Here is a 72089-nt window from a genome sequence, read left to right on the forward strand (position 1 = left end):
GTCGACGACGACGACGCTCGACCGTCGATCGTCCGCCTAATCCAACGGCCCTCCTTCGCAGGTACCGCTTCGGCAGTTATTAGCCACTGACGGGTGGCCCCTCACATGTCAGCTGGCCCGCGGCGGTGAACCGTTACTGGGCTGGGCCAGTTTCACAATTTTAAACCTCGCGGCCCATTTGCTTTCCCGCCTAAGCCCATTTCCCCTATTTGAATTAATTTGTTTCAGCCATTTATCAATACTGGTCTGTCCTATATTTTGAATAGTTCAAATTCTACTGAACCAAATTTAGTAAATTTTATATATTTAGAAAGCTTATGTTTTGCCCTAACCAACCCCACTGGATTCAACCTCATATGTGGTGTAGATTTTGAATAGCAAAAATGACAAAACAGAGACTTTTCAGTTTTCAAATAAATCTTAAAAATCAACCAATTTGAATTTTGAAGTGAATCCAATTGCAATAATTCACTTTTAACAAACCCTAATTTACTATGTAAAAATATGATAGGTGTCCTGTACATGATCATGGGCTAGAATCAAAATATTGGCTATGTAGTCAATACTAGCCCATTTAAACTATACCCAAATTTTAGGAATTTAAATCTATGAGGTGTAGCACCTCATTTAAATCAATTTCTCAAGTAAGATGAAGTAATGTGATGACCTCTACTGCATAGGTTCATACTTGCTCACTTGTAGAAGTTAAATCAAAATAGTATTTAATATTGCCATGGTTATTTAAATCACATGAGATGATGAATCTCATTTAAACCCATTTTCTCAAATACTAAGTGTGAAGTGTTGACCTTGGTCAACATGGGATCATCCCTGGTTCTTGAGAATATTAAATCACCTCAATAGTAGTTTTTAAATTAGTTACAACTACGTGTTAAATCATATGAGAGGTATTCCTCTCATTTAAATCTTGTTCTCAATTAATTCAACATGAGGTAGTGACCATGGTCTATACACTCTCATATTGAGTTAATTGGTGGCATTTAATCACTACCTTGTTAGTATTAAATTGCATGAGGTATGAAACCTCATTTAAATCATTTTCTCAAATGATAAGTATGAAGAGGTTGACTTTGGTCAACCTAGGTCATATATTATTCATGAGAGAAATTAAATCCTAAGAAGAATTCAATGAGAGGAAATTATTTCTCCAAACCAAAGATAAACCCCACTTCCAATTTTCAATGAGAGGAAATTATTTTCCTAATGTTAAATAAGGAAACCCTAGTATAATTTGTGAATAAATGTAAGTAGTGATACTAGATCAATTGTGTGAGCCATTAAGGCAAATTAAGACTACTTAAGTGTTGTTTGGTGATTGTATCCTCGTATCCGTTTATAGACGCTAGTACCGGAGACTATCAAGAGGAAGAGGTCTTCTACCAAGAGGAAGAGCAAGAAAACTTTGATCACATCACCAATCAAGGCAAGCTATTACCAATGCCAGCTAACACTCTTGCAAGGTTCCCTTGTGCAAAGCTCTACAAGAGCAAGGCACCATTACATTTTACATTATGAACCTATCCCAAGTTTTTACTTTACAAGCTTTACTTGATTTTATTTATCAAAGTTACTTTTTGATTATGATTCACTTGGTTGAATTATAGAGTAGTACAAGAGAATCACACTTAGCCTAGCAAGCTCCAAGATACTTAGCACCCCTCATAACTAGTGGCTAGTGCTCAATATTAAAAGTGACTACTCTAGTTGGGAACTTGTGAATTGAAATGACTTTGAAAACCTTGGAATGATGAGTCATTCTATTGAAAGATTTTGAAGGTGAATATGACTGGTGAATGACTTGGTGAATTTTACTAAAACACTGATGGTTGGGTTCGGATGCGATACCATTCCAATTTTACAAGTACCCCCACAATACCTGAATATGGGTAAGGCTTAATGGAAACTTATGTATTTTAGTATGGGTTCCCTCTAAACAAGCGTCATAGGGGTTATGCCGAGGCTGCCTCCGTACTGGTGAAGTGATGTGAAATGACGTGAAATGAGGTGAATGTCCGGCCCAAGCCCTGTGCAGTTCCCAGGCTGACCGCGTGTCTTCACTGGGAGGCCAAGCTCATGGGGAGAGGTGCCTATACTAGAGTATGTAAATGAAAGGTTAGGATTGGTAGTTCGCGTACTGCGTACGATAAATCAGGGCCGATTACCCCGACGAACTATTGCAATTGTTGTGGCACAAGTGTACAACCTCTGCAGAGTTAAACCTATTCGAATAGCCGCGTCCTCGGTCATGGACAGTTGGAAAGGCCATACTGTTCCGTCATCAGAACTTTTCTAAAAATATGAAGGGTGACTTGTGATTTTGAATTGAAAGGTGACTTTGACTTTGAATCACAACTGAGTTGTGGGAATGACACTAATGTTCCCACTTGTGTTAGTTGAGCAAGTAAAGGTTTTTGATTAATAAGGGGTTTACGAAATAAAACTGGCTTTATGCAAATGAAACTAGAGCTTAGAACCCCCTTACTATAGTTGATAGTATTTTACCATAGTATTAGTTTGCGAGTACTTTAAAGTACTCATGGCTGTGTCCCTGGCTATTCAAATGGCCAGACTATGAAGACGAGTACCAGAACCCGGAAGAAGGACAGCAGGACGTCTACGACAACTAGGATCACTCCTGACGTCAACAGTTGCCTGTGAAATAGATGGACTACTACTACGCTACTTTCGCTTCCGCTATGTGTTATGTAATGAATAAATAGAACTTCTATTATTGTAATGAGACTGGATCATGTGATCCTTTATTTGTAAGACGATTATGGTATGTAATGAATGATGTGTTGTGATATCAATCTATTATGTCTCGCAAAAACAATATTCCTGGGATTGCGAGGAATGGCATAATAGGCATCTGGACTTAAAAATCCGGGTGTTGACAAGTTGGTATCAGAGCCATTGTTGACCTTAGGAGACCCTAGTTAGAATGGACGTCTGTAAAACTTAGTTTCAAAACCAAAGAAGTGAATATTTGTGAAAAACTTATTCTCACTCTTAACCTTGAAATCTTTTTCAAAATAAGAAATTTATGCTCTACTTCTTTTTGTAGCACTATCTAAAATTTTGCACACTTGACTACTTCTTTAACTTACTTATCCTACTTGCTCACAGATGAAGTACCAATGGGAGTCCTATAAGCTGGGTTCCGGAGGCGACCCAAGGTTCGAAAAGGAGTTGAAGCAACTAGTGGACTATCTAGGACACCCGTATCCCGAGTTCTTCGGAATACCCCTCAAGGCTCGGTTAGGAGAACCACCTCGGTGGGACGTTTCTACTGATCTACGAAGGAAGCTTGATGCCCCGGTATGGGAAACCATATGGTTTTCTGTAACGGGAAACACTTGGAAGGAAGGACTAGACAAAGCTATGCAAGAAGCAATTTCCCGTCTGTGTGGACAAAATGAGGACAAGATCAAGAACACTCGCTTCATCTACTACCCAAGACATGACCCCATGGGAAGACCGATGACCATGCCCCCACCACAACCCAGGATGAACCCCTATGAAGCACCACAGGACTTCAGGCAGTACAAAACCCGCAGAGATTTGGACAACGCCCTCGCCTCTCGCCAAGCACCTCACCCGTGAAGAAGAAGAATCCACCCGGAAGAGTAGTATCACCCCAGCACTTAAGTAGGTGTGAGTTGTATCAGGATCCCCCTTGTATCGTAGAGCGAATGAATGGTTCTTCAAACCAACGGTGTGTTAGATTTGTAATGTGTGATGTTTGGTATGAATGAAAAAGTGTTGTTGGTTTTTACCCCCGCAACACTACTCAAGTTTTCAATATTATGAACTTTTTAAACTTAACAAAACAAACCATAGAAATTTCCCTCTTATCTTATCATCTACATCAATATTCAGATGGCCCCACCAACCCGCAACGCCACCCAGGATGCCATGATGCCACTGCTGCAGACGATGATGGCAGACCGAGAAGTCGAGAGAGCTGAACGCCAAGCCAACATTGCTGCACTGCAACAACTAGCTCAGAACAATCAAGGCCATGGAAACCACGATCACCCTGGATCGAAGCTGAAGAACTTTCAACACACCGACCCTCCGATGTTCAACAAGACTGAAGAGCCCCTTGATGCTGATGACTGGCTCCAGACCATGGAGAACAACCTTGAAGTTGCGGGAGTTGAAGCCGCAGAAAAAGTACTGTTTGCCACCCACTACCTGTCAGGACCTGCCAGAGCCTGGTGGACAAGTGCCCGTGCAATGAATGCGGGACAGATGATGACTTGGGAAGACTTCAAGCTGAAGTTTAGCAAGTACCATGTGCCCCAAGGACTGATCAAGAAGATGAGAGACGAGCTCCGTGAACTCAAGCAAGGAAGGATGTCCGTGGTGGAATACCGCGACAGGTTTCTCACTCTGTCAAGGTACGCCCCGGATGAGACCGACACCAATGAGAAGAGAAAGGAAAGATTCCTGAACGGACTGCACGACGAGATGCAGACTGTGTTAGTGAACATTCCGTTCGCTGACTTAGAAGCCCTCGTAGATTCAGCCATACAGATGGAAGGAAAGCTGCATCAGGCCAATGAGAACCGCAAGCGCCGGATGATGAACCAGAATGGGCCCCACAATACCCAAAAGTACCGCAACAACTCTTCTGGAGGATTCACCCCAAGATACAACAAGCCCCCTGCCCAGAATTATCGCCCCAACAACCACAACAACAACGGAGGACCCCCGAAGCCCGGAGGCAACAACAACAACCACCACAACAACAACAACCACCCCAACAACAGCAACAACAATGGAAACAACAACAACACCAATACTGCCCCAAGGACTGGAAGCAATGCTACCCCCATCATTCCCAAAGACAAGTCCACCGTCAACTGCTATGAGTGTGGAGTTGTGGGTCACTTCTCCAATGAGTGCCCCAAAAAGCTTGCCAGGATTGCCGCCAATACCGCAGCACCTGCTCAGCAACAGCGCCGCTTTGCCGGAAGAAGGAACCAGAACAACAACAACGGCCGTCTCTACCACATGATCGCCACCGAAGCTCGTGAAGCACCGGACCATGCCAAGTATGTCTTCCTGTTAATAAAATGCTCAATCTCTCTTAGGAACCTAACCTTTCTTAAAATCTCGGGACGAGATTTGTTTAAGGGGGAAGGGTTTGTAACATCCCAAGAATTTCAAAACAAAACAAATGAAGTTCCCTAGTTCCAAATTTTGGAACCAACAAAAACTTTTATTAAAATAAGATTGATACATATAGATCTTGTTTAAATCTTGTGTTTTGCCATGATGAGTGTTATTAGGCTTATGTGCTAAACCCTAAAACCCTAAAGTGATCAAGTGAAGATCACCAACCAAATAAAATAAAAGAGAAAGAAATCAAATAAGAAAAACCTTAAACCCTAATCTTCTCCAAAAATCATTTGGATCTATTTTTGAGAAACCAAAATAAAATAGAAGACATATGGGGGCATATAGCTCTAATTGGTAAATCTTGAACCCTACCTTTTTATTTATGCTAAATGGTGGTGAACCATTGTGAACCACACTAAACCCTAAACCTCATCCCTCTTTTCACCACCCTAGTTAAAATAGAATAAAAGGAACATAAATAAGAAAAAGGCATATGTGCCTATGGCTATATTTATAAAACTTTACCCTAAGCTTTCTACTTCGCTTAGAGAATTGGAAAACCTTCACACACCTTATCCAAGGCTATTCAAACCAATTCCAAGTGGTTTCCAAAGAATTTAAAAAGAAACTAAAAATGCCATAGAGGCATATGAGAGTAAAATGCAAATTTGTGAATTTGAGATCTTTGACCCTAGGACTAGTTGTGAATGGTTGGATCACTTCCATATACCATTTCAACACTCAACAACACCAAAGGGGTCAAGTCAAGTCAAATTTAAAATGAAATGCAACATATGCATAGAGGCATATGTGGCACATAGCCATAATACCCAATTTTTGCCCTATGACTTAAAACCTTGACCAAATGGTGTGCAACCTTTTCTAAACTTCATATAACCCTAAATTGACCCTAACCCATGTCCAAGTGAAGCAAGATCAACACTTTACAAAAATAATAAAAAGTGACACCTCACCTCTTATGTGTTATGGCCATTTTTGCAAATCTTTGACCAAGACCTCTTGAAAAGGATTCAATGGTTTGAAAATGTTTCTAAACCAATAAGAATCACATTAGGGTCAACCAAAGTCAAATTAAATGGAGAGAAATCACATAGTGAGAAATTCCCCAATTTCACTCACATACACTTAGGCCAAAATTGCAAATCCTCATTTGAGGCCACCATTGCTTGACCTATGGTTTCTAAAACTCTTATATAACAAAAACAAACACTTTTGCATCAAAGAAACAAGAATCAAATCAAAGGAAAACTCAAAACCATCTCACATGTGATGATGGTCATTTGGGTAAATTTTAACATGATCCCCTCTTTAGCCCTCTGGTTTAATTCTTTCCTAAACCAAACTTGGTCAACTATGACCATGTCATCCAAAACCAAGTCAAGGTCAACAACTTTCATGTTGACCATCTCTGCAAATGTTGACCAGGTTGACCAGCAAGAAGGTGCCAAGTGGAGACTTTGAATTAATGTGAAGATCAACCCCATTTTGAAATCTCACAAAACTTCACCAAAATGACCACCACCACCACAAAACCCTTTCTCTATTTATATAAATGAAGTGCACCAAAAAGAATTTCAAATTTTGAAAAGAAGTTTCTTGCGGCCATTTAGTCGAACACCTTGCAGGCATCTTTTGTCAAATAAGAGACATGCTATTATCCTCTGGATTTTGAGCTAAACCCCTTTTGAATTGTGATCATCACACCCCTCTGCAACCCCTGCATCATTGCCATGTCCTTGCACCACCATTTTAAGTGGAGAAATTGAAAGAAAGTTTCACACCGAGTACCATGCCGGCCACCATGGCACTCGAGCAACCTGAGCCCCTACTCTCCCCTACACCATGTCCACTGCCTTCCCTGCATCACCCTAAACACGCTCGTACTACCCCTAAGCAAAGAGACGCACGCTAGAAGCCAACACGCACGCGCCCAGCACCTCGCCACGGCGTGCCAGACACGCGGTGACCGCGCCCCGACCCAACCCTGGACGCGCCAGTACACGCCCTCGCCTGGACTCGCTCGACCTCCTCTCCCTCTCTCACTTGGCACGCATGATCACCACCACCCCAGCTACACCCTAGACATGCTAGAACGCCTGCGCGTGCACCCTAGCCCTCGCCATGATCAACTCCCTGCCGCCACGGTACTGCACGGACGCCATCATCGCCAGCTCGCCTCAGACCCCCTTTAACCGTGCCGTCAAGCTCACTAGCACCCCTCGGATGACTGCAACGCTACGCGCCCCCTAGATTGCCTCTTCGCGCCTTGGACAGCCATCGCCATGAGCGCACCTCCACAGCACACCACGGCCACCACCGCCCGCTATAAATAGCGCCTCTCAGCTCTTCCTCTCTTCACACAAGTTGCTCTCCTCTCTTCACTGAACCTTCTCCCCCATCCAATTCCACTCCACCTCGCCGGAGTAGCTCGAATTGCGAGCTCGGAGTCGCCGGAGCCCGCAGATCGCCATCACCAATTCACGCTGCCCCGAGCCTCGAAACTGCTACCAGTCGACGTCTCGTCGTCGACAACCTCGCCTCGACCCCCGCCCTCGACCGCCGGCGACCTCCAGCGCTCTCCGACCCCCTACCTCGCCGGCGCAGCACGCCCTTCTCCCCCGTCGACGACGACGACGCTCGACCGTCGATCGTCCGCCTAATCCAACGGCCCTCCTTCGCAGGTACCGCTTCGGCAGTTATTAGCCACTGACGGGTGGCCCCTCACATGTCAGCTGGCCCGCGGCGGTGAACCGTTACTGGGCTGGGCCAGTTTCACAATTTTAAACCTCGCGGCCCATTTGCTTTCCCGCCTAAGCCCATTTCCCCTATTTGAATTAATTTGTTTCAGCCATTTATCAATACTGGTCTGTCCTATATTTTGAATAGTTCAAATTCTACTGAACCAAATTTAGTAAATTTTATATATTCAGAAAGCTTATGTTTTGCCCTAACCAACCCCACTGGATTCAACCTCATATGTGGTGTAGATTTTGAATAGCAAAAATGACAAAACAGAGACTTTTCAGTTTTCAAATAAATCTTAAAAATCAACCAATTTGAATTTTGAAGTGAATCCAATTGCAATAATTCACTTTTAACAAACCCTAATTTACTATGTAAAAATATGATAGGTGTCCTGTACATGATCATGGGCTAGAATCAAAATATTGGCTATGTAGTCAATACTAGCCCATTTAAACTATACCCAAATTTTAGGAATTTAAATCTATGAGGTGTAGCACCTCATTTAAATCAATTTCTCAAGTAAGATGAAGTAATGTGATGACCTCTACTGCATAGGTTCATACTTGCTCACTTGTAGAAGTTAAATCAAAATAGTATTTAATATTGCCATGGTTATTTAAATCACATGAGATGATGAATCTCATTTAAACCCATTTTCTCAAATACTAAGTGTGAAGTGTTGACCTTGGTCAACATGGGATCATCCCTGGTTCTTGAGAATATTAAATCACCTCAATAGTAGTTTTTAAATTAGTTACAACTACGTGTTAAATCATATGAGAGGTATTCCTCTCATTTAAATCTTGTTCTCAATTAATTCAACATGAGGTAGTGACCATGGTCTATACACTCTCATATTGAGTTAATTGGTGGCATTTAATCACTACCTTGTTAGTATTAAATTGCATGAGGTATGAAACCTCATTTAAATCATTTTCTCAAATGATAAGTATGAAGAGGTTGACTTTGGTCAACCTAGGTCATATATTATTCATGAGAGAAATTAAATCCTAAGAAGAATTCAATGAGAGGAAATTATTTCTCCAAACCAAAGATAAACCCCACTTCCAATTTTCAATGAGAGGAAATTATTTTCCTAATGTTAAATAAGGAAACCCTAGTATAATTTGTGAATAAATGTAAGTAGTGATACTAGATCAATTGTGTGAGCCATTAAGGCAAATTAAGACTACTTAAGTGTTGTTTGGTGATTGTATCCTCGTATCCGTTTATAGACGCTAGTACCGGAGACTATCAAGAGGAAGAGGTCTTCTACCAAGAGGAAGAGCAAGAAAACTTTGATCACATCACCAATCAAGGCAAGCTATTACCAATGCCAGCTAACACTCTTGCAAGGTTCCCTTGTGCAAAGCTCTACAAGAGCAAGGCACCATTACATTTTACATTATGAACCTATCCCAAGTTTTTACTTTACAAGCTTTACTTGATTTTATTTATCAAAGTTACTTTTTGATTATGATTCACTTGGTTGAATTATAGAGTAGTACAAGAGAATCACACTTAGCCTAGCAAGCTCCAAGATACTTAGCACCCCTCATAACTAGTGGCTAGTGCTCAATATTAAAAGTGACTACTCTAGTTGGGAACTTGTGAATTGAAATGACTTTGAAAACCTTGGAATGATGAGTCATTCTATTGAAAGATTTTGAAGGTGAATATGACTGGTGAATGACTTGATGAATTTTACTAAAACACTGATGGTTGGGTTCGGATGCGATACCATTCCAATTTTACAAGTACCCCCACAATACCTGAATCTGGGTAAGGCTTAGCTGGAAACTTATGTATTTTAGTATGGGTTCCCTCTAAACAAGCGTCATAGGGGTTATGCCGAGGCTGCCTCCGTACTGGTGAAGTGATGTGAAATGACGTGAAATGAGGTGAATGTCCGGCCCAAGCCTGTGCAGTTCCCAGTGCTGACCGCGTGTCTTCACCGGGAGGCCAAGCTCATGGGGAGAGGTGCCTATACTAGAGTATGTAAATGAAAGGTTAGGATTGGTAGTTCGCGTCTGCGTACGATAAATCAGGGCCGATTACCTCGACGAACTATTGCAATTGTTGTGGCACAAGTGTACAACCTCTGCAGAGTTAAACCTATTCGAATAGCCGCGTCCTCGGTCATGGACAGTTGGAAAGGCCATACTGTTCCGTCATCAGAACTTTTCTAAAAATATGAAGGGTGACTTGTGATTTTGAATTGAAAGGTGACTTTGACTTTGAATCACAACTGAGTTGTGGGAATGACACTAATGTTCCCACTTGTGTTAGTTGAGCAAGTAAAGGTTTTTGATTAATAAGGGGTTTACGAAATAAAACTGGCTTTATGCAAATGAAACTAGAGCTTAGAACCCCCTTACTATAGTTGATAGTATTTTACCATAGTATTAGTTTGCGAGTACTTTAAAGTACTCATGGCTGTGTCCCTGGCTATTCAAATGGCCAGACTATGAAGACGAGTACCAGAACCCGGAAGAAGGACAGCAGGACGTCTACGACAACTAGGATCACTCCTGACGTCAACAGTTGCCTGTGAAATAGATGGACTACTACTACGCTACTTTCGCTTCCGCTATGTGTTATGTAATGAATAAATAGAACTTCTATTATTGTAATGAGACTGGATCATGTGATCCTTTATTTGTAAGACGATTATGGTATGTAATGAATGATGTGTTGTGATATCAATCTATTATGTCTCGCAAAAACAATATTCCTGGGATTGCGAGGAATGGCATAATAGGCATCTGGACTTAAAAATCCGGGTGTTGACAGGTTCCTCCTGTGAGCTTTACTGTCTCGAGATAATCAACTAGCCAATCCTCTGGATCTTGAAGGCCGTCGAATTTCTTGAAATTGTCGGGTAACTTGAATCCTGAAGGGACTCGAGTTTTTCGGACTCTCCTCGTGAAGCATGGCAAGCCGCACATATCTTCGTCGTTAAGCTCCGGGGATTGCCGATGTTCCCTTCTGCTTTGCCGCACTCTATCGACCCTTGCTTGTGCTGCCGTGTCTCTTGCTCCGCTTGGTCCTTCAGGGGCTGCCGCTGTTTCTGCTGCAGGTCGTGGACTATTTTGCCTTGCCGCTCCTTCGGGAGGCGTTGATACAAACGCTGTCCCCATAGCTCCAACTCCTGCTATCGCCATATTGTATAGTGTTTCCCTTGGATCTCCTGGAGGTGGTTTAGATGCGAGGATAAAAGCTTGTGTCGCCATATACCCAGCCTCTGGTGTCTTAGGGATGATGTTCCCTCTTGTATCTATCGACATAAAGGACATGTCGAGGTTTTGGATCAAGTGCTCTCTTTCTGCTTCGGGTATGTGTTGTAACCTTGATCTTCCTCTATTCCGCGCCTCCCTGTGGCTATCACCCGAAGTTCTAGATTGTCGACTCAAATCTGCCCTTCTCCTGCTGGATGCAGAAGCCGCCTCCTTTCTTCTGTTCAACTCAGCTGTCTGTTTTTCCAGTTCTCTTGCAGCTCGTGCGAGCCTATATTGATATGCTTGCAATTCCTCTGGCGTAGCTGTGGTGGCCATTGGTTCTGAGCCGTCCATAGCTCTCGCGGCCCTATCCCACGCTGCTTGCGAGAGTTGAACTCTGTCTCGCGGCTGTGGCCCGACGTATTTATTGCCCAGGCCTCGTCGCAGATCGGAGGGATCGACGTATGGATTTCCCAGATCGTCGAAAGCCTCAGATGTTTCCTCTTGATCTTCAATGGCATAAATCTGATGATATTTTGTATTCAGATCTATGTTGGGTTTGGTGACACCATCGTTGAGATTGATGAAGACCTTGCCCACTGTAATAGATTTGTCGATGAAGTCATAACTGTCGACATCGCTTGAGCCATCGCTTATATATGAGTCCGCAGATGACTCAAATGACATGTCGCTGAAGATCTTGGCAAGTTTCTCTCTTGCCCTGGTGCTGACGTAGCGTGTCGACGAAGTTTCTTCTTCTCCTGATTCGGTTGACGATGTATAGCTTGAAAAATCAGAATCGACCGCCGACGATCCCGACGAAATCGGAATTTCGACACGATACGATCCTTCCTTCTCGACGCGAAAGCGAAACCTTCCGAACGTCATCTCCATAGGCTCCTCCAGATACGCATATGCATCCAAACGGGAGGGTGGGTGAGGAACAAAATCGACAGGACCAGCAGCGATCTGTTTACCTCGATCCATTGCGTTGCTTGCGGTTGATGATGTCGAAGATCTTGAACGTGCCATCGAGATCAGATCCTTACGCCTCTAGTTCCCACAGACGGCGCCAATTGACAAGGTATCAACTTGTCAATGCCTATGGATTGTAGGCTAGGGTTTAGTTGGAAGTAGAGGGCAAGTAGATCTCGAAGGTTTCAGCCGAAAAGTACTCGACGATTATGAAAACTAGGGTTTGTAAACAATGATTCGATGATCTCTGTGTCCCTCGACTCCCCCTTATATAGGAGGCGGAGCCGAGGGATTCGTGTAGTACAAGTTACATAGTCCGGGAAGGTTTCTAACTTATCCCGCAAGATTACAAATAACACTTCCTATTACAACTCTATCTTTCCTTAAGTATATCTTGGGCTCCCGAATCTTCTTATTCTTCGGGTAGTGGGCCTTCAGTAAACCACGGGTGCTATCTTCGGCAAGCCCATTTGGGATGCCTATGTCACCAGGCAAAGTCTTGAGTAAGACTCAAGGACCGGCTACGGCAGAAGAAAGAGAAAGGATGAGTAAAATCCCCTATGCCTCGGCAGTAGGATCTATCATGTATGCCATGCTATGTACTAGACCAGATATAGCACATGCTGTTAGTTTGACTAGCAGATATCAAAGTGATCCAGGAATGGAACACTGGACAGCGGTCAAGAATATCCTGAAGTACTTGAAAAGAACTAAGGATATGTTTCTTTGTTATGGAGGTGACCAAGAGCTCGTTGTAAGTGGTTACACCGATGCAAGTTGGAACACTGATCCTGATGACTCTAAGTCACAATCTGGGTACGTGTTTATATTGAATGGTGCTGCAGTAAGCTGGGCAAGCTCGAAGCAGTGCACGGTGGCGAAGCCTTCAACAGAATCAGAGTACATAGCGGCTTCAGAGGCTTCATCAGAAGCGGTATGGATGAAGAGGTTCATTGTAGAGCTCGGTGTGGTTCCTAGTGCACTGGACCCATTAATCATTTACTGTGATAACATGGGTGCCATCGCCAATGCACAAGAGCCAAGGTCACACAAGAGGCTGAAGCATATCAAGCTGCGTTACCACTCGATTCGCGAGTACATCGAAGATGGAGAAGTAAAGATTTGCAAAGTACACACTGATCTGAATGTAGCAGATCCGTTGACTAAAGCTCTCCCTAGGGCAAAGCATGACCAACACCAGAATGCCATGGGTGTTAGGTATATTACAATGTAATCTAGATTATTGACTCTAGTGCAAGTGGGAGACTGAAGGAGATATGCCCTAGAGGCAATAATAAAGTGGTTATTATTTATATCTTTATGTTTATGATAAATGTTTATATATCATGCTATAATTGTATTAACCGAAACATTAGTACATGTGTGATATGTAGACAACAAGAAGTCCCTAGTATGCCTCTTAAACTAGCTTGTTGATTAATGGATGATTAGTTTCATAATCATGAACATTGGATGTTATTAATAACAAGGTTATATCATTATATGAATGATGTAATGGACACACCCAATTAAGCGTAGCATAAGATCTCGTCATTAAGTTATTTGCTATAAGCTTTCGATACATAGTTACCTAGTCCTTATGACCATGAGATCATGTAAATCACTTATACCGGAAAGGTACTTTGATTATACCAAACACCACTGCGTAAATGGTTGGCTATAAAGGTGGGATTAAGTATCCGGAAAGTATGAGTTGAGGCATATGGATCAACAGTGGGATTTGTCCATCCCGATGACGGATAGATATACTCTGGGCCCTCTCGGTGGAATGTCGTCTAATGTCTTGCAAGCATATGAATGAGTTCATAAGAGACCACATACCACGGTACGAGTAAAGAGTACTTGTCAGGAGACGAGGTTGAACAAGGTATAGAGTGATACCGAAGATCAAACCTCGGACAAGTAAAATATCACGTGACAAAGGGAATTGGTATTGTATGTGAATGGTTCATTCGATCACTAAAGTCATAGTTGAATATGTGGGAGCCATTATGGATCTCCATATCCCGCTATTGGTTATTGGTCGGAGTGAGTACTCAACCATGTCCGCATAGTTCACGAACCGTAGGGTGACACACTTAAAGTTGGATGTTGAAATGGTAGTACTTGAATATGGAATGGAGTTCGAATATTTGTTCGGAGTCCCGGATGAGATCCCGGACATCACGAGGAGTTCCGGAATGGTCCGGAGAATAAGATTCATATATAGGATGTCATTTTATGTGAATTAAATTGACGCGGAAGGTTCTATGGAAGGTTCTAGAAGGTTCTAGAAAAGTCCGGAAGAAACCACCAAGGAAGGTGGAGTCCACATGGGACTCCACCTCCATGGCCGGCCAACCCTAGTGGGGGAGGAGTCCCAAGTGGACTCCCCCTTAGGGGGGCGGCCACCCCCCCATATGGGAGGTGGAACTCCCACCTCTAGTGGGAGTCCTAGCTTGGCTAGGTTTCCCCTCCATATGGAAGGTTTTTGGTTCGGGTCTTATTCGAAGACTTGGAGACCAACTCTTGGGGTTCCACCTATATAATGAGGGCCAAGGGGGAGGGGCCGGCCACCTCAAACACCACCAAGGTGGCCGCAACCCATAGTGGCCGGCGCCCCCCTCTCCCCAAACCCTAGCCGCCCCGCTCCTCCACTTCCCGCACGCTTAGCGAAGCTCCGCCGGACTTCTCCACCACCACCGACACCACGCCGTCGTGCTGTCGGATTCAAGAGGAGCTACTACTTCCGCTGCCCGCTGGAACGGGGAGGTGGACGTCGTCTTCATCAACAACCGAACGTGTGACCGAGTACGGAGGTGCTGCCCGTTCGTGGTGCCGGAACCGATCGTGATCAAGATCTTCTACGCGCTTTTGCAAGCGGCAAGTGAACGTCTACCGCAACAACAAGAGCCTCCTCTTGTAGGCTTTGGAATCTCTTCAAGGGTGAGACTCGATAAACCCCTCGTTGGTACCGTCTTCTAGATTGTATCTTGGCTTGGATTGCATGTTCGCGGTAGGAAAATTTTTGTTTTCTATGCAACGTTATCCTACATATTCGTATCCTTGTAGCTATGCGCGACCCTTCAGCTCTGGGGAAAGATAAATGCTGCTTGGAGGTGGTTGCTCTTTTACAGCTTAATGGCTACATGTTTCGTTTTCGGCGAGAGGCGGTGGGGTATAAGTCAGACCCTCGGTTCCGTCTTTTTTCTGGAAGGATGGAGGCGATGATGATGGTTCCCACGGTTTTGAGGAGGAGAGGTTTGATGATGCCGCAGCAGATGCTGCGCCGGAGGCAGCTAGTATGGACGTTGATGGACTTCCTCCTACGCACTCTTCTAGTGCTACAGTGGTGCTGGTTGCTGAGGTGGCTTTGACCCCGTTCAACCTTTCACCGCGGACGAATAGAGGGCGGGAGATTTTGGCTCGTGCTAGGTTGGAGTCACCTCCCTTGGTCATTTCGCCTTCGGCGCTTTCTCGGGCTTCTTCTCCGTCTCGAGTTCGGACCTTCATGCAAGGACGCACTCGACCAGCTTCCTCGCCATCTTCATGCGCCGATTCACCGACCTCGCAGCAGGGTGCTCCGATCCCGTCTTCTACTTCCACTCAGACGGGGTTGGAGCATGGACGGGCTGCGCTGCAGCCGATGGCGCCGTTGTTCCCCACGTCTCTGTCACCGCAGGAGGACGACTCGGCGGGGCAGCAACGGCCAGCTTCGGGGCTGCAGCAGTCGGCCATAGCATCTTCGCAGGAGGCGGATGAGGCGGTGGGGCAGCAGCGGCCGGCCACGGCACCCTCGGGGCTGCAGTAGCCGGCCACACTGCCCATACAGCTGGACACGGATGGTGCACAGGTGCAGCAGCCGGACACGCCTAGCTCGCAGCCGCGGCAGCAGCCCACGCCGTGCTCTCAGACGCAGCAGCCGACCACGGCAAGCGTGCAGCCGCAGCAGCTAGCCACGCCGCACTCGCAGCCGCAGTGGTCGGCCACGTCGCACCCGCGGATGCAGCAGCAGGGCACGGTGCCCACGGCGACGGCATCGACGGGTCTGGGACCGTTGCACCCTAGCTGCGGCGAGTAATGGGAGACATAGCAGTCGGCCTCGTCACTATCGCCTCCACATGCGGACGGTCACGCAGGGCTGGGGAGGAGCTCCGCCCTTCCTGAGGGGGAGGGAGGCTCCATCAGCCCTTCGTCGACGCCCTCTTCGCATAGAGGGGCATCTTCGCCATGGGCAGGTCCGTTGCAGGGGGCTACACCGCCTTTTACCCCTGCATCGGCAGTCTCTACGCCTGCCTCGTCGTCGTTGGCACCGCACTCGAGTTCTCCTCCACCGGTCTCCATCTTGCAACAGCCTCGTCCCACTAGCCCCCCACCTGTTGTTCAGCCAACGGTGAGGAGGAGTGGGAGGTACGCGCTGGCGGAGGATGGCGCGGGGGCTACGGATGAGGACCTCATGCAGAGAGCCATGCGACGCAAGGCGGAGAAGAACCTCGACAAGGCAGGTACTAAGCAATCAGTCAAGTCGTTTACTTCTTTTTCAGATTCTCGTATTTCTTCCAATTTGTCTAGTTTAGGGGTTTCGATGGGTAGCCGGTCTGATGAGATTTCGGTTTTGGCTAATGTGTTGAGACAGACGAAGCTTGACCGTTTAACGGTTGGTCTGAATGTCTCCACTGAGTCTGAAACTACCATAATAGACGATGATGAAGATGATGACATCCTAGATGGTTATCTTCTCTTGGCTATTGTTGGGAATATTACAGAAGTCGATTTAGAACACTCAGAGCTTAGTTCAGTTTATGATCTAAAAGCGTCTGCACGTGGTTCTAGATCTTCGGCTGGAAAGAAATCTCGTAGGTATGGCAAGGGTTCTAAATCTAAAATAGTTTCACGATGAATGGCATGTTTCAGAATAGCAGAGGTCTTGGAGACTTGGCTAAGCATTCTCAAATTGCCGCTTGTTGTAGAGATTATGATTTAGATTTCATTGCTATATCGGAAACGGGTAGGCGGAATTTCTCATAGAGTTTCCTCGACCGATTATATGGCGGGATTAACTTTCAGTGGTATTCGCACCAGCCTCATGGTAGGTCAGGGGGAATTTTACTTGGCGTCCGCATAGATACCATGACTGTCTTGGCTAGTTCCAATGGAGAGTATCACATTAAACTCGACATTCAGAACAAAGCTTACGACTTTATTTGGAGTCTGGTTGCTGTGTATGGTGCCGCCCAAGATGCTTTTAAGGCTGACTTTTTACGTGAGTTGGTAAATCTTGCAAAAGATAACCCCCACCCGATTTTGATCGGAGGGGATTTTAATTTGCTGAGATTTCCTCATGAAAAAAGTAAAGGCCTTTTTGATGGTGATACGTCTCCAACGTATCCATAATTTCTGATGTTCCATGCTTGTTTTATGACAATACTTACATGTTTTGCTCGCACTTTATAATGTTTTTATGCGTTTTCCGGAGCTAACCTATTAACAAGATGCTGATACGCGTACAGCACGCGTCCGTTGGGAACCCCAAGAGGAAGGTGTGATGCGTACAGCGGCAAGTTTTCCCTCAGTATAAAACCAAGGTTTATCGAACCAGTAGGAGCCAAGAAGCACGTTGAAGGTTGATGGCGGCGGGATATAGTGCGGCGCAACACCAGAGATTCCGGCGCCAACGTGGAACCTGCACAACACAACCAAAGTACTTTGCCCCAACGAAACAGCGAGGTGTCAATCTCACCGGCTTGCTGTAACAAAGGATTAGATGTATAGTGTGGATGATGATTGTTTGCAGAAAAACAGTAGAACAGTATTTCAGTAGATTGTATTTCAGTATAGAGAATTGGACCGGGGTCCACAGTTCACTAGAGGTGTCTCTCCCATAAGATAAACAGCATGTTGGGTGAACAAATTACAGTTGGGCAATTGACAAATAAAGAGGGCATGACCATGCACATACATATTATGATGAGTATTGTGAGATTTAATTGGGCATTACGACAAAGTACATAGACCGCTATCCAGCATGCATCTATGCCTAAAAAGTCCACCTTCAGGTTATCATCCGAACCCCCTCCAGTATTAAGTTGCTAACAACAGACAATTGCATTAAGTATTGCGCGTAATGTAATCAGTAACTACATCCTTGAACATAGCACCAATGTTTTATCCCTAGTGGCAACAGCACATCCATAATCTTAGAGATTTCTGTCACTTCCCCAGATTCACGGAGACATGAACACACTATCGAGCATAAATACTCCCTCTTGGAGTTACAAGCATCTACTTGGCCAGAGCATCTACTAGTAACGGAGAGCATGCAAGATCATAAACAACACATAGACATAACTTTGATAATCAACATAACAAGTATTCTCTATTCATCGGATCCCAACAAACGCAACATATAGAATTACAGATAGATGATCTTGATCATGTTAGGCAGCTCACAAGATCCGACAATTAAGCACAATGGGGAGAAGACAACCATCTAGCTACTGCTATGGACCCATAGTCCAGGGGTAGACTACTCACACATCACTCCGGAGGCGACCATGGCGGTGTAGAGTCCTCCGGGAGATGATTCCCCTCTCCGGCAGGGTGCCGGAGGCGATCTCCTAAATCCCCCGAGATGGGATTGGCGGCGGCGGCGTCTCAGTAAGGTTTTCCGTATCGTGGCTCTCGGTACTGGGGGTTTCGCGACGGAGGCTTTAAGTAGGCGGAAGGGCAGGTCAGGAGGCGGCACGAGGGGCCCACACCATAGAGCCGCGCGGCCAGGGCAGGGGTCGCGCCGCCCTAGGGTTTGGCTGCCTCGTGGCCCCACTTCATCTCCTCTTCGGTCTTCTGGAAGCTTCGTGGCAAAATAGGACCCTGGGCGTTGATTTCGTCCAATTCCGAGAATATTTCGTTACTAGGATTTCTGAAACCAAAAACAGCAGACAACAAAGAATCGGCACTTCGGCATCTTGTTAATAGGTTAGTTCCAGAAAATGCACGAATATGACATAAAGTGTGCATAAAACATGTAGATATCATCAATAATGTGGCATGGAACACAAGAAATTATCGATATGTCGGAGACGTATCAGCATCCCCAAGCTTAGTTCTGCTCGTCCCGAGCAGGTAAAACGATAACAAAGATAATTTCTGGAGTGACATGCCATCATAACCTTGATCAAACTATTTGTAAAGCATATGTAGTGAATGCAGCGATCAAAACAATGTATATGACATGAGTAAACAAGTGAATCATAAAGCAAAGACTTTTCATGAATAGTACTTCAAGACAAGCATCAATAAGTCTTGCATAAGAGTTAACTCATAAAGCAATAATTCAAAGTAAAAGCATTGAAGCAACACAAAGGAAGATTAAGTTTCAGCGGTTGCTTTCAACTTGTAACATGTATATCTCATGGATATTATCAACATAGAGTAATATAATAAGTGCAATATGCAAGTATGTAGGAATCAATGCACAGTTCACACAAGTGTTTGCTTCTTGAGGTCGAGAGAAATAGGTGAACTGACTCAACAATGAAAGTAAAAGAATGGTCCTCCATAGAGGAAAAGCATCGATTGCTATATTTGTGCTAGAGCTTTGATTTTGAAAACATGAAACAATTTTGTCAACGGTAGTAATAAAGCATATGTATCATGTAAATTATATCTTACAAGTTGCAAGCCTCATGCATAGTATACTAATAGTGCCCGCACCTTGTCCTAATTAGCTTGGACTACCGGATCATCGCAATGCACATGTTTTAACCAAGTGTCACAAAGGGGTACCTCTATGCCGCCTGTACAAAGGTCTAAGGAGAAAGCTCGCATCGGATTTCTCGCTATTGATTATTCTCAACTTAGACATCCATACCGGGACAACATAGACAACAGATAATGGACTCCTCTTTTATGCATAAGCATGTAACAACAATTAATAATTTTCTCATATGAGATTGAGGATATTGTCCAAAACTGAAACTTCCACCATGGATCATGGCTTTAGTTAGCGGCCCAATGTTCTTCTCTAACAATATGCATGCTTAACCATAAGGTGGTAGATCTCTCTTACTTCAGACAAGACGAACATGCATAGCAACTCACATGAAATTCAACAAAGAGTAGTTGATGGCATCCCCAGTGAACATGGTTATCGCACAACAAGCAACTTAATAAGAGATAAAGTGCGTAAGTACATATTCAATACCACAATAGTTTTTAAGCTATTTGTCCCATGAGCTATATATTGCAAAGGTGAATGATGGAATTTTAAAGGTAGCACTCAAGCAATTTACTTTGGAATAGCGGAGAAATACCATGTAGTAGGTAGGTATGGTGGACACAAATGGCATAGTGGTTGGCTCAAGGATTTTGGATGCATGAGAAGTATTCCCTCTCGATACAAGGTTTAGGCTAGCAAGGTTATTTGAAACAAACACAAGGATGAACTGGTGCAGCAAAACTCACATAAAAGACATATTGAAAACATTATAAGACTCTACACCGTCTTCCTTGTTGTTCAAACTCAATACTAGAAATTATCTAGACCTTAGAGAGACCAAATATGCAAACCAAATTTAAGCATGCTCTATGTATTTCTTCATTAATGGGTGCAAAGTATATGATGCAAGAGCTTAAACATGAGCACAACAATTGCCAAGTATCACATTACCCAAGACATTTATAGCAATTACTACAAGTATCATTTTCCAATTCCAACCATATAACAATTTAACGAAGAAGAAACTTCGCCATGAATACTATGAGTAAAGCCTAAGGACATACTTGTCCATATGCTACAGCGGAGCGTGTCTCTCTCCCATACAGTGAATGCTAGGATCCATTTTATTCAAACAAAACAAAAAACAAAAACAAACCGACGCTCCAAGAAAAGCACATAAGATGTGATGGAATAAAAATATAGTTTCAGGGGAGGAACCTGATAATGTTGTCGATGAAGAAGGGGATGCCTTGGGCATCACCAAGCTTAGACGCTTGAGTCTTCTTAGAATATGCAGGGGTGAACCACCGGGGCATCCCCAAGCTTAGAGCTTTCACTCTCCTTGATCATATTGCATCATACTCCTCTCTTGATCCTTGAAAACTTCCTCCACACCAAACTTAGAACAACTCATTAGAGGATTAGTGGACAATAAAAATTAACATGTTCAGAGGTGACATAATCATTCTTAACACTTCTGGACATTGCATAAAGCTACTGGACATTCATGGATCAAAGAAATTCATCCAACATAGCAAAAGAGGCAATGCGAAATAAAAGGCAGAATCTGTCAAAACAGAACAGTTCGTATTGACGAATTTTATCGAGGCACCAGACTTGCTCAAATGAAAATGCTCAAATTGAATGAAAGTTGCGTACATATCTGAGGCTCACTCACGTAAATTGGCATAATTTTCTGAGTTACCTACAGAGAAAACAGCCCAGATTCGTGACAGCAAAGAAATCTGTTTCTGCGCAGTAATCCAAATCTAGTATGAACTTTACTATCAACGACTTTACTTGGCACAATAAAACACTAAACTAAGATAAGGAGAGGTTGCTACAGTAGTAAACAACTTCCAAGACACAAAATAAAAACAAAGTACTGTAGTAAAAACCATGGGTTGTCTCCCATAAGCGCTTTTCTTTAACGCCTTTCAGCTAGGCGCAGAAAGTGTGTATCAAGTATTATCAAGAGACGAAGTGTCAACATCATAATTTGTTCTAATAATAGAATCAAAAGGTAACTTCATTCTCTTTCTAGGGAAGTGTTCCATACCTTTTTTGAGAGGAAATTGATATTTTATATTACCTTCCTTCATATCAATGATAGCACCAACAGTTCGAAGAAAAGGTCTTCCCAATATAATGGGACAAGATGCATTGCATTCAATATCCAAGACAACAAAATCAACGGGGACAAGGTTATTGTTAACAGTAATGCGAACATTATCAACTTTCCCCAAAGGTTTCTTTGTAGAATGATCAGCAAGATTAACATCCAAATAACAATTTTTCAGCGGTGGCAAGTCAAGCATATTATAAATTTTCTTAGGCATAACAGAAATACTTGCACCAAGATCACATAAGGCATTACAATCAAAGTCATTGACCTTCATCTTAATGATGGGCTCCCAACCATCCTCTAGCTTTCTAGGAATAGAGGCTTCGCGCTCTAGTTTCTCTTCTCTAGCTTTTATGAGAGCATTTGTAATATGTTTTGTGAAAGCCAAATTTATAGCACTAGCATTAGGGCTTTTAGCAAGTTTTTGCAAGAACTTTATAACTTCAGAGATGTGGCAATCATCAAAATTCAAACCATTATAATCTAAATCAATGGGATCATCATCCCAATGTTGGAAAAAATTTCAGCAGTTTTATCACAGGCAGTTTCAGCAGTTTTAGCAATTTCAGGCAGTTTTTCGCACTTTGCATTAGAAGTGGAAACATTGCTAACACCAATTCTTTTATTATTAATAGTAGGAGGTGCAGCAACATGTGTAGCATTAGCATTACTAGTCGTGGTAATAGTCCAAACTTTAGCTACATTCTTCTCTTTAGCTAGTTTTTCATTTTCTTCTCTATCCCACCTAGCACGCAGTTCAGCCATCAGTCTTATATTCTCATTAATTCTAACTTGGATGGCATTTGCTGTAGTAACAATTTTATTTTCAATATCCCTATTAGGCATAACTTTCGATTTCAAAAGATCAACATCAGCAGCAAGACTATCGACTTTAGAAGCAAGTATATCAATTTTCCCAAGCTTTTCTTCAACAGATTTGTTAAAAGCAGTTTGTGTACTAATAAATTCTTTAAGCATGGCTTCAAGTCCAGGGGGTGAATTCCTATTATTGTTGTAAGAATTCCCATAAGAATTACCATAGCCATTGCCATTATTATAAGGATATGGCCTATAGTTGTTACTAGAATTGTTCCGGTAAGCATTGTTGTTGAAATTATTATTTTTAATGAAGTTTACATCAACATGTTCTTCTTGGGCAACCAATGAAGCTAACGGAACATTATTAGGATCAACATTAGTCCTATCATTCACAAGCATAGACATAATAGCATCAATCTTATCACTCAAGGAAGAGGTTTCTTCGACAGAATTTACCTTCTTACCTTGTGGAGCTCTTTCCGTGTGCCATTCAGAGTAATTGATCATCATATTATCAAGAAGCTTTGTTGCTTCGCCAAGAGTGATGGACATAAAGGTACCTCCAGTAGCTGAATCCAATAAATTCATGAAGAAAAATTTAGTCCTGCATAGAAGGTTTGGATGATCATCCAAGTAGTCAGTCCATGGGTTGGGCAATTTTTAACCAGAGATTTCATTCTTTCCCATGCTTGTGCAACATGCTCAGTATCTAATTGTTTAAAATTCATTATGCTACTCCTCAAAGATATAATTTTAGCAGGGGGATAATATCTACGAATAAAAGCATCCTTGCATTTAGTCCATGAATCAATACTATTCTTAGGCAGAGATAGCAACCAATCCTTAGCTCTTCCTCTTAATGAGAAAGGGAACAATTTTAATTTTATAATGTCACCATCTACATCTTTATACTTTTGCATTTCACATAGTTCAACAAAATTATTAAGATGGGCAGCAGCATCATCAGAACTAACACCAGAAAATTGCTCTCGCATAACAAGATTTAGTAAAGCAGGTTTAATTTCAAAGAATTCTGCTGTAGTAGCAGGTGGAGCAATAGGTGCGCATAAGAAATCATTATTATTTGTGGTTGTGAAGTCACACAATTTAGTATTTTCAGGGGTGGCCATTTTAGCAGTAGTAAATAAAGCAAACTAGATAAAGTAAATGCAAGTAACTAATTTTTTTTTGTGTTTTTGATATAGCAAACAAGATAGCAAATAAAGTAAAACTAGCAACTAATTTTTTTGTATTTTGATTTAGTGCAGCAAACAAAGTAGTAAATAAAACTAAGCAAGACAAAAACAAAGTAAAGAGATTGGGAAGTGGAGACTCCCCTTGCAGCGTGTCTTGATCTCCCCGGCAACGGCGCCAGAAAAAGAGCTTGATACGCGTACAGCACGCGTCCGTTGGGAACCCCAAGAGGAAGGTATGATGCGTACATCGGCAAGTTTTCCCTCAGTATGAAACCAAGGTTTATCGAACCAGTAGGAGCCAAGAAGCACGTTGAAGGTTGATGGCGGCGGGATATAGTGCGGCGCAACACCAGAGATTCCGGCGCCAACGTGGAACCTGCACAACACAACCAAAGTACTTTGCCCCAACGAAACAGCGAGGTTGTCAATCTCACCGGCTTGCTGCAACAAAGGATTAGATGTATAGTGTGGATGATGATTGTTTGCAGAAAAACAGTAGAACAGTATTGCAGTAGATTGTATTTCAGTATAGAGAATTGGACCGGGGTCCACAGTTCACTAGAGGTGTCTCTCCCATAAGATAAACAGCATGTTGGGTGAACAAATTGCAGTTGGGCAATTGACAAATAAAGAGGGCATGACCATGCACATACATATTATGATGAGTATTGTGAGATTTAATTGGGCATTACGACAAAGTACATAGACCGCTATCCAGCATGCATCTATGCCTAAAAAGTCCACCTTCAGGTTATCATCCGAACCCCCTCCAGTATTAAGTTGCTAACAACAGACAATTGCATTAAGTATTGCGCGTAATGTAATCAGTAACTACATCCTTGAACATAGCACCAATGTTTTATCCCTAGTGGCAACATCACATCCATAATCTTAGAGATTTCTGTCACTTCCCCAGATTCACGGAGACATGAACCCACTATCGAGTATAAATACTCCCTCTTGGAGTTACAAGCATCTACTTGGCCAGATCATCTACTAGTAACGGAGAGCATGCAAGATCATAAACAACACATAGACATAACTTTGATAATCAACATAACAAGTATTATCTATTCATCGGATCCCAACAAATGCAACATATAGAATTACAGATAGATGATCTTGATCATGTTAGGCAGCTCACAAGATCCGACAATTAAGCACAATGGGGAGAAGACAACCATCTAGCTACTGCTATGGACCCATAGTCCAGGGGTAGACTACTCACACATCACTCCGGAGGCGACCATGGCGGCGTAGAGTCCTCCGGGAGATGATTCCCCTCTCCGGCAGGGTGCCGGAGGCGATCTCCTGAATCCCCCGAGATGGGATTGGCGGCGGCGGCGTCTCGATGGGTTTTCCGTATCGTGGCTCTCGATCGGGGGTTTCGCGACGGAGGCTTTAAGTAGGCGGAAGGGCAGGTCGGAGGCGGCACGAGGGCCCACACCATAGGGCCGCGCGGCCAGGGCAGGGGGCCGCGCCGCCCTAGGGTTTGGCTGCCTCGTGGCCCCACTTCGTCTCCTCTTCGGTCTTCTGGAAGCTTCGTGGCAAAATAGGACCCTGGGCGTTGATTTCGTCCAATTCCGAGAATATTTCGTTACTAGGATTTCTGAAACCAAAAACAGCAAAAACAAAGAATCGGCACTTCGGCATCTTGTTAATAGGTTAGTTCCAGAAAATGCACGAATATGACATAAAGTGTGCATAAAACATGTAGATATCATCAATAATGTGGCATGGAACACAAGAAATTATCGATACGTCGGAGACGTATCAGATGCCGAAGTGCCAGTTCCTGTTTTCTGCTGTTTTTGGTTCCAGAAAGGCTGTTCGGGCAATATTCTTGGAATTCGACGAAACAAAGACCCAGTATCTTATTTTTCCCGGAAGACACCAGAACACCGAAGGAGAGTCGGAGGCGGGCCAGGGGGCCACCACACGCCAGGGCCGTGCGGGCTCCACCCTGGCCGCGCCGGCCTATGGGGAGGAGGCCCCAGGCGCCCCCTTGCGCCGCCTCTTCGCCTATTTAACCCCTCGCGACCTAAAACCTCGATACCAATTGACGAAACTCCAGAAAGACTCCGGGGGCGCCGCCAAGAGGAAGGTGTGATTCGGGGGACAGAAGTCTCTGTTCCGGCACCCTGCCGGGACGGGGAAGTGCCCCCGGAAGCCATCTCCATCGACGCCACCGCCTCCATCATGCTCCGTGAGTAGTTCCCCCATGGACTACGGGTTCTAGCAGTAGCTAGTTGGTACTCTCTATCCCATGTACGTCAATACAATGATCTCATGAGCTGCCTTACATGATTGAGATCCATCTGATGTAATTGGTGTTGTGTTTGTTGGGATCCGATGGATGATACATTATGATTAGTCTATCTATAAAGTTTGTGAAGTTATTGTTGCTGCAATCTTGTTGTGTTTAATGCTTGTCACTAGGGCCCGAGTGGCATAATCTTAGATTTAAGCTCTATAATTATTGCTTAGATTGTATCTACAAGTTGTATGCACATGTCTATGTCCGGAACCAAAGGCCCCAAAGTGACAGAAATTGGGACAACTGGAGGGGAAGGCGTAGGTATGAGGATCACATGCTTTCACGGAGTGTTAATGCTTTGCTCCGGTACTCTATTAAAAGGAGTACCTTAATAACCAGTAGATTCCCTAGAGGCCCGGCTGCCACCGGCTGGTAGGACAAAAGATGTTGTACAAGTTTCTCATTTCGAGCACGTATGACTATATATGGAAAACATGCCTACATGATTAATAATCTTGATGTTCTATCTTAATGCTATTTCAATCCTATCAATTGCCCAACTGCAATTTGTTCACCCAACACTTGTTACTTGTTATTGGAGAGTTACCACTAGTGTAGATCGCTGGGAACCCCGGTCCATCTCTCATCATCATATACTCATTCTATATGTCATTGGAAGTAATATCAACTATTTTCTGGTGCCATCGCCTCTGTGTTATTGCTACTGCTGCTGTGTTACTATTACTATTGCTCTCATATTACTGCTGCATTCACATCACCCATGTTACTAGTGCTTTTCGAGGTGCAGCTGAATTGACAACTCAGTTGTTAAGGCTTATAAGTATTCTTTACCTCCCCTTGTGTCGAATCAATAAATTTGGGTTTTACTTCCCGCGAAGACTATTGCGATCCCCTATACTTGTGGGTTATCAAGACTGTTTTCTGGCGCCGTTGCCGGGGAGGCATAGCTCTACTCATAAGTTCACCTGGGGAGTACACTCTACCTCTCTCTCTGTTTTTATTTTGTTTTATTTTGTTTTGCTTAGTTTACTTTTGTCTAGTTTATTTGTGCTTAGTTTATTTCTGTCTAGTATTACTTTGCTTAGTTTCTTTTTGTTTTGTTTTACTTTCTCATATACCCAAAAATCCATAAAAATTTGAAAAACCTAAAAATTAAAAACTGCTGTTATGGGAGAACCCACAACCTATTTGGAGCTCATAGAATATTATAATAATTATAGAGAATCAAGAACGGGTAAAGTAATGAGTGCTATGATAGAAAAATTGAATACAATTGCTAAAATTTTGCTTAAACGCCATGATATAAATTGTTTCTCTGAAGAGGATACTAGACATCTGAAATTTCAATGTGGCTTTAGTGAAGAAGTTTTAATTAAGAACTATAATTGGAATAACTATATTCATCTTGGGTTCGAAGAGGTAGAACAATTTGTCATATTTATGGGAGCCTCTGAGATCGAATCCTTCATGGTTAAAAATTATGAAACTTGTGTTGTTTGTAAGGACCTTAAAGATTATGTCTCTTCTATCCTTAATTTTTGCAATGAAAGTTATAGCGATAATCCTTATATCATTGATTATAAAGAGAGACTCATTAATGCACAAGAATGCACTCACAATTTGCAGGAACCTGTGGAAGAAAAAATTGATGAACCTGAAAGCTTATTGGATGAAAAAGAGAAGGAAATTGATGAACCTGAAAGCTCATTGGATGAAAAAGAAGAGGAGAGTGATGAACAAAAGGAGGAAGAATGGATTAGCTACCCATGCCAACCTTCTAATGAGAGTAACTCTTTATCACTTACACTATTTGATTGTCCTCCATGCTTACCAAAGGAGGTTGAATGTTATGTTCCTGTGGATTCTCTTGAAATAGTACCTATGAGTAAAACTTGTGAGAATAATTATGCTACTATTATCTATGATAATCCATGCTATTTTAATAAATCTTATGATAATGCTTTGTTTGTGCTTGATGTCGAAATGCATGGTACTAAAGATTTTTGCTTGGCAAATGTTTATGATAAAGCTCTAGATGATGGTCCTATGTTACTTGATAATATTAATTGTACTACTAATAAATATGGGATTGGAGAGTTCTTGACTTCATGTATGAGTCCCATATCTCTTGAGATTGATCAATCATCCTGTTATGTTATATATAAAAGTGGGTTTGAAAGTTTTAATCCCACTATTTTTGAGCTTGATGAAAATTATGTGTTTATGGATCATGAAAAGCATGCTTTATGTGATAGTTATATTGTTGAGTTCATTCATGAAGCTACTGAAAATTATTATGAGAGAGGAAAATATGGTTGTAGAAATTTTCATGGTACTAAAACACCTCTCTATATGCTCAAACTTTTGAGGTTACTCTTGTTTTATCTTCTTATGCTTGTCACTTTGTTCTTCATGAATTTATTTGTGTACAAGATTCCTATGCATAGCAAGAGGGTTAGACTTAAATGTGTTTCGAATTTGCTTCTTGATGCTCTCTTTTGCTTCATTCTCTTATTCCTTATGTGAGCATCATTAAAATTGCTGAGCCCATCTTAATGGCTATAAAGAAAGCACTTCTTGGGAGATAACCCATGTCTTTATTTTGCTACTGTTTTGTTGTGTCTTGGAAGTTGTTACTACTGTAGCAACCTCTCCTTATCTTTATTTTATTGCATTGTTGTTCCAAGTGAAGTCTCTAATAGAAGGTTGATACTAGATTTGGATTTCTGCGCAGAAACAGATTTCTATCTGTCACGAATTTGGGTCAGGTTCTCTCTAGGTAAATCAGAAAAATCTGCCAATTTACGTGGGCGTTCCACAGATATGTACGCAACTTTCATTAGTTTTGAGTTTTCTGATTTGAGCAACGGAAGTACCTCTTTAAAATTCGTCTTTACTGGCTGTTCTGTTTTGGCAGATTCTATCTCTGTTTTTTGCATTGTCTCTTGTGGACTTTAAGCAAGGCTTTCTAGACGTGGAGAGCTGTAGCTAATGTTTTATTGAGTTTTTGAAATGTGTCACTACAGCACTAAGGTGGATTAAAGTTTTTTGAGTACTAACCCCTCTAATAAAGTTTATGAGAAGTTTGGTGTGAAGGAAGTTTTCAATGGTCAAGAGAGGAGGATGATATATGATCAAGAAGAGTGAAAAGTCTAAGCTTGGGGATGCCCCCATGGTTCATCCCTGCATATTTCAAGAAGACTCAAGCGTCTAAGCTTGGGCATCCCCTTCTTCATCAACTTATCAGGTTTCTTCTATTGAAACTATATTTTTATTCGGTCACATCTTATGTGCTTTACTTGGAGCGTCTGTGTGTTTATTTTCGTTTGGTTTGTGTTTGATTAAAATCGGATCCTAGCAATCCTTGTGTGGGAGAGAGACACGCTCCGATTTTTCATATGAACACTTGTGTTCTTCGTTCTACTTCTAATGTTCAATGGTAAAAGTTGGAAGCTACATCACTTATTGTTATTTGGCTGGAAACAGAAAATGCCTCATATTGTCTTGGATAATTTAACACTTGGCAATTGTTTTGAGCTCTCAAGTAGATCATGATTAAGTTCTTGCATCATGTAGTTTAAACCTATTAGTGGAGAACTACTGTAGAGCTTGTTAAAATTGGTTTGCATGATTGGTCTCTCTTAAGGTCTAGATATTTTCGGGTAAACGTGTTTGAGCAACAAGGAAGACAGTGTAGAGTATTATAATGCTTGCAATATGTTCTTATGTAAGTTTTGCTGTACCGGTTCATACTTGTGTTTGTTTCAAATAACCTTGCTAGCCCAAAGCCTTGTACTGAGAGGGAATGCTTCTCGTGCATCCAAAACCTTGAGCCAAAAACTATGCCATTTGTGTCCACCATACCTACCTACTATGTGGTATTTCCTGCCATTCCAAGTAAATACTTCACGTGCTACCTTTAAACAATTCAAAATGCTTCTCAATTTGTGTCAATGTTTTATAGCTCATGAGGAAGTATGTGGTGTTTTATCTTTCAATCTTGTTGGGCAGCTTTCACCAATGGACTAGTGGCTTCATCCGCTTATCCAATAATTTTGCAAAAAGAGCTGGCAATGGGGTTCCCAGCCCCAATTAATCACAAATAGACACTCCTCCATGGTATGTGAATGATTGGTAGGCACCCGAGGATTCGGTTAGCCATGGCTTGAGAAAGCAAAGGTGGGGAGGAGTGTCATCACTAAATAAAACTAAAATAAAATAGACACTCCTTCATGGTATGTGATTGTTGGAAGGCACCCGAGGATTCGGTTAGCCATGGTTTGTGAAAGCAAAGGTTGGAAGGAGTGTCACCCAAAAATGAAAACAAGATGGGAGCCGCTCTTCGAAAGTCTGTTTGGCAAGGGCGTTAGAGTGCCCACTACCATTCGTTGACAACAACAAACACCTCTCAAAATTTTACTTTTATGCTCTCTATATGATTTTAAAACTTGAAAAGCTCTAGCACATGATTTTATCCCTGCTTCCCTCTGCGAAGGGCCATTCTTTTACTTTTATGTTGAGTCAGTTTACCTACTTCCTTCCATCTTAGAGGCAAACACTTGTGTTAACTGTGCATTGATTCTTACATACTTGCATATTTGCATTCATCATATTACTTTGTGTTGACAATTATCCATGAGATATGCATGTTGAAAGTTGAAAGCAACTGCTGAAACTTATATCTTCCTTTGTGTTGCTTCGACGCCTTTACTTTGAATTTATTGCTTTATGAGTTAACTCTTATGCAAGACTTTTGATGCTTGTCTTGAAAGTACTATTCATGAAAAGTTTTGCTATATGTTATCTATTTGTTAGCAACTATAGATCATTTCCTTGAGTCACTTCATTCATTTCATATGCTTTACAATAGTATGATCAAGGTTATGTAAGTAGCATGTCACTACAAAAATTATTCTTTTTATCGTTTACCTACTCGAGGACGAGTAGGAACTAAGCTTGGGGATGCTGATACGTCTCCAACGTATCCATAATTTCTGATGTTCCATGCTTGTTTTATGACAATACTTACATGTTTTGCTCGCACTTTATAATGTTTTTATGCATTTTCCGGAACTAATCTATTAACAAGATGCCGAAGTGCCAGTTCCTGTTTTCTGCTGTTTTTGGTTCCAGAAAGGCTGTTCGGGCAATATTCTCGGAATTCGACGAAACAAAGACCCAGTATCTTATTTTTCCCGGAAGACCCCAGAAGAAGACCCCAGAACACCGAAGGAGAGTCGGAGGCGGGCCAGGGGGCCACCACACGCCAGGGCCGCGCGGGCTCCACCCTGGCCGCGCTGGCCTATGGGGAGGAGGCCCCAGGCGCCCCCTTGCGCCGCCTCTTCGCCTATTTAACCCCTCGCGACCTAAAACCTCGATACCAATTGACGAAACTCCAGAAAGACTCCAGGGGCGCCGCCGCCATCGCGAAACTCCAATTCGGGGGATAGAAGTCTCTATTCCGGCACCATGCCGGGACGGGGAAGTGCCCCCGGAAGCCATCTCCATCGACGCCACCGCCTCCATCATGCTCCGTGTGAGTAGTTCCCCCATGGACTACGGGTTCTAGCAGTAGCTAGTTGGTACTCTCTATCCCATGTACTTCAATACAATGATCTCATGAGCTGCCTTACATGATTGAGATCCATCTGATGTAATTGGTGTTGTGTTTGTTGGGATCCGATGGATGATACATTATGATTAGTCTATCTATAAAGTTTGTGAAGTTATTGTTGCTGTAATCTTGTTGTGTTTAATGCTTGTCACTAGGGCCCGAGTGGCATGATCTTAGATTTAAGCTCTATAATTATTGCTTAGATTGTATCTACAAGTTGTATGCACATGTCTATGTCCGGAACCAAAGGCCCCAAAAGTGACAGAAATTGGGACAACTGGAGGGGAAGGCGTAGGTATGAGGATCACATGTTTTCACGGAGTGTTAATGCTTTGGTCCGGTACTCTATTAAAAGGAGTACCTTAATATCCAGTAGATTCCCTAGAGGCCCGGCTGCCCCCGGCTGGTAGGACAAAAGATGTTGTACAAGTTTCTCATTTCGAGCACGTATGACTATATATGGAAAACATGCCTACATGATTAATAATCTTGATGTTCTATCTTAATGCTATTTCAATCCTATCAATTGCCCAACTGTAATTTGTTCACCCAACACTTGTTACTTGTTATTGGAGAGTTACCACTAGTGTAGATCGCTGGTAACCCCGGTCCATCTCTCATCATCATATACTCATTCTATATGTCATTGGAAGTAGTATCAACTATTTTCTGGTGCCATCGCCTCTGTGTTATTGCTACTGCTGCTATGTTACTATTACTATTGCTCTCATATTACTGCTGCTTTCACATCACCTCTGTTACTAGTGCTTTTCCAGGTGCAGCTGAATTGACAACTCAGTTGTTAAGGCTTATAAGTATTCTTTACCTCCCCTTGTGTCGAATCAATAAATTTGGGTTTTACTTCCCGCGAAGACTATTGCGATCCCCTATACTTGTGGGTTATCAATGGACATTGGCCTTTCTTGTTTAATGCTGTCATTGATAGCCTAGACTTGAGAGAGGTGTTTATATCTGGTCGACAATTTACTTGGGCCGACAGCTTTCCTGAACCCACATACGAAAAACTAGATCGCGTGTTGATGGATACCGAGTGGGAAGATAAATACCCTATGGTGTCGGTCCGTGCACTAGAACTTATTGAAGTCTGACCATGCTCCTATCCTCCTAACTACTGGGAATCCACGACCTGTTTGTAAACGGACATTCAAGTTTGAACTTGGCTGGTTACATCGAGAGGGGTTCCATCAGATGGTTAAGACGGTTTGGGAGAGACCGGTTGGGGGCATCACTCCAATTTTGAGATGGAATAATAAGATGCGGGCTATGCGCAAACATCTCTCTAGTTGGGCTGCCCATACAGCCAGTATTCTTAAAAAAAGAGAAGGCTCGCTTATCATCTGTGATTGATTCTATAATTTCTTATGTTCCATGCTAGTTTTATGACAATACTCACATGTTTTATATACACTTTATATCGTTTTATGCATTTTCCGGAACTAACCTATTAACAAGATGCCGAAGTGCCAGTTCCTGTTTTCTGCTGTTTTTGGTTTCAGAAATTCTACACAGGAAATATTCTCGGAATTGGACCCTGATGACCCACAAGTATAGGGGATCGCAACAGTCTTCGCGGGAAGTAAAACCCAATTTATTGATTCGACACAAGGGGAGATAAAGAATACTTGAAAGCCTTAACAGCAGAGTTGTCAATTCAAATTGCACACTGAAACAGACTTGCTCGCAAGAGTTTATCGATAGTAATGTGATTTATAGCGAGATGGTAGTGAAATAACGACGGTGTAACAAAGACAGCAGTAGTGATTATAGTAAACAGCAGGATTAAAATACTGTAGGCACAGGGATGGATGACGGGCGTTGCATGGATGAGAGAAACTCATGTAACAATCAAAGCAGGGCATTTGCAGATAATAGTAAAACGGTATCCAAGTACTAAGCAATCCATAGGCATGTGTTCCGTATATAGTCGTACGTGCTCGCAATGAGAAACTTGCACAACATCTTTTGTCCTACCAGCCGGTGGCAGCCGGGCCTCTTGGGAATCTACTGGAAATTAAGGTTCTCCTTTTAATAGAGTACCGGAGCAAAGCATTAACACTCCGTGAACACATGTGATCCTCACATCACTGCCTTCCCCTCCGGTTGTCCAATTTCTGTCACTTTGTGTATACAACTTGCAGGTAAGATCATAAAACAATGCATATCATCATGAAACAATAACATGTTCAGATCTGAGATCATGGCACTCGGGCCCTAGTGACAAGCATTAAGCATAACAAGTTGCAACAATATCATCAAAGTACCAATTACGGACACTAGGCACTATTCCCTAACAATCTTATGCTATTACATGACCAATCTCATCCAATCCCTACCATCCCCTTTAGCCTACAGCGGGGGAATTACTCACAAATGGATAGGGGAAACATTGCTGGTCGATGGAGAGGCGTCGGTGATGATGATGGCGATGATCTCCTCCAATTCCCCGTGCCGGCGGAGTGCCAGAACGGAGTTTCTGGTCCCGAGGGGGGCGTCAGAGGCTGGCCGAGACGGCCACATAGTAGGGCAGCGCACCCCCTCTCCAGGCTGCGCTGGCCTAGTGTGTGGGGGCCCTGGGCCTCCCCCAGGCATGCCCTTCTGGCTCCGTGAATCTTCTGGAAAAATAAGCCCTTCGACATAAATTCCGGGGATTTTCCTGAAAGTTGAATTTCTGCACAAAAACGAGACACCAGAGCAATTCTGCTGAAAACAGCGTTAGTCCGTATTAGTTGTATCCAAAATACACAGATTAGAGGCAAAACAATAGCAAAAGTGTTCGGGAAAGTAGATACGTTTTGGACGTATCAGACCCCACGAAGATGGAAGTCAATATTTTGCCGAGACGGACCCGGAGAGCCAGAGAAGGGCCGGAGGGGGCCAAGGGGGTCCCACATGATACCTGGGTGCCACCAGGTGGGGAGGCCAACCCCTGGCTCCTCCGACTTCGCCCTTTCGCCTATATATTATGTCCGTCGCGAAAACCCTAACACGATCGACGATATTCCACGAAGAGTTCCGTAGCCGCCGCCATCGCGAAGACAAGTTTCGGGGGATAGAAGTCTCTGTTCCGGCACGCCGCCGGGACGGGGAATTGCCCCCGGAGTCATCTCCATCGACACCACTGCCATCTTCATCGCCGTTGCTGTCTCCCATGATGAGGAGGGAGTAGTTCTCCCCCGAGGATGAGGCCTCTACCGGTAGCTATGTGGTTCATCTCTCTCCCACGGTGTGATCTTTATGTGATCATGAGCTTTGTATGACTATTAATCTATGTGCTACTCTAGTGATGTTATTAAAGTAGTCTATTCCTCCTCCATGATGTAAAGTTGACACTGTGTGCATCATGTAGTACTTGGCGTAGGTTATGATTGTAATCTCTTGTAGATTATGAAGTTAACTATTACTATGATAGTATTGATGTGATCTATTCCCCCTTTCATAGCTATTGGTGACAGTGTGTATGCTATGTTAGTAATCGGTCAAAATTGCAACGGTCTATTATGCACTCTAGAGGTTACTTTAATATGAACTTCGGACGTTGTGGAGCTTGTTTACTCCGGCTTGAGGTGTGCTTTTGTCGCCCTATAGAATGAATGGTGTTTGTTATCCAACAAGAGAGTGTTTAAGAGTAGCATTTATTTATTCAGTTATGTGATCATTGTTGAGAGTGTCCACTAGTGAAAGTATAATCCCTAGGCCTTGTTTCTAAGCATTGAAACATCGTTTCCAACAAGTTCTGCTACATGTTCGCTTGCTGCCATCTTTATTTCAGATTGCAATTACTACTTATAATCATCCATATTACTTGTATTTCACTATCTCTTCGCCGAACTAGTGCACCTATAAATCTGACAAGTGTATTAGGTGTGTTGGGGATACAAGAGACTTCTTGTATCTTAATTGCAGGGTTGCTTGAGAGGGATATCTTTGACCTCTACCTCCCTGAGTTCGATAAACCTTGGGTGATTCAGTTAAGGGAAACTTGCTGCTGTTCTACAAACATCTGCTCTTGGAGGCCCAACACTGTCTACAGGAATAGAAGCGTGCGTAAACATCAAGCTATTTTCACTACTAGGAAAAGGCTTATAGCCGCATTTATTACCGCCGGCGAATTTGAGCTGAAGTGGCCGGTGGTAACACCTTTCAGGCCCACCTCGCGTTACCGCCGGCAAATTTGTTTGGGGGCGCCAGGGCTAACCCATTTATCGCCGGCGAATTGGAACAACAAGTGCCAGGGATGTGGTGGGCCGCAAACCACATGATAGGTCTCCTCTTACCGCTGGCGAAAACGGGACGCGTTCGCCGGGGGTTCGCCCTCTACCGCCGGCGAGTACATGCCACGCGCGACAGGAGAACTTGGGCTACCTGGGCTGGAAAATACCTCCTGGCCCCCGTTCACTCCCACCCACCCAACCCATCCACACGTCTTATCCCTTCTCCTCTCGATCCCCTTTCTCTCACCTCCGCAAAATCCCCAAAATCCAGCCGCATGTGCTGCCGCCGGTGGAATCAATCCCCAAAATCCAGCCGCTGCAAACCCACCTCCGTCCCCTGCCCACCGTCGACCCAGCCAACATCGTCCGACGCCGCACCTACGCCGACACGCGAGGCCGGGTCACGCCCTACCTCGTCTACCTCGACCATGCGCACGCCGACATCGTGCTCGCGCTCCGGGGCCTCACCTCGGCCGCGAGTCCGATTACGCGCTGCTCCTCGACAACCGCCTCGGCAAGCGCCGCTTCGATGGCGGCTACGTCCACAACGGCCCCCTCCGCGCCACCGGCTGGGTGCTCGACAAGGATTGCGACCTGCTCCGGGACCTCCTCGGCCGGTATCCCGACTACACGCTCACCTTCACGGGACACTCCCTCGGGGCCGGGGCCGGGGTCGCCGCCATGCTCACCATGGTCGTCGTGCTCTACCTCGACAAGCTCGGGGTAGTCCAGATGGGAAGGATCCGCAGACGTCAACAACTCGGTCGTCCTACAGGTGACAAGAATTTTGTTATTCTGTCAGAACAACATACATGTTCTTCTGCTGAAAGGTTTCTTCTGTTTTCAGATCCAGTAAAAAAAATTGTCTGAATTATGTTAGTACCTGTTATGCTTACGAGGCAGAACATCACATTCTTCATATGTGGAATAGATGTACAGTATGGATAGCGTGAGCGTAATTGTTTGTCTGGTTCATTCCACTTCGCAGAATCGGTAGAATTTTTAACATCTCTGTCTGAATTTTTTGTCATGTGCTACTACTGTGTCATACCGCATACAGCTTGCTGCCGCTTCCAAACGATATAGATTAAATCTAATTCAGTTACTCATTGCCAAGTAGTACTGTCAAACAGCATAAAGTTTCTAGGATAGAACTTTGCCGTGTGAAGCTCAACATAGTTCTTCTTGTTGACAGGATGATTTCTTGCCTCGGACTGCTACTCCTTTAGAAGATATTTTCAAGTCTATTCTCTGGTACGCACATGGCGCCATTGCTCTTTATTCTATTTTCATACTCACCGCTGTTAGCTATAGTATGATTCTAGTACCAAACACACCTTTACATTATGTAATTTTAGTGGCCAGCCAGTACTTGAAGTGTATCAGTTGAAAATTTAGCATGTCATAAACTCACGATTCATTAATTGTTGAATTAGTTACCTCTGTTGCCTATTCTAGGCCTTCAAAGTAAGAATTAGCAACTGGCAACTATATATCTCTCCCTGGGGATACAATGATCCAACTGGCAGTGATGTAGTAGTATTTGCATTGTTATCTGAAAAAATAGAGTTTACCTCTAGGTAATTATTTTCTTGTATCTGGGGTGTATGATCTTTTTTTTCTAATTATGATATCGAGTATGTTGAATGCAATGTGATTATTTTCTTCCATATTTATGGGTTGAAGCAATTTTAAAATTGGACCATCTTCTCTTGGGCAGTCTGCCATGTCTAATACGTTTGAGATGTTTGAAGGATACTTGCATACCTGAAGATGCTCTGTTGAAAGATCCAAGGAGGCTCTATGCACCAGGTCGGATATATCACATTGTGGAAAGGAAAAGTTTCAGGTACCCTCTGTTCTTAATAAATGTATAACACTCAAAGGATCTGAAATATTACATTGATGCAGAGTAACACTAGATACCACTCGTATGTACCAAGTGTTACAAAAAGTTAATGGTGTAATGGCAGAGGTTCTCACAAATTTCAGAAATAGAAATAATGTAGCTGATTGGTGTCAAGGATCATCTGTATCCCTGGTATCCTATCAGAACCTTCACAATAATTTATGCCCATTGATCTGTAATATAAAAATGAAGGTGCTTTTGTTTTGCATCGTTGTTTGATACAAGCATATTGTTGGCTATGGTAAACTGCACTAGATGCCAGAAATCATTTTTTGTAAAGTTGTTTCGCTGTTCCAAATGAACTGCATGACTTATGTATTACTAGCTGATTAGTCAAGTACCAATTTTATCATTTTCTGTTTCGAGAGATGTTCACTGAATCCTAGAGTGCCAATTCTATCATTTTCTGTTTTGAGAGATGTTCACTGAATCCTAGAGTACCAATTCTATCATTTTCTTGCATTATTTCAGTCACTGATAATTGAAATGAAATTGCTCATGTTTTTCTCATTAACACTAGTTCTAATTCATGGAATTCTTTCATGTGATTTTCTTCTTCAGTTGAACTAAACAAACAATAATGATACTTCCATGTGTAGGGAGCTTGGCTTCGGAGTCCGAGCACGCAGGAGGAGGAGCTGGCTGGCGGCGTTTCGGCGAGTAGGCTGGCCAGCATCGATTGAGCGAGTAGGCTGGCCGCAGCCAGCGAAGGAGCGAGAAACCTGGTGGGGCAGCTAGCGGGCAGAACTTGTATCTATTTGTGTAATATTTGCTAGTTAGAGACTTTCAATATCTGTTGTGTTATTGATGCATGCACGTTATGAACATTTGGATACTTTCTATGTCTGTTGTGTTATTGATGTGTATCTTGCTGTCATTCTGGTATTTCCCTCTATATTATGTGTATATACTATGTATTATGGTGTATATACAGTGTAATTTGAGATTTTTTTTTTTGGTTCCTGTTATTATTACCCCTGTCGTTTTTAGTTTTACCACTGGCAAGAATGTAAGTGCCGGCGATACACACCGTTACCCCCGGCGAATAGGCTAGGTGCCGGCGGTAACAAATACCGCTGGCGAATTGGAGAAGGTGCCGGTGATAAGTTGGAGTTACCACCGGCGAATCCGAGGACGCCGGCGGTAAGCGCTTACCACCGGCGAGGTGATCGCCGGCGAATCTGAAAGTGCCGGCGGTAAGCCTTTTCAGGTCGCCGGCGGTAAGCAGTTTTGTAGTAGTGTTTCTGGCGCCGTTGCCGGGGAGGTAAGGTAAAAGGTATTCACATCCTCCGACTACTAAGCTATTTCCTCGCACTGTTGCCGGTGTGTGAGTGCTCGAAGTTATTTCCTTTAGATTCTGCAATTATATCTTTTTGTTTCTTGTTTTTATTTTCACTAGTTAGGCTTAATGGAAAACAACAAAAAAATTAGAGATCTTTATGAACTTTATATTGAATTAGGACATGATGTGTTTGAAGAGAGAATTAAAAAACCCATTGAACTTTGTTTGCAAAATAGTTGTAGCAATGTTATTAGCATGAACTCTTTGAACACTATTATTGCTAATGCGATGGACGCATTTAAGCTTGGGGAAGCTGGTTGTGATATTTTTAGTCCCCCAAGTTTTGAGGAGAAAATTTTCTTTGATGATACTTTGCCTCCCATTTATGATGATTATAATGATAGTGGTATTTTGGTGCCACCTACTATGGAGGATAAAGTTTATTAGGATTATACCATGCCTGCAATTTATGATGATTACAATGATGGTTGTGATAGTTTTACTCCCACTATTACTAATAAAATTGATTATGCTTATGTGGAGAGTAATGATACTTTTATGCATGTAGCTCATGATAAGAATGTTTCATGTGATAGTTATATTGTTGAGTTTTTTCATGATGCTACTGAAAATCTTTATGAGAGAGGACAATATGGTTTTAGGGATTATCATGTTAAAATACCTCTCTTTTTGCTGAAAATCTTGAAGTTGCGTTTGTCTAGTTTTCCTATGCTTATTGCATTATGCTTACATCACTTGTTTATTTACAAGATTCCTTTTCATAGGAAGTGGGTTAGACTTAAAAGTGTTTCTTATTTGCTTTTGATGCTCTCTTTTGTTTCAACTCTTATTTCTTGCGAGAGCATCATTAAAATTACTGAGCCCATCTTAATGGCTATAAAGAAAGCACTTCTTGGGAGATAACCCATTTTTTTATTTTGCTACTGTTTTGTTGTGTCTTGGAAGTTGTTACAACTGCATCAACCTCTCCTTATCTTTATTTTATTGCATTATTGTGCCAAGTAAAGTCTTTGATAGTAAAGTTGATACTAGATTTGGATTTCTGCGCAGAAACAGATTTTTGGGCTGTCACGAATTCGAGTTGATATCTCTGTAGGAGAGTCTAAAAAATCTGAAAAAATTCATGAGTAATCCTCAGATATGTACGCAACTTTCATTCAATTTGAGCTTCTTCATATGAGCATGTTAAGTGCCTAGAAAAAAATTGTCTTTACGGACTGTTCTGTTTTGACAGATTCTGCCTTTTATTTCACATTGCCTCTTTTACTGTGTTTGAATGGATTTCTTTGCTCCATTAAATTTTAGTAGCTTTGGGTAATTTCTAGAAGTGTTGGGAATGATTGTGTCCTCGCTGAACATGTGAATTTTTGATTATGCACTAACCCTCTAATGAGATTGTTTTGAGTTTGGTGTGAAGGAAGTTTTCAAGGATCAAGAGAGGAGGATGATATAATATGATCAAGAAGAGTGAAAAGTCTAAGCTTGTGGATGCCCCCGTGGTTCATCCCTGCATATTTCAAGAAGACTCAAGCATCTAAGCTTATCCCCTTCTTCATCAACAACTTATCAGGTCACCTCTAGTGAAACAATATTTTTATTCCGTCACATCTTATGTGCTTTACTTGGAGCGTCTGTGTGTTTTATTTTCGTTTTGTTATTTTCATTCTCTGAATAAATTTGGATCCTAGCAATCCATGTGTGGGAGAGAGACACGCTCCGCTTTTTCATACTGAACACTAGTGTTCTTAGTTTTACTTTTAATATCATGGCAAAAGTTAAAAGCTGCTGCATTTATTGTTATTTGTTTGGAAACAGAAAATGCTTCATGTGGTAATTGGTATATGGTCTTGAATAATTTGATACTTGGCAATTGTTTTGAGCTCTCAAATAGATCATGTTTAAGCTCTTGCATCATGTAGTTTGAACCTATTAGTGGAGAACTACCATAGAGCTTGTTGAAATTTGGTTTTTCATGATTGGTCTCTCTAAAGTCTAGATATTTTCTGGTAAAAGTGTTTGAACAACAAGGAAGATAGTGTAGAGTCTTATAATGCTTGCAATATGTTCTTATGTAAGTTTTGCTGTACCGGTTCATACTTGTGTTTGCTTCAAACAACCTTGCTAGCCAAAGCCTTGTACTGAGAGGGAACGCTTCTCGTGCATCCAAAACCTTGAGCCAAAACCTATGCCATTTGTGTCCACCATAACTACCTACTATGTGGTATTTTTCTACCATTCCAAGTAAATTGCTTGCGTGCTACCTTTAAAAAATTTCATTCCTTGTCTTTGCAATACATAGCTCATGGGAAAGTAGCCTAAAAACTATTGTGGTAAAGAATATGTCGCTTATGTATCTTATTTCTTATAAGTTGCTTGTTGAGCGGTAACCATGTTTTGAAGGAGATATGCCCTAGAGGCAATAATAAAGTGGTTATTATTTATATCTTTATGTTTATGATAAATGTTTATATATCATGCTATAATTGTATTAACCGAAACATTAGTACATGTGTGATATGTAGACAAACAAAGAAGTCCCTAGTATGCCTCTTAAACTAGCTTGTTGATTAATGGATGATTAGTTTCATAATCATGAACATTGGATGTTATTAATAACAAGGTTATGTCATTGTATGAATGATATAATGGACACACCCAATTAAGCGTAGCATAAGATCTCGTCATTAAGTTATTTGCTATAAGCTTTCGATACATAGTTACCTAGTCCTTATGACCATGAGATCATATAAATCACTTATACCGGAAAGGTACTTTGATTACACCAAACACCACTGCGTAAATGGGTGGCTATAAAGGTGGGATTAAGTATCCGGAAAGTATGAGTTGAGGCATATGGATCAACAGTGGGATTTGTCCATCCCGATGACGGATAGATATACTCTGGGCCCTCTCGGTGGAATGTCGTCTAATGTCTTGCAAGCATATGAATGAGTTCATAAGAGACCACATACCACGGTACGAGTAAAGAGTACTTGTCAGGAGACGAGGTTGAACAAGGTATAGAGTGATACCGAAGATCAAACCTCGGACAAGTAAAATATCGCGAGACAAAGGGAATTGGTAATGTATGTGAATGGTTCATTCGATCACTAAAGTCATCGTTGAATATGTGGGAGCCATTATGGATCTCCAGATCCCGCTATTGGTTATTGGTCGGAGTGAGTACTCAACCATGCCCGCATAGTTCTCGAACCATAGGGTGACACACTTAAAGTTGGATGTTGAAATGGTAGCACTTGAATTATGGAATGGAGTTCGAATATTTGTTCGGAGTCCCGGATGAGATCCCGGACATCACGAGGAGTTCCGGAATGGTCCGGAGAATAAGATTCATATATAGGATGTCATTTTATGTGAAATAAAATGTCGCGGAAGGTTCTATGGAAGGTTCTAGAAGGTTCTAGAAAAGTCCGGAAGAAACAACCAAGGAAGGTGGAGTCCACATGGGACTCCACCTCCATGGCCGGCCAGCCCTAGATGGGGTGGAGTCCCAAGTGGACTCCACCATAGGGGGCCGGCCACCCCCCACATGGGAGGTGGGAATCCCACCTTTGAGTGGGAGTCCTAGTTGGGCTAGGTTTCCCCCTCCTATGGAAGGTTTTGGTTTCGGGTCTTATTCGAAGACTTGGACACCAACACTTGGGATCCACCTATATAATGAGGGGCCAAGGGAGGGGGCCGGCCACCCCAAGACCATAAGCTGGCCGCCCCCCTTGAGTGGCCGGCCACCCCCTCCCAAACCCTAGCTTTGCTCCTCTCCTCCATATTGCCCGCATAGCTTAGCGAAGCTCCGCCGGACTTCTACACCGCCACCGACACCACGCCGTCGTGCTGTCGGATTCAAGAGGAGCTACTACTTCCGCTGCCCGCTGGAACGGGGAGGTGGACGTCGTCTTCATCAACAACCGAACGTGTGACCGAGTACGGAGGTGCTGCCCGTTCGTGGCGCCGGAACCGATCGTGATCAAGATCTTCTACGCGCTTTTGCAAGCGGCAAGTGATCGTCTACCGCAGCAACAAGAGCCTCCTCTTGTAGGCTTTGGAATCTCTTCAAGGGTGAGACTCGATACCCCCTCGTTGCTACCGTCTTCTAGATTGCATCTTGGCTTGGATTGCGTGTTCGCGGTAGGAAAATTTTTGTTTTCTATGCAACGTTATCCTACAGTGGTATCAGAGCCGTATCTATGCATAGATGGTTGCACGAGTAGAACACAATGGTTTGTGGGCGTTGATGCTCTTGTTATCTTTAGTTTGAGTACTTTGCATCTTTGTGGCATAGTGGGATGAAGCGGCTCGGACTAACTTTACATGACCGCGTTCATGAGACTTGTTCCTCGTTTGACATGCAACTTGTATTGCATAAGAGGCTTTGCGGGTGTCTGTCTCTCCTACTATAGTGAAGATTCAATTTACTCTTCTATTGAAAACATTAGTATCAACGTTGTGGTTCATGTTCGTAGGTAGATTAGATCTCTCTCGAAAACCCTAAACCACGTAAAATATGCAAACCAAATTAGAGACGTCTAACTTGTTTTTGCAGGGTTTGGTGATGTGATATGGCCATGATATGATGATGAATATGTATGAGATGATCATTATTGTATTGTGGCAACCGGCAGGAGCCTTATGGTTGTCTTTAATTTTCATGTTGAGTAGTATTTCAAAGTAGTTGTCATAGTTGCTACATGAGGTGAACAACCATGAAGACGGCGCCATGAACCTTGACGCTACACCGACGATGATGGAGATCATGCCCGAAGATGATGGAGATCATATCCGTGCTTTGGAGATGAAGATCAAAGGCGCAACGACAAAAGGGCCATATCATATCACATATGAACTGCATGTGATGTTAATCCTTTTATGCATCTTATTTTGCTTAGATCGCGACGGTAGCATTATAAGATGATCCCTCACATTAATATCAAGATAATAAAGTGTTCTTCCCTCGTATGCACCGTTGCATTGTTCGACGTTTTGAAGCATCTCGTGATGATCGGGTGTGATAAACTTGACATACAACGGGTGTAAGCCATGTTGCACACGCGGAATACTTGGGTTTGCTTGACGAGCCTAGCATGTACAGACATGGCCTCGGGACAACGGAAACCGAAAGGTTGAACACGAGTCATATGGATGATATGATCAACATGTTGATGTTCACCATTGAAGCTACATCATCTCACGTGATGATCGGTTTTGGTGTAGTGGATTTGGATCGTGTACCACTTAACAACTATGAGGGATGTTGTATTAAGTGGGAGTTCATTAGTAATTAGATTAAAACATGAACTAATTATCATAAACATAGTCTGAGTAGTATTTTGAATTAATTTTGTAGTATTGGCATCCGTTTACTACTATGCGCTAGTCTTGTTATTGAGATAGAAATACTGTTAAAATCTGACAAGAAACTTTACGGATTGGTACCGTATTGTTAAAGAATCAAGAATTGATTAAGTCCTATTGCAAACTTTTAGTAAACCTCACATTGTTGATTCAAAGAGCTATGGTTTCAATTAGTACCTAAAGTTATCTTGTCTCCATGAAACTTGAAAGTTCAAATATGTTTGAAAAATAAGGAGCTGAAAATTTAGTTTTCAGAAATAATCAAGGTATGAGATATATGTGATATCTAAGACCTTATTGCAAGATGATAGAATATAATTTGGTGAGACTACATAAACTCATAAGTTTTATGGGAATGTATGAAGGTTGAAGACGCAAGAGCGTCACAATCCTCCAGCTATTGGGGCACTAATGATATTCGCATATCCATGAAGTTATCATCCTTAGTATGCACCGTTGCTAAGACTCGTCGTTTCGAAGCATCACGTGATGATCGGGTGTTATAGATTCTACGTGTGCTTACAATGGGTGCAAGCCTGATTTGCACATGCGAATACTAAGGTTAAACTTTATGAGCCTAGCATGTCTGAGACATGGTCTCAAAAAGTTGTCATGAATTGATGGATAAAATTATGAGTGAAATTGTTCATCATAGTTACTAATATGTGAAATCTAGAACACTTGTCATATGATGATCAACTTCAAAGTAAGAACCTCAAGGTTATTGGTATTTGACCAACAAACCTAGAAGTTATTGATGTTGAAATGTTTTTCTGAATAATGAGGAAAGCTAAAAGAGAAACTGCAAAAGATATTTTGGCAACAGAAAAGAAAAGACTAGAAAGTCTAGCTCGGTGTATATAAATGATATACATGTTATGGTTGTATTCCTAGTTAAGTCACACAATGAAATTCTTGGGTATTAATACCATATTGGTTGGTATGAAGTGTCATACAAAACAACGCAATTCAAGAATACAATGGCCTAAGTGATCTGACAAGGAATATGATAAGAATGTTCGCTGGAACAAAAATAAAGTGTTATTATGTTCGTCGTTGGCATTCTATCTAGCCCTTAGGATTTATAATAAAGAGCTTAATAAATTGTTATTTTGCTCTGGTCAAATGAAAACAATGAGTTGTTCAAATTATGACATTACTCCATGTATGATGGATAAGTTATTATAAATCTTAAATGGTGAAACACACATACATAACATCGACGCTAAAAATGCCATAAGGCAAATGATTTGAATTCCACTTATTTGTGGAACCGCAATTTAGGTCATGTTAGAAAGGATCGCATGAAGGAACTCCATGAAAATGGATTTTTGGAGTCATTCGATTTGTTGAATCGTTTGGCACTTGCAAAATCTTTTCTAAAAGGTAATGACTGAAATACCGTTCATAGGCCGAAGAGTTGAACGGGCAACTAACTTAGTGAAAACATACATAATGATATATGTGGTTCACTGGGCATAGTTGTGTGCGAAAGATTCTTCTACTTCATGAAAACTTTCAAACAATAAATTGAGTATATATGTGGATGTATTCAATAAGGAAAAGTTTGAAACATTTGAATAGGATTCAAATAAATTTCAGCATGAAGTGGAAATCATCGTAATAGAAATCAAATATCTATGATTGGATCATGGTGGAAATATTTGAATTACGAGTTTTAGCGAACATCTAAGAGAGTTATGAAATTGTTCTACAACTTACGTTTCTTGGAGTATCATAGTGATGATGAAGTATCCAAGAGATATATCCAAACTTTGTTGGATCAATGATGAGATAAAATATTGATGCCATTATATTTTTGTGGATTATGCTTTAGTGACTACCGCTTTTACACTGAATAGAGCATCATCATGATCCGTTGAAATGACACCATACAAGTTATGGCATGGGTATAAACCCTAAGAATCAACCAAAATCGGATGAATGTCTTTGTTGGTTATCCCAGAGATTTCATTGGGAATTCTTCCCACGAGACAAAGACAAAAGTGTTTGTCAATGTTTCTTATTTCCGAGAAATTGTTTCGAGTGAAGTATTTGAGTGGGAGGACAATATAATTTGATAAGGTTTATGAACCTGAGCATAATGATCAGAGTAGCGCAGCATCGGAATTTGTTTCAGAAGCGGCCACGACGATCATGGCTCCCATGACTACAAAGTGTTTTAGCCATGGAGATCGAAGTACATATTGAACCTTGTAGGTATGGTTTACTTTGTGATCAAATAAATGATTTGTGAACAAAGGATTGATTTTGAACAATGATAAACCAACTACAAACAAAGAAGTTATGATGGGCCCTGACTCCGTTAAAATGGCTATACGCCATGAAATCCAAGATAGATGAATACTTTATGAAAGTAAATGGATCTATGAAATTGATAGACTTGGATGAAATATCCTTGAAGAAAGCTTGACTTGTCGAAAAATTGTTTACGACAAAATTCAAAGAGTTGAATACGATAAGATTAGATCTTCCGTAGCAATGCTTATAGTCTATGTGGATTATTCTAGTAATCACTACATATTTCTTTTATGAGATATGCTAGTAGGATGGCAAAATACACTACTTAACAGAAGTATGTATACAAGATACAACCAAGAGTTTTGCTGGTCCGTGGAATACTAGATAGCTATACAAGCTTCAATTGGATGAAGTAAGTATCACGGAGTTGGAATCTTCACCAGATGAAATAGTCAAAGAGTTTTTGATTTCATCAGAGACGATGAAGAGGCTTGCATTTGCAAGAAATTAAGTGGGAGCGCTAAGACACATTTATAATACTTTATGTAGGTGACATATAGTTGGTTATAAATGATGTAATTATATACTTGATTAAAAGGTTTCATTGAGAATTAACTTCAATGAAAGGATATGGACTGAAACAAATTTAGTGTCAAGATCTATGAAGATAGATTGAAACACATAAATAAGTTTAAGTCAAAGTACATATGATGGATATTGAAGTAGTTCAATATAGAAATATTAAGAAAATGTTCTTGTCATGTGAAGGTTTAACAAGACTTGAGTGTATCTGACACTCAATGAGTAAAAACACATGAGTGATTATAGATCACGAATAATATGTACACAATCAGATATCATGTGCTATAAAGTGTTATGAGCATATACCAGAATGATTCATATGATGATCATTGTACGACAGTAAGAATATCCTTGAGTACTTTAGAAGAACTAAGGATATATATATATTTTTTTGTATGAAGAAATGACAAACAAATCGCTGTAAGGTGTTACACCGATATTGGTTTTGTCACATATAAATTATAATTTCAATCTCAAATTAGACTAAGTGTTGTTTAAAAGGTAGCACAATGAGCTAGAAGTTGTCTATGCTAGATTTAGAAGAGTTCTAAATATTGTGACGGATTCTACAAAAGAAGGCAGAGTATGTCATTGTTTTGACAATGACAAAGGATGTTAAGTCAAGAGGTTCTTTAAGAACTTGGTGTAGTTCCGACAGAGTCAGAACTTTGAAGCTATATTGTGTGTGACAATATTAGTGACATATTTCAGACAGCGGAATTAAGGTTCCACCAGAAGATCAAACATAATTAATGCCAGCTCATTTGGAAATGAGTGATGCGTTGAGACGCAAATGAATTACAAAATACATACGTTTCTGAGCGTGTCAGATCCGATGACTAAAAACCTCTCCCGTGAGCAATACATGATAAAGCACCAGAAGGCCAAGGTGTTATATCTTTACAAATGTAAACTAGATTATTGACTCTAGTGCAAGTGGGAGACTGAAGGAGATATGCCCTAGAGGCAATAATAAAGTGGTTACTATTTATATCTTTATGTTTATGATAAATGTTTATATATCATGCTATAATTGTATTAACCGAAACATTAGTACATGTGTGATATGTAGACAAACAAAGAAGTCCCTAGTATGCCTCTTAAACTAGCTTGTTGATTAATGGATGATTAGTTTCATAATCATGAACATTGGATGTTATTAATAACAAGGTTATGTCATTGTATGAATGATATAATGGACACACCCAATTAAGCGTAGCATAAGATCTAAAATCATTAAGTTATTTGCTATAAGCTTTCGATACATAGTTACCTAGTCCTTATGACCATGAGATCATATAAATCACTTATACCGGAAAGGTACTTTGATTACACCAAACACCACTGCGTAAATGGGTGGCTATAAAGGTGGGATTAAGTATCCGGAAAGTATGAGTTGAGGCATATGGATCAACAGTGGGATTTGTCCATCCCGATGACGGATAGATATACTCTGGGCCCTCTCGGTGGAATGTCGTCTAATGTCTTGCAAGCATATGAATGAGTTCATAAGAGACCACATACCACGGTACGAGTAAAGAGTACTTGTCAGGAGACGAGGTTGAACAAGGTATAGAGTGATACCGAAGATCAAACCTCGGACAAGTAAAATATCGCGAGACAAAGGGAATTGGTAATGTATGTGAATGGTTCATTCGATCACTAAAGTCATCGTTGAATATGTGGGAGCCATTATGGATCTCCAGATCCCGCTATTGGTTATTGGTCGGAGTGAGTACTCAACCATGCCCGCATAGTTCTCGAACCATAGGGTGACACACTTAAAGTTGGATGTTGAAATGGTAGCACTTGAATTATGGAATGGAGTTCGAATATTTGTTCGGAGTCCCGGATGAGATCCCGGACATCACGAGGAGTTAGGAATGGTGGGAGAATAAGATTCATATATAGGATGTCATTTTATGTGAAATAAAATGTCGCGGAAGGTTCTATGGAAGGTTCTAGAAGGTTCTAGAAAAGTCCGGAAGAAACAACCAAGGAAGGTGGAGTCCACATGGGACTCCACCTCCATGGCCGGCCAGCCCTAGATGGGGTGGAGTCCCAAGTGGACTCCACCATAGGGGGCCGGCCACCCCCCACATGGGAGGTGGGAATCCCACCTTTGAGTGGGAGTCCTAGTTGGGCTAGGTTTCCCCCTCCTATGGAAGGTTTTGGTTTCGGGTCTTATTCGAAGACTTGGACACCAACACTTGGGATCCACCTATATAATGAGGGGCCAAGGGAGGGGGCCGGCCACCCCAAGACCATAAGCTGGCCGCCCCCCTTGAGTGGCCGGCCACCCCCTCCCAAACCCTAGCTTTGCTCCTCTCCTCCATATTGCCCGCATAGCTTAGCGAAGCTCCGCCGGACTTCTACACCGCCACCGACACCACGCCGTCGTGCTGTCGGATTCAAGAGGAGCTACTACTTCCGCTGCCCGCTGGAACGGGGAGGTGGACGTCGTCTTCATCAACAACCGAACGTGTGACCGAGTACGGAGGTGCTGCCCGTTCGTGGCGCCGGAACCGATCGTGATCAAGATCTTCTACGCGCTTTTGCAAGCGGCAAGTGATCGTCTACCGCAGCAACAAGAGCCTCCTCTTGTAGGCTTTGGAATCTCTTCAAGGGTGAGACTCGATACCCCCTCGTTGCTACCGTCTTCTAGATTGCATCTTGGCTTGGATTGCGTGTTCGCGGTAGGAAAATTTTTGTTTTCTATGCAACGTTATCCTACATGTTTCTGGGGACGCCATCAACTGTTACTCCTTTGTTGAATATCATGTGGGGTTGCTATGCATGTTCGTCTTGTCTGAAGTAAGGGAGATTTGCCATGAGTTGAATGGTTTGAGTATGCATATTGTTAGAGAAGAACATTGGGCCGCTAACCAAAGCCATGTATCATGGTGGAAGTTTCAGCTTGGACATTAATCCTCAAATCTCTTATGAGAATATTATCTGTTGTTGAATGCTTAAGCATTAAAGAGGAGTCCATTATCTGTTTTCTATGTTGTCCCGGTATGGATGTCCTCAAGTTGAGATCTATCAAAATCGATAAATCAAATGTGATTTATCTCCTTGGACCTTTGTACAGGTGGCATAGAGGTACCCCTTTGTGACACTTGGTTGAAACATATGTAATGCAATGATAATCCATGGAAATCCGAGCTAATTAGGACAAGGTGCGAGCACTATTGGTATTCGATGCATGAGGCTTGCAACTTATAGGAGGTTTTATGCATAACACATATGAATTATTACTACCGTTGACAAAATTGTTTCCATGTTTTCAAAATAAAAAGCTCTAGCACATGAGTAATCCCTGCTTCCCTCTGCGAAGGGCCTTTCTTTTACTTTATGTTGAGTCGGTTTACCTACTTCTTTCTATCTTAGAAGCAAACACTTGTGTCAACTGTGTGCATGGATTCTTACATACTTGCTTATTTGCACTCATCATATTACTTTGTGTTGACAATTATCCATGAGATATACATGTTGAAAGTTGAAAGCAACTACTAAAACTTATATGTTCCTTTGTGTTGTTTCAAAGCCTTCTATTGAGAATCTATTGCTTTATGAGTTAACTCTTACAAGACTTGTTGATGCTTGTCTTGAAAGTACTATTCATGAAAAGTCTTTGCTATATGATTCAGTTGTTTAGTCATTATCTTTACCATTGCTTTGAGTCACTTCATTCATCTCATATGCTTTACAATAGTATTGATCAAGATTATGATAGTAGCATGTCACTTCAGAAATTATCCTTGTTATCGTTTACCTACTCGAGGGCGAGTAGGAACTAAGCTTGGGGATGCTTGATACGTCTCAAACGTATCTATAATTTCTTATGTTCCATGTTAGTTTTATGACAATACTCACATATTTTATATACACTTTATATCGTTTTTATGCATTTTCCGAAACTAACCTGTTAACAAGATGCCGAAGTGCCAGTTCCTCTTTTCTGCTGTTTTTGGTTTCAGAAATTCTACACAGAAAATATTCTCGGAATTGGACCCCACGAAGACGGAAGTCAATATTATGCCGACACGGACCCGGAGAGCCAGAGAAGGGCCAGAGGGGGGCCAAGGGGGCCCACACCATACCTGGGCGCGGGCCCCTCACTGGCCGCGCCACCAGGTGGGGAGGCCACCCCCTGGCTCCTCCGACTCCGCCCTTTCGCCTATATATTTTGTCCGTCGCGAAAACCCTAACACGATCGACGATATTCCACGAAGAGTTCCGTAGCCGCCGCCATCGCGAAGACAAGGTTCGGGGGACAGAAGTCTCTGTTTCGGCACGCCGCCGGGACGGGGAATTGCCCCCGGAGTCATCTCCATCGACACCACCGCCATCTTCATCGCCGTTGCTGTCTCCCATGATGAGGAGGGAGTAGTTCTCCCACGAGGCTGAGGGCTCTACCGGTAGCTATGTGGTTCATCTCTCGCTCCCATGGTGTGATTTTTATGTGATCATGAGCTTTGTATCATTATTAATCTATGTGCTACTCTAGTGATGTTATTAAAGTAGTCTATTCCTCCTCCATGATGTAAAGTTGACAGTGTGTGCATCATGTAGTACTTGGCGTAGGTTATGATTGTAATCTCTTGTAGATTATGAAGTTAACTATTACTATGATAGTATTGATGTGATCTATTCCCCCTTTCATAGCTATTGGTGACAGTGTGTATGCTATGTTAGTACTCGGTCTAAATTGCAACGGTCTATTATGCACTCTAGAGGTTACTTTAATATGAACTCCGGACGTTGTGGAGCTTGTTTACTCCGGCTTGAGGTGTGCTTTTGTAGCCCAACACAATGAATGGTGTTTGTTATCCAACAAGAGAGTGTTTAAGAGTAGCATTTATTTATTCAGTTATGTGATCATTGTTGAGAGTGTCCACTAGTGAAAGTATGATCCCTAGGCCTTGTTTCTAAGCATTGAAACACCGTTTCAAACAAGTTCTGCTACATGTTCGCTTGCTGCCATCTTTATTTCAGATTGCAATAACTACTTATAATCATCCATATTACTTGTATTTCACTATCTCTTCGCCGAACTAGTGCACCTATACATCTGACAAGTGTATTAGGTGTGTTGGGGACACAAGAGACTTCTTGTATCTTAATTGCAGGGTTGCTTGAGAGGGATATCTTTGACCTCTACCTCCCTGAGTTCGATAAACCCTGGGTGATTCACTTAAGGGAAACTTGCTGCTGTTCTACAAACCTCTGCTCTTGGAGGCCCAACACTTTCTACAGGAATAGAAGCGTGCGTAGACATCAGAGCTCGAGGCTTTAGCGGAGGTAAGACCGATGTCTCCGTAAGAAATTGAACTTAAGAATCAGTCCAATGCGCAGATAGCTTGTCTTCTCCAAGAAGAGGAACTCAAATGGTATCAGCGTTCCAAAGCCCAATTTATATTGGAAGGAGATTCGAATATGCGATACTTCCATGGCATAGCCAATGGGAGACATCGGAAAAAACGTATTCACGCTCTTGTACAAGATGAAGGGTTGATTGAAGGCCATGATCAACTCAAATCTTACATTACGAATTATTATAAAGGTCTGTTTGGTCCTCCGGAGGAAAGTGGATTTTCTTTAAACGAGGACTTAACGGATGACATACCCCAAGTATCTATGGAAGAAAATGGTCTTCTATCTGCACCCTATTCAGAGGAAGAGGTTCAGAAGGCAATTTTCCAAATGGAATGTAATAAATCATCGGGTCCAGATGGTTTCCCAGCTGAGTTTTATCAAACTTTTTGGGATACTATTAAACAGGACCTTCTAGCTCTGTTTAGTGCTCTGCACATGGGGCAACTAGAATTATTTCGTCTAAATTTTGGTGAAGTAATTTTGTTACCGAAAGTTAATGAGGCAGAAAGGATTCAACAATATAGACCTATTTGCCTTTTAAACGTAAGTTTCAAGATTTTCACGAAAGTGGCCATCATAGACTTAATACGGTCGCAGATCATGTTATTCGTCCATCACAGACCGCTTTCATGCAAGGAAGAAATATCCTGGATGGGTAGCGGTTTTGCATGAGACAGTACATGAAATGCATACTATGAAATGCATACTAAGAAATTACATTTTGAAATTAGATTTTGAAAAGGCGTATGATAAGGTCAAGTGGTCTTTCCTTCAGCAGACTCTCAGGATGAAAGGTTTTTCTCCTGAGTGGTGTGCTCTTATCAATAATTTTGTGTATGGAGGAAGTGTGGCAATCCGGGTTAATGATGACACCGGACACTATTTCCAGATACGAAAAGGGTTACGCCAGGGGGATCCGTTGTCACCAATGTTGTTTAACATTGTAGCGGATATGCTGGCAATCCCGATAGAGCGGGCCAAGTCTAAAGGGCGGATTGAAGGGGTGATTCCACATCTGGTTGATGGTGGTTTATCTATCCTTCAATATGTCGATGACACAATTCTTTTTATGGATCATGATCTCGAAAAAGCTCGTAACCTCAACTTAATTTTGGCGGCTTTTGAGCAATTATCGGGGTTAAAAATCAATTTCTATAAAAGTGAATTGTTTTGTTTCGGTGATGCCCAAAACGATATGACTCTATATGCGGAGTTGTTCAGTTGCGGGCAAGGCCAGTTCCCTATTCGCTATTTGGGTAATCCGATTCATTATCGAAGACTCACAATTGCTGAATGGAAAATTGTGGAAGAAAGACTACAAAAACGCCTTAGTAGTTGGAAAGGTAAATTGTTGTCCCTGGGAGGAAGACTGATACTCATTAATTCTGTACTAACTAATACGGTACTGTATATGTTATCATTTTTCCTCGTACCAAAAGAAATTCTGCATAAACTCGATTATTATTGATCCAGATTCTTTGGCAAGGGGACAGCGAGAAAAAAATATATCGACTGGTTAAATGGAGTATAGTTTGTAGTCCCAAAGATCAAGGAGGGCTTGGAGTTCATGGCCTAGATGTCAAGAATTCAGCCTTACTAGGTAAATGGTTGTTTAAACTTCTTACCGAGGACGGGATTTGGCAAACTATTCTTATGAGAAAGTATATGAGCTCGAAGACGTTATACCAAGTGGTTTGGAAACCCGGGGATTCACACTTCTGGGCTGGTCTCATGGCGGCAAAGAATGTTTTCTTCCGCCATGGTACTTTTTCGATTAAGAATGGAGCACAAATACAGTTCTGGGAGGACATTTGACTAGACAATGCACCCTTAAGTGAACAGTATCCTGCATTGTATAGTATTGTTCGTCGCCAAGGTGATACCATAGCCACGGTAATGGCTACATCAGTATACCACCTCCGAATGTGATGTTCAGACGAGTTTTACTAGGACAAAGGTTGTTGGCATGGAATTCGTTGATTCACCGGTTAGGAGATATTCAACTATCGCCTGAACCGGATGAATTTAGGTGGAATCTTAATGCTGATGGTAATTTCTCGGTAAAATCACTATACAATGCGATCCTTCATTCTGATATACCAGTTGATACTAATAAGAAAATTTGGAAGATGAAGATACCATTAAAAATTATTTTTTTGGATGGTACCTTTGTCGAGGAGTTATTCTCACCAAAGACGATCTTGTTAAGCGAAACTGGCAGGGAAGTACACAGTGTGTTTTCTGTTAACAAGACGAAACGATTAAACACCTTTTCTTCCAGTGCCAATTTGCCAGGTCTATATGGTCAGTCATCCAAGTAGCATCTACCATGTATCCCCCGACTAGTGTGACCAATGTCTTTGGCAATTGGCTTCATGGTGTCGATTCAAGGTTTAAGTTGATTCTTAGGGTGGGGCGCTAGCAGTTATCTGGGCGCTTTGGCTAAATAGAAATGACAAGATTTTTAAGATAAAAATTGCTCCTTGTTGCAGGTTATCTACATATGCACTGGTATTCTCCGTTTATGGTTACCTCTTCAGCGAGTGGAGAACCGAGACCTATTTACGGAGGTCTGTACACGGTTGGAGGCTACGGCGAGGGATACTTTTTCCCTACATGGGTGGCAGCATAGCCTTCGGATTGAAGCCCCACCCACATCATAGGCGTCTTATAATTCATCGTCTCGATATGTATTTCGCCTAGTTTTTATTTTATCAGACTTTGCACTTGAATACTATAAACGGCTGTGTGCATCCTGGTTATGCAGAAGCTGGATGTAATTGCTTTCCAAAGTAATAAAGCATCATTTATCGAAAAATGGATCCATCTCATGGACGGGACGGGACCGCAGGTGCGCACGCAGCCAGAATTAAGATTCAGATTGAGTTGGATGGATCCAGGGTGGCAGGATACGTTGTTGGCCTGCACCGGTGCCATGGTTTATGGCATCACGGCCGCGTCACCGTGACTTAGCTAGCTGCAGGGCAACCTCGTTAGAGCATCTCCACTCGTCCCCCCGAGGAGGCCCCCGGCGAGCGTTTTTTCCATCCGGACGGCGAAATTCGGCCCAGTCGCGCCCCCGGTTCCTCGTTTTCGTTCGGATTTGGGCCTAAATTCATCCGGCGATCCCACGCCCCCCCCCCGGCCCCCCGGGGAGCTCTCGGGGACTCCGGACGAGTGAAAAGCGGGGAAGGGCCCGATCTGTCGGTGACTCGACGCACGAACCCCACCGCCACGTCGCTCAAAATCTCCCCCACCCCTCGTATCTCTCTCGCCGCCGGCACCACCCCGCCGGCTTGTTGCCCAGATTGCGCCGCCACTCCTTCCCCACCTGCCTATATTCCGCCGTGTTTGGACGACGGCCTATCTGGCTGCTCTTCCGCCGGCCTGTTTTCCGGCCTGCTTGCTCGTCGTCGCTCGCGGCTCGGGTTGCCTCGACCACGCCCGTCAGGTGTTCGTCCATTTGCCTCGCCGGCCATGGACTCGGACGAAGAGGAGGAGCAGATGTTCGTCGAGCTTATGCAAGAAGAGATGGCAGCAGCCGCCCAAGACGACGAGCACATGATGATCCTTGGTTGCTTGGCAAGCATGTACGCCGGACTGGCAACTCGTCGGCGTGGTGGGTCGGCACGAGGTCGCCGGAAGTGCAAGCCGAGACAGCGAATGGAGGGCTACTGCATGTTGTACGCCGACTACTTCGCCGACAATCCATTGCACGGTGAGACTGTTTTCCGGCGTCGTTTCAGGATGAGCAGAAAGCTATTTCTGCAAATTGTGTATGCCATCCGCCACTTTGATCCCTACTTCAGATGCAAGGCGGATTGCACTGCTTTGGTTGGATTTTCGTCACTGCAGAAGTGCACAGTGGCTATGAGGATGCTGGCGTATGGAGCTCCCGGTGATACTGCAGATGACTATCTTCGGATGGCGGAGTCCACCGCCCTTGATTGTTTCTACCGGTTCTGCAGGGCCGTCATAGCAGTGTTCGGGGACTATTACTTGAGATCACCCACTGTCGAAGACACTCAGAGGATCCTTGCAACAAATGAAGCTAGAGGTTTTCCAGGGATGCTTGGAAGCATTGACTGCATGCATTGGCAATGGAAGAACTGTCCGTTTGCGTGGCAGGGAATGTACAAGGGTCACAAAAAAGGCTGCACTGTGATACTTGAAGCAGTGGCTACCCATGATCTTTGGATTTGGCACTCTTTCTTTGGTATGCCTGGATCCAACAATGACATCAACGTCCTAAACTGCTCCCCGGTCTTTTCCAAGCTTGTTGAGGGTCATGCTCCCCCGGTGGACTATGTGATCAATGGTCGGCACTACAACAAAGGATACTACCTTGCAGACGGTATCTATCCAAAGTGGGCAACATTTGTGAAGACGATCTCCAACCCTAGCACCCCCAAACTTTGCGAGTTTGTCAAGAAACAAGAAGCTTGCCGAAAAGACGTCGAGCGAGCATTTGGTGTCCTACAGCAGAGATTTGCTGTCGTCCGGTTCCCCGCTATGACTTGGTCCAAAGATCAGATGTGGGAGGTGATGAACTGCTGTGTGTGCCTACACAACATGATTATTGAAGATGAGCGAAAGCATCCGGTTCCTCTGGCTGAGCAAGAAGCACCATATGAGAGAGAGGGTCCTCTTGCACAGCCTAATCACCAGGTGCCTCCATCATGGGCCGCCTTCATTGCTATGCGCCAGGAGATTCGAGACTCTACAATGCACCAGCTGCTGCAAGATGATCTGGTGGAGCACATATGGAGGCTCCGAGGCAACGCCAACGCCGACGCCAACTAGTCTGTCTTAATTTGTTTGAGCACTTGTTAAACATTGTACTGTTATCGCCGAATTTGTTTCAGCAATTTTCGTCCTCTTGTTTGCCGAACTTGTTAAATTTTATGTTGAATTTGTTTGAAATATGTCAAATGGTCGAGGTTGGGGGTTTCCTGCCGGGGGGACGGCTGGAACTTCGGCGCTCCCCACGCCAAATCTTCATCCAATCCGGACGAAAATTTCGCCGGATTTGGGCGTGGGGAGCCCAAACGAGTGGGGATGCTCTTAGTGTCTGCCCCCCACTTTTTTTCAGCGCGCTCGATCGTCAGTAAACGCCAGTGTGCGAAGCATCTGCGATTAAATCCGATTGACGAGGATTTCTCGGCCGGGCTAATAGACTGTCAGCGTCAGCTAGCTATCTCCATGTAAGTAGACATGATTATGCTCGGGTAGTGCAAACAGTAGCTTGAGGACTCTCGCTGATCGATCCACTTATTAGAATCCCATCTGTTATACGTACTCCGTATCTGCAATCGCTTTGCCAGCAAGAACGGCTTGATCATTGGTGAAAGAAGCCCAGATAATAATCAGGATTAATTTCGTTTCTACTGCGGCAGCTCGTCGCAATGCATAACTGCGCGGCTGAAAACTGCGGCCAGATATATAGACACATACTTTCTGAATAAGTTTTTAATAAAGCGTCCTATGCATCGATGATGTAGATGACGGGGAAGCCTATTTCGAAAAAGAAAAGATATATAGATACATACGTACGGAAGCCGTAACTCTCGTACTCCATCTGCATGCTTAAAATTCATTCCATCCATGGTATCCACACAAGCTAGCAGCCGCTCAATTCAAACCGGTCTCCCTTAGAGCATCTCCAGCCGCGTCCCCCAAAGCGTCCCCAAAGGGATTTGGGGCGCGCCGGACAGAAAATGCGTTTCAGCCGCGTCCCCCAAAGCCCATTTTTGTCCGGCGCGCCCCCATTCGGTGTTCGGCGCCCCGAGCCCGTCCCCGTTCCACAGGGGACGCACCGGGCACGCCGGACACAACGAAAAGCGAGGCGGGGAGTGGCGGGGCCGACGCGTCAGCGGCACAGTTAATTTTAACCTAACCGTCGCCTACCTCGCGACGGAAGTTATTCGCGCGCAGTGACACACGGCGGCATCTTTGCCTTAATGGCGACGGAGGGGCAGACGAGACGTCTCGTCGGTGCTGCGCCGATGAGACGCGTCGCCGGCGTGCGCACGCCACCGCCCGTTCCCGCGCTTTCTTCCCGCCTCTTCTCGCTTGTTCCCGCGCTTTCTTCCCGACGCCGGCGTCTATAAAAGGCCTCCCGGCTCAATGGTAGCCACCACACCCCGCCGGCAACAAACACAGCCGTCTCCTCCACCACCAGTAGCAATGGCGAACCGCCCCGGCGCTGGCCACTTTCCTCCACCGCCGTCCCCTCCACTTGCAGTCCCGGAAACGCAGGTCGACACCGACCCCTCAGCAGCGGCCCGGGAAGAGCGATGGCGTGCACACCGTCAGCAGCGGCGGGAGGCAATGCAGCAGCAGGCCCGCCAGCAGCGGGAGGCGGCGCAGGCGGCGGATCTGGCGGCGTTCTGCGCCCATGGCCCCGCTGCTGGCGAGGCCACGGCGGCAGCAGCGTGGCAGGAGCAGCAGGACGCCACCGTTGAGGCGTCTGACGCCTCGACTCTACAGGAGGCGCGACGGTGCCGGTACCGGGCGGAGATGGAGCAACGGTGGGCTGACGAGCGCCAGCGCCAGCGCGGTGAGCGGGAGGCGCTGTACCGTGAACGGCGGGAGGCGATCGAGCGCCGGCGGTGGGAGTCGATCGAGCGCCAGCATCAGCTGGCGGTGGAGGAGCGTCATCAGCGGGAGGCGGCGCTGAGGGCGATCTGGGGGAGGCGGGCGGACCAGTTGGCGGCGGAGGACGCCGTGTTGGCGGCGGCGATGATGGAGGCGCCAACAGATGTGGAGGAGGAGGCGCTAATGGAGGAGGAGGAGGCCGAGGCGGAGGAGACCGAGGTGGAGGACGACGACGACGACGAGTTCGAGTGGTCCGACGACGACGGGCCGCACCCGGACGAGACGGCCGATCAGCAACGCGCGCTCGTCGAGTCCTTCGAGTCGGAGAAGAAGCTCCAGGACGACGCCCGTGCCCGCGAAGAGGCGCAAATTCGTCGCGCCGTCGAGCTCTCCCTCCAGGCAGCCCAGCAGGGGAGGGCGGAGGAGGACATGCGGCGGGAGCGGCACCGTCTGGCCACCGCCGAACGCAATGAGAGGAGGCGCGCGCAGGAGGAGCTGCGGCGTAGGGGAGGCGACGACGGGGCGGGGCCGTCGAACGCACCGCCGGGCGGTCAGTAGTCTAGGTTTAGATGAAATCTAGCCGTTTTCATTCAAACTTTGTAATATATAATCAAAATTGAATGAAAACCTTTATTTTCGTGCACCAATATTCATTTGGGGGCGGCGTTTGGGGGACGCGGCTGGGGAGCGACGTCCCCCAAAGGCGGCACGAACAAAACACATCCCCCAAACGCTCGATCCGGCGCGCTTTGGAGGACGGTTTGGGGGACGTGGCTGGAGATGCTCTTAAAACCTGCCAACCCAGTCGCGCGCGTTGAACATCCACAGCCACAGCTTCTTGCGGCTCGACTTGCAGTTCCATACATGCCTGTCGTATCGTCCGCAACCGTGACGCGCTCGTCACTTCCCCGCAGGGACGGCACGGTGCCTTGGCGCCGCGAGGTCATCCATCAGCTCCGCTCCATCACGAGCATTGCACTATGCGCTTTATCGGCTATGCCTGCTGCTTCTCTTTTAGCTACTGGCGGCCACCTTATCATTGCCAAGGGCCGGTGTGTGAAACGCCGGCAAGTGCTTTTGCTTTACGCCATCGATCGATCATGGCCGCGCATCTCCTTCCCCTAGCCGCCCAGCCTCCTCCTATCGAGCGCGCCGGTTCCAATATATTGAAACCAGATAACAGTCTACAACATTCAGAAGTTTTATCATTACAAGTACCCAAAAACCCTCCCAAGCACAACCAACCAACACCACTTGCAGAAACAGACTTACATCACAGATCAAGGCACTAGAGAGACCGCACACAACACCTAGACAACATCAGAAGAAGGCGGTTAGCAAAGGATCACTCCAACCCCTCACAGGGTCACTGACGATCCATAACTTGGAAGCACGCTCCATCACCCATCAGGACCAGATCATTTGCCTCAAGGGTCCTTGCCAAATCTTCTGTTGTCATTAGCATTGGGCCAAAGCCTCTCGAGCTGTTCATGTCACAAACCTCTAGTGTTGTTCTTGCCTTCTTCTGTGGAATCACCCAGGATCCGACCACAATATCAGTGGTGGCATCCTGGCCACTTCCTCCATCTTGTTCAGCATAAACATCAGCCCTTCTTTTTCCTCTTCCTTCAGCAAAACCTTCCACTGAACACAGCTGCATACCAAGCGTCTCCACAAAGCCTGCATACCCAACCATTGAACCCGATTGAAAACATGGTCATTTCTGGTAATCCAGATAGTTCTCAAAACAGCAGCAAAGATCATATTATATTTCTTATTTTTCTTTCTATCATTCCACAAAGCAGCAACATCATGTTTGCTTGAAATTTGCAAATCAACACCCAAAGCATCCAAAGTCCCTTTCCAAATGTTAGCAGCAACCACACAATCAAAAAACAGATGTTGACATGACTCTAACTCATTGCAAAAAACACAAGTCAGATCATCAACACTTTGTCTTTTGACCAGGTTGTCTCTAGTGAGAAGCTTGTTATGGGAGAGCAACCAGAGAAAAAAGTGTATTTTTGGGGGTACTTTGACTTTCCAAACACAATGTATGTCAACAGTTTGGATTCCCCCAAAGTTAACCACAACATATAAAGATTTTACACTATAAACCCCACTTGCTTCCCACTTCCAAATCAAGCAATCATGAGAATCATCCAAAAGGATAGTTTGTGCAATTTGCTGAATTTCCAACCACTGCAACATCAATTTGTGGTCAAAACACCTTCTAAAAGTCATTTTCAAAGAAACACCATCCCATAAATCAGCAATAGTTTTATTTTGCTCATTTAACAGGAAATATACTTCCCAGAATTTAATAGCTAGAGAGCAAGACCCAAACCAATGGTCTTCCCAGAACTTAATAGTTCTACCATTTCCAACTTTCCACATATATCCCATCTTAGCAGCCTTGGCAGCCCATAGTACCCCTTTCCAAAAGGGAGAGGCCCCATTAGCAGAGCAAGAAAAAATGTTAGGGTTACTCACATTATATTTATTGTCTACTATCTGTCTCCGAATTTTGTTATCATCCAAATGGTATCTTTTGATCCAGGAAGCTAGAAGGCATATGTTCATCTCTGATAAGTCAGGGATGCCCAAACCTCCATATTCCTTCTTCCTAGTGACCAAAACCCAATTGGCTAGATGGTACTTATGGTGCCTGATGTCTACGCACGCTTCTATTCTTGTAGACATTGTTGGGCCTCCAAGAGCAGAAGTTTGTAGAACAGCAGCAAGTTTCCCTTAAGTGAATCACCCAAGGTTTATCGAACTCAGGGAGGTAGAGGTCAAAGATATCCCTCTCAAGCAACCCTGCAATTACGATACAAGAAGTCTCTTGTTGTAACATCCCAAAAATTCAAAACAAAACAAATGCATTTCCCTAGTTCCAAATTTTGGAACCAACAAAAACTTTTATTAAATTAAGTGTGATACATAGTGATCTTGCTTAATTCTTGTGCTATTGCCATGTTTGCTTGTTAAAGTAGTTTGAAATAATCTTAAACCCAAAACCTCACCCCTCTTTTCACCATCCTAGCTAAAATAAAATAAAAGGAAATTAAATAAGAAAAAGGTATATGTGCCTATGGCTATTTTTATAAATCTTTACCCTAAGCTTTTCTACTTTGATTAGAGGTTTGGAAAACCTTCATACACCTTACCTAGTACTTATCAAATCAAATCCAAGTTGAAACAAAAGAAAATAAAAAGAAACTAAAAATGCCATAGAGGCATATGAGAGTAAAATAGCAAATATGTGAATTTAAGAATCTTGACCCTAATACATGTTGTGAATGGTGGGATCACTCCTATATACCATTTCAACACTCAACACCACCAATTGGGTCAAGCCAAGTCAAATTAAAACTCAAATGCAACATATGCATAGAGGCATATGTGGCACATAGCCATTTCACCAAACTTTGACCTATGACTGTAAACCTTGACCAAATGATGGGAAACCATCCCTCAACCTAATATAACACCAAATTGACCCCAACCCATGTCCAAGTAAAGCAAGGTCAACAAATTACAAGAATAATGAAAGGTGACACATCACCTCTTATGTGTTATGGCCATTTTTACAAATCTTTGAGCAAGACCATTTGAATTGGTTTCAATGGTCTTAAAATGTTTCTAAACTAATAAGAACCACATTAGAGTCAAGAAAAGTCAAACCAAATGGAGAGAATTCAAATGGTGAGATAATTCCATTTGTTACTCACATACACATAAGACCAATTTGCAAATCTTCACCAAAGGCCTCCATTGCTTGATCTCTTGCTTGTAAAATGTTTATATATGATAAACAAACACAATTGCATCAAAGAAACAAGAATCAAATCAAAGGAAATCTCAAATTCAATTCACATATGATAATGGTCATATGTCCCATTTTTATTTTCTTCACCACTTTGCACCCATTTATCTTCTGATTCCTCAACCAACCTTGGTCAACCAAAGCCATGTCATCCAAGACCAAGTGATGGTGAACAACTTTCATGTTGACCATTAGTACTGATGTTGACCAGGTTGACCAGAATAGAGGAGACAAGTAGGGACTTTGAAACTATGTGAAGATGACCCACTTTTTGAATTGTTGCAAAACTTCACCAAAATGAACACCACCACCACCATTCCAACCCATTAAATATAAGAATGAGATTCACCAAAAAGATTTCCAAAATTCCACAAAAAAGTTCATGCGGCCATTTCATCAAACACATGGCAGGCAGCATCTTTGTATTGTGTTACATGCTATTATCCAGCGGATTTTGGCCAAAACCCTGCTTTATCAGTGATGATCATCTCTCCCCTACCTCTCCTGCATCTCTACTTGTACCACCTTGGTCGATTAAAGTGGAGAGATGGGCAGAAAGGCACCATGCCGTACCCATGCCGGCCACCCATGCCACTCATCTCTCTGGCTCTCCCCTCTCTCTTTCACCATGTCTCAGAGCTTCTCTGGATCACAAGGACACTGCCAGTACCAGCCCTGAGCAAAGGAGAGCACGGCATTGGCCAGCCCAAGCTCGCCCAGACTCGCCAGAAACCTTGTCAGGCACGCGGTGAGCGCGCCCTGGCATGTCACTGGGCGCGCCAGAGCGCCACGCGACTCGTCGCCCTCGTCCTCCCCCTGCATGCCTACCTCTGCCTAGCGCTTCGCCAACCTCTCCTCTACGCCGTAGACATGCTCGCTGGCTCGCTCGTGCACCGTCGCCATCGCCATCATCAACAATCTGCCGCGCATGTACTGCAAACTCTCGACGACGACCAGCACGCTCCAGTCCTTCCCCTGCCGTCCCTTCAAGCGCTCTAGCACCTCCTAGCCATCGCCTACACGGTGCGCCCCATACCTTGCCCCTTCGCGTCCTGAATCGCCGGCGCCCTTGACGACCAGCCGCTCCGCCATGGCCACCCCCTCGCACTATAAAAAGAGGCCCCCTCAGCCTTCTCCTTCCACACCAAACTTGCTCCACTCCCTCTTCTTGACCTCCTCAACCCCAACTCCCCTTCGATTAAGCCACAGACAGTCCCAATCGCTCCGTCGATCGCCGGAGTCCGCCGCAGATCAACACGACGATTTCGACCACCATTGGAGCTGCAACTGGTACCAGGCGACTCCCCTTCGTCGACAACGCCGCCTAGCACCAGCGCCGCCCCTCGCCGGAGCTCCGTCAAGCCGCCGACCCCCTACCTCGCCGTCGCAGCACGTCCTCCTCCCCCGTCGACGACGACGACGGTCGACCGTCGGATCCGCTTCTGATCGCGCGGCTCAGGTTAGTTGATATCGTTTCGGTGAAATAAGACACTGACTAGTGGGACCCCCTGTCAGCAGGCCCGCGCCGTTACTGGGCCTGCTTCCTCTGTTCAAACCATTTCGGCCCAAATATTTCCCGCCTAAGCCCAGTTAGCTTTAATTCAAATAATTGGTTTCAGCAATTTCTCAATACTGATCTGTGCCATATTTTGAATAGTGTCAAATCTACAAATCCAAATCTAGCAAACCAAATTGTTCCAGAAAGCTTATGAGTTTATCTACATTTTGCCACTGGTTTCAACCCCATATGTTGTGTAGTTTTTGAATAGCAAAAATAACAAAACAGATACTTTTCAGTATTCAAATAAATCTTAAAAATCAACCATTGTGAATTTTGAAGTGGGTCCAATTGCAATAATTCACATTTAACAAACCCAAATTTACTATGTAAAAAATATGATATGGGTTCTGTACATGATCATGGGCTAGAATCAAAATATTGGCTATGTAGTCAATACTAGCCCATTCAAATTATTTCAAATTTTAGGAATTTAAACCAATGAGGTGTAGCACCTCATTTAAATCATTCTCACAAGTGATATGAAGTAATGTGTTGACCTTTAAATGCTTAGGCTCATACTTGCTCACTTGTAGAATTTAAATCAACATAGTATTTAAATTGCACTAGTTATTTAAATCACATGAGATGATGAATCTCATTTAAATCACTTTTCTCAAATACTAAGTGTGAAGTGTTGACCTTGGTCAACATGGGATCATCCCTGGTTATTTGAGAAGATTAAATTTTAAGAAGATTCAATGAGAGGAAATTATTTCTCCAAACCAAAGAGAAACCCTAATTCCAATCGTCAATGAGAGGAAATTATTTCTCCTAAGATTAAATAAAGAAAGCCTAGCATAATTTGAGAATAAATGTTAAGTAGTGATACTAGATCAATTGTGTGAGCCAATAAGGCTAATTAAGATTACTTAAGTGTTGTTTGGTGATTGTATCCTCGTATTCGTGTATAGACGCTAGTACCGGAGACTATCAAGAGGAAGAGGTCTTCTACCAAGAGGAAGAGCAAGAAAACTTTGATCACATCACCAATCAAGGCAAGCTATTACCAATGCAAGCTATACTAATGCAAACAATTTTGGTTGCAAGTTTATATTCTTGCCAAGTGCAAAGCTCTACAAGAGCAAGGCACCATTACATTTTACTTTATGAACCTATCCCAAGTTTTTACTTTACAAGCTTTACTTGATTTTATTTATCAAAGTTACTTTTTGAATTATGATTCACTTGGTTGAATTATAGAGTAGTACAAGAGAATCACACTTAGCCTAGCAAGCTCCAAGATACTTAGCACCCCTCATAACTAGTGGCTAGTGCTCAATATTAAAAGTGACTACTCTAGTTGGGAACTTGTGAATTGAAATGACTTTGAAAACCTTGGAATGATGAGTCATTCTATTGAGAGATTTTGAAGGTGAATATGACTGGTGAATGACTTGGTGAATTTAACAAAAACTGATGGTTGGGTTCAGATGCGATACCATTCCAATTTTACAAGTACCCCCACAATACCTGAATCTGGGTAAGGCTTAGCTGGAAACTTATGTATTTTAGTATGGGTTCCCTCTGAACAAGCGTCATCGGGGTTATGCTGGAGGCTGCCTCTACAAAAGGAATGATGTGAAATGACGTGAAATGAGGTGAATGTCCGGCCCAAGCCCTGTGCAGTTCCCAGGCTGACCGCGTGTCTTCACTGGGAGGCCAAGGTCATGGGGAGAGGTGCCTATACTAGAGTCTGTAAATGAACGGTTAGGATTGGTAGTTCGCGTCTGCGTACGATAAATCAGGGCCGATTACCCACTGACGAACTATTGCAATTGTTGTGGCACAAGTGTACAACCTCTGCAGAGTTAAACCTATTCGAATAGCCGCGTCCTCGGTTATGGACAGTTGGAAAGGCCATACTGTTCCGTCATCAGAACTTTTCTAAAAATATGAATGGTGACTTGTGATTTGAATTGAAAGGTGACTTTGACTTTGAATCACAACTGAGTTGTGGGAATGACACTAATGTTCCCACTTGAGTTAGTTAAGCAAATGAAGAGGCTTTGATTATTAAAGTGTTTATGAAATAAAACTGGCTTTATGCAAATGAAACTAGAGCTTAGAACCCCCTTATTATAGTTGATAGTATTTACCTTAGTATTAGTTTGCGAGTACTTTGAAGTACTGACGGCTGTGTCCCTGGCTATTCAAATGGCCAGACTATGAAGATGAGTACGAGAACCCGGAAGAAGGACATCAGGACGTTTACGACAACTAGGATCACTGCTGACGTCAACAGTTGCTTGTGGAATAGATGGACTACTACTACGCTACTTTCGCTTCCGCTATGTGTTATGTAATGAATAAATAGAACTTCTATTATTGTAATGAGACTGGATCATGTGATCCTTTATTTGTAAGACGATTATGGTATGTAATGAATGATGTGTTGTGATATCAATCTATTATGTCTTGCAAAAACAATATTCCTGGGATTGCGATGAATGGCATAATAGGAACCTGGACTTAAAAATCCGGGTGTTGACACTTGTGTCCCCAACACACCTAATACACTTGTCAGATGTATAGGTGCACTAGTTCGGCGAAGAGATAGTGAAATACAAGTGATATGGATGTATATGAGCGGTAATAACAATCTGAAATAAATATGGCAGCAAGTAAACATGCAGTAGAACAGTAAATAAATGGTGTTTCGATATTTGGAAACAAGGCCTAGGGATCCTCCTTTCACTAGTGGACACTCTCAACAATGATCACATAATAAAACTACTCTGCACTCTCTTGTTGGATAACAAACACCATTCATTGTGTAGGGCTATAAAAGCACACCTCAAGCCGGAGTAAACAAGCTCCACAACATCCGGAGTTCATATTTAAATAACCTCTAGAGTGCATAATAGACCGTTGCAATTTAGACCGAGTACTAACATATCATGCACACTGTCACCATCAGCTATGAAAGGGGGAATAGATCGCATCAATACTATCATAGTAATAGTTAACTCCATAATCTACAAGAGATTACAATCATAACCTATGCCAAGTACTACATGATGCACACACTGTCAACATTACATCATGGAGGATGAATAGACTACTTTAATAACATCACTAGAGTAGCACATAGATTAATAGTGATACAAAGCTCATGATCACATAAATATCAAATGGGAGAGAGAGATGAACCACATAGCTACCGGTAGAGCTCTCAGCCTCGGGGGAGAACTACTCCCTCCTCATCATAGGAGTCAGCATCGACGATGAAGATGGCGGTGGAGATGGCTTCCGGGGGCACTTCCCCGTCCCGGCGGCGTGCCGGAACAGAGACTTCTGTCCCCTGAACTTGACTTCGCGATGGCGGCGGCTCTGGAAGGTTTTCCGTATCGTGGCTTATCTTTTTAGGTTTTCGCGACGGAGGCTTTAAGTAGGCGGAAGGGCAGCCTCGGAGGGGTCCTGGGGGACACACACACTAGGGGGCGGGCGCCCCCTTTGGCCACGCCGCCATGTGGGGTGGGCCCCCTTGGCTCCCCTCTGGTCCCTCTTCGGTGCTTTGGAACCTTCCGTGGAAAATAGGACCCTGGGCGTTGATTTCGTCCAATTCCGACAATATTTCCTTTGTAGGATTTCTGAAACCAAAAACAGCAAAAAACAGGAACTGGCACTGTGGCATCTTGTTAATAGGTTAGTTCCGGAAAATGCATAATAATGATGTAAAGTGTGTATAAAACATGTGAGTATCATCATAAAAGTAGCATGAAACATAAGAAATTATAGATACGTTTGAGACGTATCAAGCATCCTCAAGCTTAGTTCCTACTCGCCCTCGAGTAGGTAAACGATAACAACAATAATTTCTGAAGTGACATGATACTTACATAATCTTGATCATACTATTGCAAAGCATATGAGATGAATGAAGTGATTCAAAGCAATGGTAAAGACAATGACTAAACAACTGAATCATATAGCAAAGACTTTTCATGAATAGTACTTTCAAGACAAACATCAATAAGACTTGCATAGGAGTTAACTCATAAAGCAATAGATTCTTAGTAGAAAGTTTTGAAGCAACACAAAGGAAGATATAAGTTTCAGCGGTTGCTTTCAACTTCAACATGTATATCTCATGGATAATTGTCAACACAAAGTAATATGATGAATGCAAATAAGCAAGTATGTAAGAATCAATGCACAGTTCACACAAGTGTTTGCTTCTAAGATGGAAGGAAGTAGGTAAACTGACTCAACATAAAGTAGAAGAAAGGCCCTTCGCAGAGGGAAGCATGGATTACTATATTTGTACTAGAGCTTTTATTTTGAAATCATAGAAACAATTTTGTCAACGGTAGTAATAAAGTATATGTGTTATGTATAAGACATCCTACAAGTTGCAAGCCTCATGAATATATTACCAATAGTGCCCGCACCTTGTCCTAATTAGCTTGGATTTACATGGATTATCATTGCATAACATATGTTTTAACCAAGTGTCACAAAGGGGTACCTCTATGCCGCCTGTACAAAGGTCTAAGGAGAAAGTTCGCATTGGATTTCTCGCTTTTGATTATTCTCAACTTAGACATCCATACCGGGACAACATAGACAACAGATAATGGACTCCTCTTTAATGTATAAGAATTCAACAACAGATAATATTCTCATAAGAGATTGAGGATTAATGTCCAAACTGAAACTTCCACCATGGATCATGGCTTTAGTTAGCGGCCCAATGTTCTTCTCTAACAATATGCATACTCAAACCATTTGATCATGATAAATCACCCTTACTTCAGACAAGACGAACATGCATAGCAACTCACATGATATTCAACAAAGTGTAATAGTTGATGGCGTCCCCAGGAACATGGTTACCGCTCAACAAGCAACTTATAAGAAATAAGATACATAAGTACATATTCAATACCACAATAGTTTTTTAAGGCTATTTTCCCATGAGCTATATATTGCAAATACAAAGAATAGAATTTTAAAGGTAGCACTCAAGTAATTTACTTTGTAATGGCAGAGAAATACCATGTAGTAGGTAGGTATGGTGGACACAAATGGCATAGTTTTTGGCTCAAGGATTTGGATGCACGAGAAGTATTCCCTCTCAATACAAGGCTTAGGCTAGCAAGGTTGTTTGAAGCAAACACAAGTATGAACCGGTACAGAAAAACTTACATAAGAACATATTGCAAGCATTATAAGACTCTACATTGTCTTCCTTGTTGTTCAAACACCTCACCGGAAAATATCTAGACTCTAGAGAGACCAATCATGCAAACCAAATTTTAACAAGATCTATGGTAGTTCTTCATTAATAGGTGCAAAGTACATGATGCAAGAGCTTAAACATGATCTATTTGAGCACAACAATTGCCAAGTATCAAATTATTCAAGACATTATACCAATTACCACATGAAGCATTTTCTGTTTCCAACCAAATAACAATGAACGAAGCAGTTTTCAACCTTCGCCATGAACATTAAAAGTAAAGCTAAGAACACCAGTGTTCATATGCAACAGCGGAGCGTGTCTCTCTCCCAAACAAAGAATGCTAGGATCCGATTTTATTCAAACAAAAACAAAAACAAAAACATACAGACGCTCCAAGTAAAGCACATAAGATGTGGCCGAATAAAAATATAGTTTCAATAGAAGTGACCTGATAAGTTGTTGATGAAGAATGGGATGCATTGGGCATCCCCAAGCTTAGATGCTTGAGTCTTCTTGAAATATGCAGGGATGAACCACGGGGGCATCCCCAAGCTTAGACTTTTCACTCTTCTTGATCATATTATATCATCCTCCTCTCTTGACCCTTGAAAACTTCCTCCACACCAAACTCAAAACAAACTCATTAGAGGGTTAGTGTATAATCAAAAATTCACATGTTCAGAGGTGACACAATCATTCTTAACACTTCTGGACATTGCTCAAAGCTACTGAAAGTTAATGGAACAAAGAAATCCATCAAACATAGCAAAATAGGCAATGCAAAATAAAAGGCAGAATCTGTCAAAACAGAACAGTCCGTAAACACGAATTTTTCTGGGGCACTTAACTTGCTCAGATGAAAAAACTAAAATTGAATGAAAGTTGCGTACATATCTGAGGATCACGCACGTAAATTGGCAGATTTTTCTAAGTTACCTACAGAGGGGGCTGCTCAATTTCGTGACAGTAAGAAATCTGTTTCTGCGCAGTAATCCAAATCTAGTATCAACCTTGCTATCAAAGACTTTACTTGACACAACAATACAATAAAATAAAGATAAGAAGAGGTTGCTACAGCAGTAACAACTTCCAAGGCACAACAAAACAGTACCAAAATAAAAATATGGATTATCTCCCAAGAAGTGCTTTCTTTATAGCCATTAAGATGGGCTCAGCAATTTTAATAATGCACTCGTAAGGATGAGAGTTGAAGCAAAGAGAGCATCAAAAAGCAAGTATGAAACAAATTTAAGCCTAACCCGCTTCCTATGCATAGGAATCTTGTAAATAAACAAGTCAATGAAGAACGAAGTGAATAGCATAGGAAGACTAAACAAGTGTAACTTCGAGATTCTCAACATAAAGAGGGGAAACTTAATATTATTAAGATGCATATAACCATGTTTCCCTCTCTCATAATAACTTCCAGTACCATCATGAACAAACTCAACAATATAACTATCACATAAAGCATTCTTATTCACATGCATCAAAGTATCATTACTCTCCACATAAGCATAATCAATTTTATTAGTAATAGTGAGAGTATAACCATCATTGTAATCATCATAAATTGCAGGCATGGTATAATCATAATAAACTTTATCCTCCATAGTAGGTGGCACCAAAATACCACTATCATTATAATCATCATAAATGGGAGGCAAAGTATCGTCAAAGAAAATTTTCTCCTCAAAACTTGGGGGACTAAAAATATCATGCTCATCAAAACCAGCTTCCCCAAGCTTAGAATTTTCCATAGCATTAGCAACAATGGTGTTCAAAGCATTCATACTAATAACATTGACATTAGCATGCATATAAAGTTCCATAGGTTTTTTAATTTTCTCTTCAAACACCTCATGTCCTAACTCAAGATAAATTTCATAAAGATCTCTAATTTTTTTGTTTTTTTCCATTAAGCCTAACTAGTGAAAAAAAAACAAGAAACAAAAAGATATAATTGTAGGATCTAAAGGAAATAACTTCGAGCACTCACACACCGGCAACAGTGCTAGGAAATA

General features: G+C 42.9%; 1 pseudogene; it reads left to right on the forward strand.

Annotated features, from left to right (window-relative positions):
* Nucleotides 1-16575: 16575 nt before the first annotated feature.
* LOC127336432 (uncharacterized) lies at nucleotides 16576-38952 on the forward strand (annotated as a pseudogene).
* The last annotated feature ends 33137 nt before the right edge of the window (nucleotides 38953-72089 follow it).

Source organism: Lolium perenne, chromosome 1 (genome assembly GCF_019359855.2).
Source record: "Lolium perenne isolate Kyuss_39 chromosome 1, Kyuss_2.0, whole genome shotgun sequence".
In the NCBI taxonomy this organism is placed as follows: Eukaryota; Viridiplantae; Streptophyta; class Magnoliopsida; order Poales; family Poaceae; genus Lolium; species Lolium perenne.